The 72,089-nt window shown below is 38.4% G+C and overlaps 1 protein-coding gene across 1 annotated transcript; it reads left to right on the top strand.

The window, feature by feature from the left end:
• Window positions 1-14,467: 14,467 nt before the first annotated feature.
• LOC113570253 (neuropeptide FF receptor 2) lies at window positions 14,468-47,280 on the top strand. The gene is made up of 6 exons (XM_026998567.3): window positions 14,468-14,575; window positions 24,953-25,315; window positions 28,788-28,887; window positions 29,164-30,085; window positions 39,586-39,737; window positions 47,202-47,280. The coding sequence occupies exons 2-6, from the start codon at window positions 24,961-24,963 to the stop codon at window positions 47,278-47,280; spliced, it is 1,608 nt and encodes a 535-aa protein (XP_026854368.3). The 5' UTR covers window positions 14,468-14,575; window positions 24,953-24,960.
• Window positions 47,281-72,089: the final 24,809 nt, after the last annotated feature.

The raw sequence follows: 72,089 nt of genomic DNA, 5'->3' as shown, positions 1-72,089 counted from the left end.
AAATTTATATGCTTTCTCACCATTAGCTGCTTATTTAATCTATTTTGGCCTAACCGACATTGATTAAGCACATCAAGTGTCTTCTTACAGGTTTGTCTAGACTACAGAGCAGCAGACTGATAAATAACCACACAATTGGTCCAAGACTAATGTTACCCTATTTGTCCCTTCTTTTAAAATTTTAAATCTATACACTGCTTCAGTTTAGAGTAGTATTAGGCTTAATCTTTGAATATGTAAGTGAATTATGATAGATAGATTTCTATGGGAGTTGTCTTCTTTATTATTTGAAAGAGATGTATTCAGCTTTAAATTGGAGAAACCAAAAGAAGGCTTGCTGGTCATTTTGCTGAACACATCCATTAGAATTAAGGATTTGTTGTTTCCAGTGGCAAGGCATTTTAATGCTAATGGACATTGCATTAATGACATACATGTTTGAAAATCCAGCTGTTGCTATGGCAGCAATGAAGTTAGGAAATTCAAAGAAAAAGAACTGATATAAACTCTTGGAAATTTAGGACCCCATAGAATGAATGTTAAATATTTCAATATTTACATTTTTCCAATATAAACTGGATCCTCCTCTTAGAACTTCAGAAGTCCTTTGTTTGCACAGCTGATGAAGGGCGTCTGTCCAAAACATCCTGTTTCTCTAGAAACCTTTTGTACTTTACTACAATTCTAATATCACTACATCTTTTACTACAATACACTTCATTTACTCACCTGGAATCTTCTTTGGATTTAGATAGGCAGACAGACATATAGCATTAGTATTACAGAGAGTGCCTGAGACAAGTTGGGTATGATGTCATATACATAAATAGATACATTCTGCAGTGCATGTTTTTATTAATGTTTGGATAATGTCCATATACAAATTCATACAATTAAAAACACTGGGCATAGATTGTATGCCATTAAATGTTAATGACTGAACAATAAATCTTCAGAGTGGTATGCTGGGGCCAGGCATTGTGTAGACTGGTAGAAGCTGGCAGAAGGATGCCTCAGGCCTTCAGTATTGCTGCCATCCACTTTTCTTGTCTGGTTAATGTTTCTCGTGTGTCCATGGTCAGTCCTGGGATGTAGCTGTACATTCCTTATTATTATTCCTTATCTTATTCAGGTGGCCTGCCCCAGCAAACCAAAGCATGGAGGAGAAAATCCAGTCACTACAGTTAAAATAAAATATGACCAGAAGCCTTGTAGGTCGAAGGATCTGACAATGGAAGGCAAGAAAGAAAGAAAGAAAGAAAGAAAGAAAGAAAGAAAGAAAGAAAGAAAGAAAGAATGGGTGAGTGAATGAGTGAATTACTCGCCTGTGTTCCAAGATTTAGACCTGGGGTTGAAACTAAAGCACAACCTCTACCACATCTCCTCCACTGATAAAATAGAGATTAATAAAATTAACATTCTTAAATTCTTAAATTTCTAGTTTTAGTTTATTTTTTTAACAAAATCATGATCTTTGCATATTTGACCCTGTATGTTACTTAGACATCAGGAATAAAGAAAACTTAATTCTATAACGGAAGTTCTAATTACCTATTTATGCCATCAGAAAGTGTGGCATTCATAATGACTCATTAGATCAAGATAAGATATGTCTTAGCTACTTAGACACCTAAGAAACTGCTTTGAAGTGTAAATGTGAATACCATTACATTCATAATATAAAATGTTCAAAAAGGCAGTGTGACTGTAAATCATCAAATCCATTAAAATGTTATGTGGTAATTTGACCACAAGGGGGCAACAAAGAAAGTAAAAGAAAAAGCAATCAATTCCACAGTGTCAAAAAAGCATGGAATAATGAACACTCCCCATCGATAGATGGGCACGTAATATGTCACAATGGAAAAATAGATGCATAATTTTTATCAATAGAGCCACAAAAGGAGCATGAGCTATCAATGTCCACAAAATTAGAAAATTGGTTAGAATTCATGGCATATAGGTAATATTTAAAAAACATCTTGGAAATACAATATTTTTGAGGTTAAAGCCAAGTCCTTCTCCAAACAATAGCTTCAATGAAAGGCAAGACAAAGTTTATTTATATAGCACCTTTCATACACCTCGGTCATTCAGAGTGCTTTACAAATGAAAAAATACAAGGACACAGATGTAGAATAAAAATAAAATACGACTAAACGAAATAAATGATTCAAACATTGAAAAATAAAAACATTAAAGAATGAGTTAATTAAATCAATATGAAAATAGATTAAACTATTTAATACAGTGATAAATTAAAAGGAAATAGAAGGAAATTGTAACGCTGAGTGGCCCGAGTGCCGAAGGGCGAGGGGCAGGACGCACAGGCTCCAACGACGTGGACGAATATTTATTCAAACACAAAGACAGCGGCACTCACACGTGTTACAAACACGTATACATCTAATAATGACGAGTGTAACACTTAACATTATCATTAACAACAACACACCACATTAACACGTTACATCAACACCGACCAACACTTGGCACACTTCGATACGGGTTTAAATACATATAAACAAACAAGGTGCAGGTGTGTGCAGGTGTGGCTATAAACAGATCCTCCCACTACACGTGACGGGCCAACCCACGTGACTCGCGGGAGGCCAGCGTTCCGTGACAGAAATAAAAGTACAGCTGTAATTCCTGAGAGGATACAGTCTTCTCTCAATCACCGAGAGGATATGATTCTTCGCGTAATTTACAGATAGCAAATACAGTCATCTCTCAATCCTTTAGAGGATATCAGACTTTATTCAATCCCTGAAACAGTCTTCTCAACACAATTTTTTCTCAATCCCTGATAGGATAACAGTGTTCTCAGTCACAATCAGCTATAGCAACACAGTCATCTCTCAGTCCCTGAGAAGATATCTGTCTTCTCCCTGTCTATGAGAGGAAACCACTCATTACATAAGAGAACAAAAGCATAATAAAAAGAAAGTAACACAATATAAAGTAGAACTAAAATAAATCTAAAATAAAAATTGTGGAGTTTAGAAGTTTAAAGTGTAGTGATACTGTTAAAAGTGCAGTACCACAGGAAATGAAATAACAATAACTAAACTGGACCAAATGCCTGGCCAAATAGGGATGCTTTTAACTTTCATTTAAAAACATCTAGTGACAGCTGGTTCCATTTAGAAAGTATATAGTAGCTAAATGCTGCCCCTCTATGCTTAGTTTTTACCTTAGGCAGGATTAACTAATTAGTTCCTAATGACATAAGAGTTCTGCCTGGCTGATAACTCTGCAGCATATCAGATACGCTTGTCCTACACCATTAAGCAATTTAAAGACCAGTACTAATATCTTGAAGTCAACTCAGTATAGTATACTGGTAGCCAGTGTAAGGACTTCTGAATGAGGGTGATATGTCCTCTTCTTTTGCTCCTGCGGAGAACTCTGGTAGCTGCATTTTGAATCAACTGATGCTTTTTGAAGAGTCTTGTTAGGAAGCCATTACAGTAATCAACCCTGCTAGAGACAAAAGCGTGGATGAGTTTCCATAGATCTGGTTTAGTCAAGAAATCTATGATCTTGGTGATGTTGTTAAGATCAAATTCTGAATTACTAACATATTATGTGGCTGCTAAAACTGAGATCAGAGTCTATTAGTATAGTGTTTATGAGCTAGTACATTAGAGTTTAGGGATTTGAAGCCCAAGTAGGCAGCTAGTTTACACCTTTCATTGCTATTACCAAATTTAATAATCTCTGTTTTATCAGTTTTTTAGAAGAGTGTTACATGGCTATGGTATGGTATTTGGCCAAGTGGAAGCATGTATAGGCTAAATAGGAATGGTCCAAGAATGGAACCCTGCGGAACACCACAAATTACTGGCACTCTTTTAGAAACCTTGTTTTCAATTTAAAAAAATAATTCCAATAAAATGTAGCTACTGAAGCAGATTACAGATATGTTTATTTTTACATTTTTATCAGATATATCTTTGCCAATTCAAAGCAACAATGACTGCATCCGAATACCATGCCCAAGACTTAAATGTATTTTAACATGGTGAATATGCGCAATAATTTTTATCAATGCATTATATTCTCAGAAGGGGACAGGGAAGGTAGGCGCTGTTATATTGCCAGGGTTGACAAACAGAAAATGTTGTTAATGTTTCTGTGAAACTATTTTGGGGACAGTTATTTCAAAGTTATTCCATAAAAGTGTGTGGTGTGGTGAGAATTCAAGGACAGACAGCTTCCTGGCAAGAAGAGCCTGCTTGTAAAAACTGGAAAAACAGATTGGGAGCTTATTTAGGAAATAATTACATTACCCTTCAGTTTAGTTGGAAATATGATTATAAAATATTACATTGAACTTGAGTCCGTACGACACTTTTCAAGCCATTTCAATTGCTCAAATTGTAATCAGTCATAATTGTAAGTCGCTTTGGATAAAAGCGTCAGCTAAATTCCATAAATGTAAATGTAAATCTATTTATCACATCAACAAAATCTAAGGCTTCTGATTTGCTATCTGTTCTGCAGTTAGAAATTACCATTTCTTTAAAAAATATATATTATTAATATTATTTTGTTTGATTTATCCTTCCAGATGAATGCTAGGGACATCTTGGAAACTTATATTGCCCCAGAATCTTTAACAAAAACAGATAAGCAAGGATATTTAAAATAAACTTTATCTTAACAAACTTTATGACATAAATGTATCTGAAGCCAGTGAATAAAAATATGTTTTGGTTTTTTTCCCATTCTGCCACAAAAAGTTCTGGTTCTGTCTGGCTGCAGGAAAGTCTGCAATAGTGTTTGCAGAGTCATTGCCTCATGCTGTTTGTGTAGAGGACACCACACTGAGAACCCTGGGGAATGAGGTCAACTGAAAGGGGTTTGTGCTTTGTGGGGAACTGTAGCTAGTGATCATTCATGCGCATACACACAGGCAGGCCAAATTGTGCTCCTGCGACAGGGCAGAGACATGTAAGAGACTTCTGCCGAAAGAACCATAAGAATCACTTTCAGAGCTGCTCAGCTGTTGCGAAATTACCCGACCCCAATCTTTTTTTTTCATACTAGGAGTGATATTAGGAATATGACGTTAGTTGCAATTGCATAGCACTTAGAGATGTTTTTGTTTCATAATTCTGCACACTGATTGTAGCAGAACAATAAGGTTCATTTACTATGTTATTTATGAACGCACCAAAGGAAGTAATCCTTTGGATGTTGTGAATTTCTCATTGTATATTGGGTCTGAGCACACCATGAAGCCTTCCTCAGAACAGACTCAACATGAACACATCAACACTGCACAAATTATACATGTCATCTAGGGACTACCTATGCTCTTCACCTTACACACTAAAGAAATCCAGAAACCTGTGCTGTTAAGCACCAACAAACTCAAACTCAATTTGCCAAATGTTACAGTACCTTTCAGTGGTACCATGCTCCATGGTCAGATGAGTCTAAAACAGGACTTCTTGGCACCAAACATCAGAGGTAGGTATGACATAGACACTAAGATAGCTATGCAGAAAAGTACCTCCCCACTGTGAACTATGGTGGTGCTGTTGGTCTTCCAAAGGAAAACTCCCAGACAACTTATTTGGATGCATGGTATCATGGACTCCTTCAAGTATCAGCAAATATTAAATCAAAAGCTTAAACTAGGAGGTGGTTGGATCTTCCAGCAGGACAGTGATCCTCAAAGTCTCAATATGCCATTTCACTACATTTGTGTGTTGAAAGTTTAGTACTAGGAACATACTGACGCTATAATTCAAGCTACAGATTTAATTTTTGTTGGCATTGAATGTAGTACTGTTATCCTTGAAATTGGAGGCTACACAAGGTATTAAATGAAAGGGTGCCAACAATTGTGGCACGCAACTGATGGATAGAAGAGGGTGGTGATAGTGAGGGGGGCATTCCTGTCTTTCATCTAATATGCCAAAATCACCAAAACCACCCCTGAGCACATGCAATTACGCTACCTGTAAAATAGCTTGTGTGGAATTTTACAACAGGAAGTGATATTTATTTGCAACTGCCAGTCTGGTATAGGCAGTAGTCAGTCAAGTTCTCTTTGCACCTGATAGAACAAAGTGCTAGCAGCAGCTATAGTCATGGGTTGAATCCCATGGAGCACACATTACTGTTATACTGATAATTAAGTAAGTCCCTCTGCCAAATGAAAATCTAAATCTAACTGCCACTGCTAGTAGTAGTCTAAAGACTGTCAGATTGTAGTTGATTGTTGTTTACATGTAATTAGTTTTGTGATCGGTCTTCTTATTTTCAAGTAAAATATATCTAAAAATATAGTGCTCCTGGTGTGAATTTTCACCATATGATATAATATGATATTAAGACATTAAAATCAGGTAGACAAGCCTTGCATCTAAAGATCTAGGACACTACAGATTAGTTACAATGTCAATGTAACACACCTGTTCCAGTTAATATGTGTTACAGCATATTTGGACATTAGTGCCATACATTCTTCATGGTGGTTCATTTCTGGTAGAAAATCAATTGTAGGAGGCCCGTGACATGCCATTACCAGTTTAAACTGGTATATATTTAAATAGAATTCTTATTATAGATGTCAGTTACAAGTGACAGAATAGTGGCAGCATAGTAGTAACCTATTTCTGAGAAAATTCTAACATGTTAAGGTGACTAGTTTATACATTCACTATAAATTAAAGATTATAAATTGAATACCCACAGAAGAAAAAGCTAATACAAAGCACAACACTAGTCCAAAACACAACCACCACCCACTACAGCTCTCTCTCTTCCTTATGAATGGTAGGTATGGGAATCCAGCAGGTTGGTAGACCCGATGAGGAGCGGAACAGAAGACACATGGGAAGTCATAGGAAATCCCTGTGCAAACCTGGAACAGACATGAAAAGACCAAGAGAAACATTCACATATACACTCATGTATAACTAAAATTTATCTACATCACTAGAAAGAACTTATTTGTGACATAAATGATAAATATACTAATTTTAAGTCACCTTTTTATGCATTTTCATCAATGACATTCACTCTTTTACTAGTGAAACCAAAATATCACTGTCTGTTTTCTTTTTTTTTTTGCTTTTCTCTCATTAGTATAGGGCATTCAGCTTTCTTGCAGTGAAAATGTCATATTGAGTGATTCCCACCTGAAAAAAAGGATTGTCCCTAAGTAATTTGGTGTGTGTCAGAAATAGGGTAGAAACTATCAAGTTTGACAGACCATATTCTGATACTGATGAATATATTTAAAATGGTGCTATTTTTGACTAAAAAGTCAAAAATAGAAAATTACTTGAATTTTCATGTTGTGAAGATGCAATGTGACAGAATTCATATTTATTTTTTAATTAGTATGCTGATTTTTTTTCTGTGATTGACATTCTATTTGTCAGAACATCAGTCCCATCCTCTGGTACCTCTACTCAGGAACTATCACATCCTGAATCACCTGTCTGCTCCCCAGACCTCTCTGATGACATGCGCTTGGTTCCAGATGCTGCTTATCAAGGACTCCTGTTTTATCCTGTTCAGAACCTATGTTCAGTCCAAAATTTCTTGTGCCCACCAAGTTACAATTATTATTTGGAAACTCTCTTTGGTTGTTTTGCTGACCTTTTCTTTTCTCCTTCCCCTTTTGACTTCATTTTTGTCTGCCTCTTACTTTCCTATTTCCCCCCGGAACCCCTAGACTGGACTTTAACTACTCTTTTGACTCTGTGGTTTAGGATGTGCTTGGAATAGGGTTGTTAATAAATATATGGCTATATGTATCCTGCCTCTGAGTCTGAACCGTTACATTATTGTTCTGTTTAAAATCCCACGTAGAAGCATATGCAGATTGCTCAGTATGCAAGTGGTGTGAGGTAAGATAGTGCCGAAGGGAAACCACCCTTTGACTTTTTGCCCTGGCATAGCCCACACCTTCCTGAGAGTTTTACTTATGCAGAAAGTACTTCTCAGTCAGACGTTTCAGTAAAGGTGAAACATGCCCAAAAGGAAACCAAGGCTCATTTAATAGATCCCTATGTATTAGTAGATAACTACTTATTTTAACAGCTACCTATGTATTAATAGATTACTACTCATTTTAATAGATCCCTGTGTATTAATAGATTACTATTCATTTTATGTTGATCAAGAACATTGCAAGTGCTCTCACGACAGAAGTAAGTGTTAAGTAGTCAGGGTTAAGTGTTACGTTCCTGGCCATGATTATTTATTGAGCATTGCAGCCATACCTTTAAAGGGAATCTTGTGTGTCAGTGCAATAATAAATGATCCTTGTTGGGGGGCTACATATTCGTTTATTAAACCACAATCTGCTATTATGTGAGTGTACTGTTTCTAAGTCCTTTAAAAAATTCACTTGCTCATTATTGTGGAGATATATTTTATGCTGACAGCACTAAATATGATCTGCACAGGCTGTGAGTAGTTGTTCACGGACATCATTTTGGGTTTTTTTTTGGCTCTTTATTCCTGTATATTTAAAATGAAGCAATGGCTGTGAGGTTAACGTAGGGAATGCCAGCTTTAATTCAAGGGCATTTACATCTGTACATAGATAAATCATACACAGCCATTTCAGAGAACCTGAAGTTAAATTAAATTGTTATCCTTAGTATATACATGCAATCAGTGATTACTTGTAGCCTGCAAACCAGAGACATTATTAAATGCTGGTCTTCTCACACTGCAGTTCCATTTTCCATTTTTGTAGGCATTTTCAGCTTCTGCTTATTTCAGGGGCTATTTACCTTCAATCCTGACTTCTGTAAGTGAAATGTATAGTCAGTGGGGTTCAGGCAACGTGTTTGAACAGATAAGATGCGTCCACTTGCACCAGCTGCTGTCATCATGAACACCATGGATAAAGATAAGCCTGCTCTGCTCCCAGCCACACGTGCCTTTTACATGAGACTGTATATACTTTGTATAATGAGCAATGTTTGTCACATCACTCTTGATTTTTTTTCCTCTTGTACAAATTAATTTTCATCTCATCATCTCACAACATCCAGAATATACTTGTCTTTTAGCAAACTGTAATCCAGATTTTCTGTTTTCAATGTTTCTGTGTGGTAGTAAATGCTATGAGGTCATGTTGGTTCATTCTTCTCTTTGTGGTAGTCTTAGGCACATCTGTGCCTTCATATGGGGTAGTGTTTTTGATTATTCTATGACTGTTCTTCATGATTGCTAAGCATGCTATGTATTGAAAAAATGAAAGCATATAATTTGTATGTCTGCCATTGATTGAAAATGTAAAAATATATGTTATTTGCTGTTTACCCAGGAGTGCATTCTTTCTTCTTGGCACATCTAGGGTTTTAGCGCTGTCTCTGATTGATCTGGCCTGCTTTCTCCTCATGATTGCCTTTGTTACTGATTTTTCCGAGGTCCTCATGGTGAGAAACAAAAGCTTAAGGTTCCACGTGTAAATGACACAGCTAGAATCAAATACAGCTTTCTTATGTATGAACTAATGCTGTGATGGCAAACAGCAGGTCAAGAAAACAACTAAAGGGCCACTTTGCTCAATTACACCAGACAGTCAGAACCTTAACCTTGAAATCACTGGTTCATTTCATATCCCATGTATCCAAATACAGAGTCAAAATCAGAAACAATGTTGCACAATATGATCCAAATATGTCCAAATATGATCGAATTATGTATGTAACATTCCCACAGAGTTTTTGACAATAGGCAAAATTTACACTGCCTACCTATTTAATATGGGTGCCTTTAATTAAACATTGCTAAACAACAACAACAACAACAACAACAACAATAATAACTTTTGTTCCAGTCTGCAATGCATAAGGATATGTTGAATACAGACGCTAGGAACATGCTGTGTCCATCCTGGCAGTCAACAATAAGCAGTTTGAGGTTTGCCAAGAAGATCTCCAGAAGCCCTTCCAGAGTACTTTATCATGCAAAATAGTCACTAACAAAGCATTTGACCTTTGGCTTGAGCCTTGTTTACCCAAACCTTATGGACTGTGTCTGGTCTTTTTTTTTCTCATGATTTTGCACTCGCACACATGCATGCACACCCTCAAGGAAAATGAAAGACAGAAGAAAGTGATAGTAGGTTAAAAAAATAAAAAGAGCCCAAATGTTTCTCATGCTACCATAAATAAAGGCCATTTAATGACATTTATTTCCATATATATTTCATCATAGTCCTTACAAATACATTTATGGGAACCTTTCATTAGACCCTTTTTAAGAAAACCCTTCAAATATGTCTCAAAGGCTCTTTGGTGCTTTGGTGCTGTCTTTTAAAAAATGTATTATTGCCTGCAGAAAACATATTCTTAATAAATTAAGAGCATGGTCTTAGATCATAAAGGTGAGGGAAAGTACACAAAGGTTTATTAGAGTAATCTTGATTAGGGTAAAAGTATGCATGAAGCATGCTAAAAAGTCTCCCATCTAGGATCTGATGGGAAACTAATTATATAGCAATGATTGACTTCACTTGTAGCAAATCCCGCCCCGTCCTGTTTTTGATAGATTCTTCCCATGAGCTTCAAGTCCAAAATTATGGCTTTCACTTCAAAGCTGTGGTGGCTGGTGCACACCATAATTAAATAACTACAGCAGGCCTACTGTAACATGAACCTCATTAGTATGAGATGCACTGATCAGCTGCAGTTTGGGAAAATGTTCTTCATGCAGCCAATTACTCTGAAAACATAAACAGGATGTTTGCTCTATGGGGTGGATGCTGGTTAATCAATATCACAGTAAAAAGAAAAAAAGAATCACAGACAAGCTAGGTGAGGTGGTTTGTAAATGCCAAGGAGACTGTGTGAAATAATGGAAATAGGCATACTAAGAAAATATATTACGCATGAAAGGATAAACACCGAAGGAGCTCAGCTCTGAGATAATTGGGCTCCTTTCTTAGCATCTAACTGATGACAGAAGTAACTGCCTGACACTAGCCTGGCTGTGGGTTATTCCTGGAGATCTCCCTATGCAGGAAGAAGGGAGCTTTAATCATTCTTGCCTGCCAGTTAGCAGACCACCTGTTCTTCTGTAAATTGTTGCAAAGCTACACAGTGGGACTCAGGCAGGGATCTTGACAGTGACATTGTTAATGCAGGATTTAAGGTAACCATGAACAGCATGATTGCTATTAGATTGATTTTTTACATTGCTGTTTCTTTAATTTTTGCCCATTTTACTTGGGTCTTCTTTTGAGATGACATTACTACCCCTGTTTAATTTCACTTAAAAATAATATATTGAGGTTCTTTTATACTCCTCTTTTTTAAGCTAAAGTGCTTCTCTAAAGAGCCACAGAACAATAGAGTCCACTGAGCCCAGTGTGCTGATAAGATCTTGCGAAATAAAGCCAATTCTTTTAGGATTGGTAGCCATGCCGCTCTCCAAGGTTCTGATCTCATTGAGACTCAGTGAAAACTGATTCCACTGTGGCCACCATATCATTGTGAAGTTATACCCTTAGACGTTGCAATATTGTTTAGGATTATTATTGTTGCTGTTGGCATTGTTGGTGGTGTTATTTCTTTCAAAAAGGTTATTTGCATGCATTGCTGTAGTCTCCTTGGCCTCCACAGTAAGGAAGAAAACAACAGAAAGAAAATACAAGAGAAAGTGTGCTTTGCAATCCAAAGTTTCTCCTTCTGAATCTTTGGTACTACATACCTGAGTCTACTAAATACAATATTGATGTATTATTTTATGAAAAGATGTTCCACAAGATACATGCAAGTGACTACATCTAGAATTAGAGCATGTGTCTGTTATTTCTTTTACTATCTGTTGGATTATATTGCCAAACGTTAATGCACTAGTCTATGAAAATAAAAAAAGGACATGGTAAAGGAAATTAGCGTTGTGTGATTCCTGCCATATACAATATATCCTAAAGATATATGGAACTTCCCTGAGGAACAAATGTGGGGAGATAATAAAGAGATAATGGGGTACAGATAGAGAAATTCACCTCCAGTGGCTATCATGGCCAAATAGCTTTTAACCAATGGTGTCTTTAGAAAGGAAATGAAGTTCTCTGGTGAAGTGTGCAGTTCTGCAGGGCTCTCCTGCCTTAACCATATTTTAGATTCTGCAGACTAAACACTTTATTTCAGGAAATATTTTACATGGTGTGTTTACAATTCACGAGTGCCAATAATGTTGATCACATTGTAGGTCTGTTTAGATCAATTCTGGGGCTCCAATCAATATGAGAACTAATAATACACATTATAACATTTGGGTGCACAATGAGGCTGTGCTGGATCTTGTGCTTAATATGCATCACATATCACACACATAACCTTTAGAGTGCATGCATTTTTTGTCTGAAGTCTAAATAAAATTATGTGTTGTCTTCAATACAAAGGATACAGGAAAGATGCTTTACAAAATTACAACCCATGCCCTAGACAAATCCTTGCTGTAGGTTACAAAAACTACCTTTCTGCATGTAGATAAAATCTCTCCATTACTTACTTCTCTCATAAAACTAATTTATTAACTTTTTTTGTTTTGTTTTGACTGCTTATTTTAAGAAATTGGATTTGAAATGAATTTGAAACCACCATGAAGATACACTGCATGCTGTAAACTGTAATTGGAGGTTAGGTACAGCTATACTGGTTGAACCATGAAGGAATCACAGCCATTTTTATACAACCAAAAGCACTTCCATTTTAAGCAACCAAAAGTAACTGGACAGTTGATTGCATCATTGTTTCTTGGCTACGATATGTGTTGCATTGTTAGTTCAGCAACAGGAAACTTATACTTGACTCCAACTGTAGACCTTGAATATGGAGTCCGTTACTGCTGTATATCAGCAGGAGAACCTTCACAAGTAGATAGGGAACATCAGGAGGTTGACAGAGCAGACAGAATCAGAGACATGACAAATCAGACAAAATCAGAAATGTAACAGATCAGACAAAATCAGAGACATAACAAATCAGACAAAATCAGAGACATAACAGATCAGACAAAATCAGAAATGTAACAGATCAGACAAAATAAGAGGCATAACAAATCAGACAAAATCAGAGACATAACAGATCAGACAAAATCAGAAATGTAACAGATCAGACACAATCAGAGACATAACAAATCAGACACAATTGGAGACATGACAAATTAAATGAAATCAGAGACATGCTTTGACTAGGCATGTTTATTTATCAAATAACTAAGAATCATGGTGACTCTGTTGTTGCTGAGAAATGATTACAAGTTATAACAAACAAGACAATTTTTGTAGGTACTTTGATTCAAATTATTTAATTCATTTTCCAAGTTGATCTTTAGTTACTTTGTTATTGCATCTAAATGTTTGCCATCAGTGAATAGACTGTAGCTAATATTGTTGGTGCATATAAGTAATAATACATTACATACTCAGAGATGTAGCAGAAATCGAATTCAACTGAATAAATGAAATCCTAAGATTAGGGAATGTGTTTAAAATACTAATAGTGGTGGCACATGTCCCTCCTCAACAGAGTGCAAAGGTAAGAGAATTTAAAATATAAACACAAGACAAGATTTTACAATGCAGTAGGTGTTGCTTATAAAATTTCATTGCAAACATGTGGGCTAATATTGGTCCATTCTGGCATACAGCAAAGTTTACTTGTGTGACATGGAAAAGTGAGCTATGTATACCAGTTAAGAGCTGTTATCTGTTGGACGACCAGCATAGATTGAACCATATCCTAGTTTTAAAAGCAAACTCAAGCACTCTGAAAAAAATATTTTATTGCATTGTTGGCACATTTGACAAAACATAAACTATTCAAAACCCTTAGGTGAAATGGACAGCTAACGCAGCTGGATATATTTGGACCAAAATCAATAGAGTAGTTGTGTTCGTGGCCATTATAAATATGCAGAGTCCTTTGATAACAGATATTTTATACCTCATGAAAAATTATATGTCAAAGTTTGGTATTTGGAGTATTATCCTATATAGTATTACATATTGTGCAGTCTTACACAGTACTGCTTGTATAGTATAGCATAAAGGGTTGCAACTATTCATGGTCCTTCTTATAGCATCTGTTCATGCACACAAAGTTCAAACATGTAAAGAGAACATGACCTCACTTAGAGTGACCCTGCTAGGATAGATTAATTTTCCATGATGGTAATTAAATGTATAGTCTTTAAATGCTATTCACAGCAAGAGGGAAGAAAAATTGCGGTCTATGATATCTCTATGAACCACTTTCTAACGCGCTTTATTTCAGATTGATATTAATAATGGTGAGTAAAATATTTTTGGTGCGTTTTGCTCTCTCTTTAATTCTCTCCTCCTTTCTCATTCTCGACACAGGGGCGGGGGCTCATTCATCTGACCTAAGCTAATAGTGATTCCTTCAACTGCGCGCTAACAAGAGAACGCTGTGAGAAAAGTGCTGGTGCGTGCGCAGGAGTGGAGCTTTCATTCTGCAGGTAAGGTCTACTTGGATCATTCCGCAGATTGGCCTGAATAAAAATTAAGAAGATAAGAATTTCTACACTCAAGGACAAGTTTGCATTTAAAAAGGTAAGATGACTTTATATTTCACCGCTTTAGAAACACTAAACTGCAAAATAGATAGATAGATAGATAGATAGATAGATAGATAGATAGATAGATAGATAGATAGATAGATAGATAGATAGATAGATAGATAGATAGATAGATAGATAGATAGATATAGATAGATAGATAGATAGATAGATAGATAGATAGATAGATAGATAGATAGATAGATAGATAGATAGATAGATAGATAGATAGATAGATAGATAGATAGATTTCTTCTTTTCTTCAGTGTTTTAATTATGGTACATATCTAGTGATTGTTCGCTCTTGCAAAACGTTTTAATCAATGAATTGACCATTCTGGGACTAATAAGCCAACGTCTTTCACGTTATTAAATTATTAATGACCTTCCAAAGTAACGTAAAGTAATGACATGGCAGGAAGTTTTACGCCACCTTTAAAAGCTGTTGTTTCCAATGGCAAGCCAACTTGCATGACGGGGGAAATAAGTTTATTCTCTAGCCGCCAGGGGACAGCATCTGTTCAGCGCTGTGTCAGAGAAGAGGGGATACCCGTGCCCAAAAGTAGCTCCTCACATTTATATAAGGTATAAAATAATTGATTTCCAGTGACTATAATTTCCCCTCGTGTGCTTTAGCAAACAGAAGGTGGGCTGAATTTCTTTAAATAGGCATTTTACGTTTCATGCAGATTCCTGTTAGCGCGGAAAGAAGACATAGTCATCTTTTATCACTGTTTGGCTTTTCTTTTGGGGGATTATACTCTTCATTCACTCACATTCAAACTGGGAAGCTCGCGTCAGTTTGAGTGTTATAGCTAAGTTATTATTAACTCAAGCTCAGTTCAGTGGTAGGCGCTTTACGGGATACCTCATGAAAATCTGTATCCTCTAAGAACATCGTCATATATCTTTACTACTTGGCTGACTGGAAACAACTGTAGTTCAAATAAAAACATTAAAAACAAGACATCAGTCAACCTCTAAGTTACCATTCTCATATTTCCAAGTAATTATCTAGCCTTCAGCAGGGCTGCATTGGTGACCAGAAGGTAAATAAAGCCAGAACTGAAATATATATTGATCCTCATTAATAATAATGCTTCCCTGGATTAATTACATGCTTCTATTCCATTCCATACATACTATTGGTTTTTAGAATGATATAAATGAGCCTAGATAAGATTAGGGATAGTGTGTGTGTGTGTGTGTGTGTGTGTGTGTGTGTGTGTGTGTGTGTGTGTGTGTGTGTGTGTGTGTGTGTGTGTATGTGTGTGTGTGTGTGTGTGTGTGTGTGTGTGTGTGTGCGCGTGTGTGCATGTTTATCACTTTTACTCAGAAGTGCATTCAGCTCAATTTCTCAGGCACTTGACAAATACAATTGATGTTTCTCAAGGGCTTTATCAGTTTTCCACATAGGTATCAAAGCTATCCAAACACATGAGTGGACACTCCCCTAATCTCAGATTTTGTACACGAATCACCATCTACTGATATCACAAAGCACAGATACATTCATAATGGCAGTGAAAGTCGTTTAGCGCAATGTTTTCTAGCTTTATTTCACTCTGCATCACAGTTCAAACTGAAATGAGCAGACATTTCTACATTTAGGTAAATATAGTATCTTTAACCAACTTTAAGATATGTTGAAGTCACTTAGATTATCATGTGCATTATGTTTTCCGTAAGGTTCCTTCATTCCAAATGCAGTATACACAGACTTTGGCATAATGTCTAACTAATACATTATGGTAGTGTTTTTGTGCTGGCAAGCATTTGAACCCGCTTGTCTCCTGGGTTGTTTTTTTAGATTTAAGTGTTGACACAGTACTCATTACATAAGGTCAACCTGTGAAACAGTGATGACAGTCTGAGTAGGCCATTTAAATCTATTTATTTAAATCTATACATAAATCTAAATCTATCTATTTAATATTTTTTTTTTTCATTATATATTTTTCTTTTTTTCTATTGCTCTCCATTTTATTTAAAAAGGGGTTGCAAACATTTAATCAAACATCAAGTTGACAAGTTAAGAGCCAGTGCATTAGAAGGATTCCTTCTCTAATTGTTTGGAAGCACATTTTGTCCTCCAGATAAGTATAGGATACTGAGTTTCAGGGTGTCATTGATGTTTAGTTTGAATTTGACATCAGATTGTCTTTCTGTGCTCTCCTAACCAGTAAACCAATAAACCACTGACAGAATCTCCATTCCCACTGTATGAAGGGCTTTGACCATGGTCATTAATATGGGCTAAATGCATTCAACACAAAGTTATTTTCTATCACGTCTATTACACAAACTCTAATGGAATTAACGTGGGATCATAGGGTGACCTTTCTGAGGCAGTATGTAATATTCCACTGTACTTAAAAAGATTAGAGTTCTTCAGACAAGCCGTCATCTATGCAGTAGTGGTGAAGTACCGGAGTGAAAATAGAGATATCCTGGTTAAAAAAAAAAGAACAATGAAAAAAATTGAAAAATAAATTCCTTCATGTAGGCCCACTGATAGTGTTTTTTTTTCTTGTGTGTCTGCTTATGTTCTCCAAGCAGATATACTGCTGTTGAACACATCAAAGCGAATTATCTAATTACAATGCACACTGTACCCACGCTGCGTCCTTTACTTTCAAAGTGCATCATCACAACCATCATCATCATCATCATCATCATCATCATCAACTGTTTATACAATTCCTTTTCACATAAAATATAACAAGGAATTACAGGTGTTGTATAAATGTAATGGAGTAAAAAGTAGACTGTGAAATGTAGTGGTGTAAAAGTGAAAAATAAAAATCTTCATATAAATATTTCAAAGTTGTACTTGAGTACAGCAATAAAGTACATGTAATTATTACTGTCCATCACTTGTCTACATACACAACTGAACACTATTGTTCCTATTGTTCCTGAATAAATGTGTCAGATGTCCTATTGAAAGCTGTGGAAGTGGATTATGTCATGGATACTTAAAACATTTTTTTAAACAAAATTTGATGCATGTTGGGCAAGCTTAATGACTGAAGGCAGTTGACAGTTTCAAGATTTTATAGGCTTCTTATTCCAAAGGTTTCTTCAGTAGTTCATTTTCATTCTCTGTCTCTATTATTTCCTGTACCGCACTGCACAAACTGTTAAAGCTTCTGAAAATCCTTCACATTTTAACACTGCTCAGTGTTTGGCCTCTGGCTGTCTATCACACCTGATAATACTACCTATATCCCGTTCATTTCAACTGCTGTCAGTAGCTGCTGGCTTAGTGATTAAGGCAATCTGAGTAAGTCATTTACAGCAGATGATGCTTATTCAGTCCCAGACGCAGGGAAACCTAGATGCATCTAGCCAAATGGTTGACTTTATATCCCTTACAGAAATACAAGTATATTTGCCACTTGTATGAGTTACATTATTTATTCCTACGTGGTGCTAAATAGAGTTTTGGGGAGTTTCTTTTCTAGTGAAGAAACTGACCCCACTAAAGCCAAGTAGAATGGGGATCAGAAAAATTGCAAGTGGCTCTTAAACTGTGCATAAATGAAAGTACTTTTCAATTAGATGTTTTTCATCTAGATAGGTTGGTGTATTCACGTTTTCAGAAGGCACTTCCCAGCTCCTGGGCCCTGTTGTATAGATGATAATTTTTATTTGTTCACCACTTCCAATTGTTGCCCTTGACTGAGAGAGAGAAAGCCTGATATGTGTACAGTCTCAGACACATGACTTTATAATTTTGACTAGCTGATGATTTATTGACCTGGCTGAGGATATATTTAAAGTATATTTAAGTTCATTATATTTATAGATTGTGCTTCATGTTAATTTCACAATAAGACAAGGATGTTAGAACCAGCGTAACTGTTCATATTATTATACCCATTTGCAGGGTTTTTTCCTTATACAACATAAGATTATTTATTATGCCTGAATAATTACTCAGTCTCCATTAATCGGTCTCATAATATATCAGTCCTATATTTCAAATCAAAATGATCACAATCCTTAATTTGTGACAAAATAAGTTAACAGTAATGACTTCTTTTAGATATTGGCAACAGCCAGAATTTGAGTGATATCAAGAGAGACGACTTGGTAAAAATAAATTATACATTTATTAAAACAAAACTACTCAAACGCACAAACAACTATATCAGCTATCAGTATATATATAGTGGAAGGAAGCTAAGTGTGTATTGATGCTAAAGGAAGTGGAGATATGCTGTTTTGGTCTCCTATGGAAAACCAATAAGAAAATAAACCTTGTTTGAACTGTGGAGTGATCTGGCTGTATGTCAAACTTGGCTGGTTTGGTCTAGCATGAAAGCGCTGGGTTTAAACAAACTAACAATAAAGCCAATGGTGTGTTACTTGTAAAAAGCAAGTGTCAAATTGCCCGATTCCTCATCACACTACAACACCCAGCAGGCTGTTTGTCATCCAACTCAGGACCCCACAAATCATGAACTTCATGTCAGATTGTCATCACCGGAATATTGAACTCATCTGTGTACTTGAATATTTAATCGAAAATTAGGACACTGCGAAGTATTGCCTCTATTATATTATATATAAGACCATATATGACCAGCCATTTTTATACAATCAAAAGCACTTCCATTTTAAGCAACCAAAAGTAACTGGACAGCTGACTGCACCATTGTTTCTTGGCTATGATATGTGTTGCATTGTTAGTTCAGCAACAGGAAACTTATACTTGACTCCAACTGTAGACCTTGAATATGGGGTCCTTTACTGCTGTATATCAGCAGGAGAACCTTCACAAGCAGTTAGGGAACATCAGGAGGTTGACAGAGCAGACAGAATCAGGGCCATGACAAATCAGACAAAATCAGAAATGTAACAGATCAGACACAGTCAGAGACATGACAAATCAGACACAGACATGCTTTGACTAGGCATGTTTATTTATCAAATAACTAAGAATCATGGTGACTGTTGTTGCTGAGAAGTGATTACAAGTTATAACCATCAAGACAATTTTTGTAGGTACTTTGAGTCAAATGATTTAATTCGTTTTCCAAGTTGATCTTTAGTTACTTTGTTATTGCATCTAAATGTTTGCCATCAGTGAATAGACTGTAGCTAATATTGTTGGTGCATATAAGTAATAATACATTACATACTCAGAGATGTGGCAGAAATCTAATTCAACTGAATAAATGAAATCCTAAGATTAGGGAATGTGTTTAAAATACTAATAGCGGTGGCACATGTCCCTCCTCAACAGAGTGCAAAGGTAAGGGAATTTAAAATATAAACACAAGACAAGATTTTACAATGCAGTAGGTGTTGCTTCTAGTATTTCATTGCAATATTGAACTCACCTGTGCCTCTAGAGTCCTATGCATACTGAGCGTTCTTTTGGCTTGTTTTTCTGTATGCCAAACCTTGACTTTGTGACGACGGCTGGTGAATGGAAGCAAGAGGCGGGTCAGCAAAGAGGTATTCTATTTTCCATCGGTTTGTCTGCGATAGAAGCACGTAACCTCAAACACAAAATGCAGAGGAGCTAGTCTTCCTCTAGGCAAATGATTATACGTTGTTCGACTTGATGTAGTAGGACCACTAATGTGCAACTCCGTCTCCTGGGATCTGTGGGTTGAAATAGAGCAGAAAGTGAATTTGGAACAGGTGAAAGCAATCAGTAGTCAGGGGACTGGGAACGGGGCAGGTGCGAGGTGTAGTCCTTAGCAGGAGTGGGTGTGTCTCCCCTGCTATCTGGCTGACCAACCATGACAGACTTAGTGTTTCCCGTTTCTGATTTTTGCTTGCCCCTTTTGGATTCTGATGCCTGGATTATTGGATGGTCCTTATGTTTTTTTGACATGGACTGTTTTCCCTACTTTCGAGTTTTTTTGTAACTGTTTTAACTACCTATTACTACAACAAATCCCTGTTTGTTTGGTTTTTTTTTTATCCGCGAGCGTCTGATGTTTGCCTGGCCCATAACAGCGAGATAACGGGATGCCGCTTATGTTGGTTGCTAAAGAGAGATACATGACGTCATCCAGGTGTGCTGGGAATCGTCATTTTGGTCCTGAAGCCCAGGAATGGGAGTTACATCCGGTTTCATGAAGAGTAATTGATCACCTTTGCAAGGTTGCTAAGCAACTTTGGTGAATTTGTTGCTGTGGTAACTCTGATCAGGCAATAACTCAGTTTTTACCGTTACTTGCATTAATCACATTAGGAAACAGGCCTTTGCAGCTGCTTGCTATTGTGCAAATGTCCATGTGAAGCAGGAGAGAGAACCAGAGAGTGAGGTTCTGCTGACCATAGGTATTTAAACACCTGGGGACCGTGTGCTTTTGAATACACACCTTTTTTCCTTCTTTGAGTTAAGTTTGCATTGTTTTGTATTGCTGGTGGAACTGCCACCCGCTGATCACCACAGTACCTACACACTGAATATTGTGGAGAAAGTGGAAACCCCTGAGGTTCACCTTTAACCTGGCACAGTGCCAGACCGCTGGAATGTGTAGATATTAAAAGCATCACCTGAATCTTGCCATTAGTGAGGAGCATGACAGAAACATTCTCACTGACATATCAAGAACAGTGAAAGATTTTGCTAAGGCTGGTTTGAATCATGACTGTAAGTATACAATGTTACATAATTAGCAGGTCTTTTCCACGTAAATGTCTTTCAAATCAAAGATCTTGTTTGTGTGACTCAGTGGTAATGTATATTCTTAAAATTGGTAAAATTATTTATAGATGAATTAGTGAACATCAAAAACTGATTGTTGTGAATTGTAAATCATGTTCCAGCTCAGGATAATAGTTTTTGTCACTTAATTTCTCTATTAAAAGTACAAATACAACTTAAATGTATTTTTGTCTTTTTCTCCAAAGTTTCCAAAGCTATAACATTTCTAACTCAAAGGCACAAACTTTAATAAAAGCAGGAATATGATTCTTTTTTTAACTGGCATTATTCTGTTTCTTACTTTTTTAAAAATAAGACATGCAACACAACAGTTTAAAAAAACTTTTTAAATTATTGCTGTTCTTTTTTAGCCTTCATTTTACCTTTAACATAAGTGCACAAAATACTTGTCAGTGTTCCCCAGTGGAGGCGACAAGGGGCATTGGAGGAGACTGTGGAGCACTCACCCATCTTAACAACCCAACATCCCAACACCCACAACAACTTTAGCACACACACCATTATTAACCTGGCAGAACTGAAAGGTGATTTAAGGAGACTAACAAGATGTCAGTTGATATAAAACATCTCACTAGACCTCTGGAGTCAGTTCTTGACCTTCTCAAGGTCTAAATAGGTCTAAATATATGGTCTAAAGGTCTAAATATATGTTTCAGTTAGGTGGAGTGTGAGAGTGATGTAAGAAATTTCGAGGCCACCAGCATTCTTCATCTGACTAAAAGCAGCCCAAATTATGTCTATCTCAGCAGAACTGCAAGATAGAAGGCCCACTGGCACCCCAAAAATAGCTGACAAAGAGCAACGGCTGAGTCTAAACCCAAGAACCTGTGACAGCATGTCAAGCACAGTAGCCCAGTATTCTCTTTATACTCCTGAGCTGTATGCAAGACCAAAATGTGTGTAAAATCAGCTGGTACAATGGAGCACTGATCACATATGGGGTTTTGGTCCTTGTACATTTCTGGGAGAGCATGCTTACATAAAAAGACTGCTAACACCCTTTTTTTTTTCTAGGTGAAAAAAAGCCAAGGCAAGCACAAGAGTAGGCAGCGTTTACTATCCTTAAAACACCTTTTCACCATTTCACAAACACCAGCTCCCTCACCAATTTAAATGTAGGTTTTAACAATCTGATAGCTGACCAAGATATCAAATTGTAGTAAATGTCATATAAAAGAGTCGCAGATTACAAAAATTTGCAGATTACAAAAATTTTCCAGTGGGATCTTGTACAGAAGAGCAAGGAATGTCAGAAAAAGCTTCTGTACACAGTGACAGCTGAAAATAGTGAAATAATTAAGATAAAGTTTTGCATTTATAGATTCAAAAGAGCAAAATGGAGTATTGTAACAGTGGTCAATAAAAGCCCTGAAGCCTTGTTTGAGAGAGCATAGTTTGTCAAGTTTTTTAAGGTGGGCTTGTTCTCGGGCATAAAATAAAGAGGACTGTGACTGAAAGCTTGGCCTTTGTCCACCATCTCATGTTATATACCAGACTATTGAGCTTCCACATCGCATGACAGAAGAGCCAGCGGAGATAGGTCTCTTAGCCAGAGAAGATAGATCTCTTAGCCAGAGGAGATAGATCTCTTAGCCAGAGAAGATAGATCTCTTAGCCAGAGGAGATAGATCTCTTAGCCAGAGAAGATAGATCTCTTAGCCAGAGGAGATAGATCTCTTAGCCAGAGAAGATAGATCTCTTAGCCAGAGGAGATAGGTCTCTTAGCCAGAGAAGATAGATCTCTTAGCCAGAGGAGATAGATCTCTTAGCCAGAGGAGATAGATCTCTTAGCCAGAGAAGATAGATCTCTTAGCCAGTAAGCCTCAGTGGTCCAGTATGTTTTGGTTACAGAATAAAACCGATGCTAGAATTTATATCAATTGTTAAGATCAACACTATAGTCAAAAATCACAGCTGATTTCCAACAGGAAGGAATTATTCATAGTCCAGGCACCAGGATTCCAGGCTGTGGTGATTTATTACTCTGATTTCATTCTGGCCTTAAAGACTTGAAGCTTCACCGAGCACGTGACCATTTAATGACCCACGTTGTATTGTTTAACAAACCAAGAGCAAGAGACAATTAGAGACATTACAGAGACATATTAGAGTCACCACTCTCACCTAGATTTCTGATTTTCCCAGTTATCATATAGTTCACTATATGAATTGTTTTATTCATTAGTCAAGTGAAGAGGAAGAAGCCTTTTTTTACAGCTGGTCTCTCCATTTTTACTAACAACAAACAAACTAGAAGATGTCTCATACAGACATGGTCCATTTTTGCTAACGATAGACAAATTAGAGGATATCTCATATCTGACGTGATCTGTTTTTACAAACAACACACAAAATAGATGATGTTTCATGCAAGACATCAGTTTTTAGACAAATAGAGTCAGGGTCATATTAACATATGCAAAATAGATGTTTGACAGAGTGAGATGTAAATTCTCAAAAATGTTATAAGACTAGCATGTGTGTTAGCATGTGTGTGATCACGCATGCACATGTATGTGTGGGGGACATTACCATGACAACATATGTGGTACAGCATTTTTTACTGTCATAGTCCCAACAAATGTTTTTTTCTTCTTCAGAAACCAAAGCAGGGAATATGCGTTATTTATGTGTGTGTTTGTGTGGACTACCTCACCCTAAGCATGAGGTGCATACTGAGGGGATATTAAAATTGTGGTTGAGGTTATGCATTGTTTTCAGTGCCAATCCTGAATTTCCTTTGCAAGTTTTAGCTTGCACAAATAAATCTCAAAGCAGAACTACAAATAAATCTCAAAGCAGAACTTTGATGTACCATTCCTCTCTTCTTGTAATAGGAGGTAGGAGAAGGAATAGAGACAGACGTTACAATGTCACAGTGGTAGGCCTTACTGCTTGGCTATACTGTAGAATCGGCATAGAGAAAGAGTCAAGACACAAGATTTCTGCGCAAAAACAACTGTGTTATCGGAATAGCAAAGCCTTTAACAGCAAAAACAAGCAGAGCAGGGAATCTTGATCAGAGAAAATGCTTCACTAACAGAAAAACATGCCACAGTTGAATACACTCCCGATGCACCGATTCAACTTAAAAGACACAACAAGACTAAATTAAACAAATACACGTAAAAACAAGCATGCACAATTATTTACAATATTTCAATCTTAACTAAATAAGCTCTGCAAAGGGGTGCACAGCATTCTGGAAGTGCTTTCTGTGCTCCTCTCCACTCTCCCAATTGGCCCACTCCCACTTCCAGCAGCTGACACTATTGCTCTGTGTCTATTTCTCACTAAGAATTACATTTTAGGTTTTGGTGGCAAATAACTAAATAAATGAGTAGTTTGCTTTAACATTCTTTTTCTTGCCTTTTAATAGTTTGGTAACACTTTCCATTACACCACCATTGTCACCACACTAGCCATTTATTGCAGGACATAATCAGCAATGTACTATGTAATATGCTGAGGCACTGTGTGTAACAGCACTTTTATGATCTGTTGTAAAGTAAAACCACATATCAGTGCATAAAAATAAATGAAATGATATTACACATTTATATTAAGTAAATAACACTGTTGCTATTTAGTTACATTTAGTTACATTGGTGGTTACATTAGTGTTACCTGTTGTTTGGTAAGGTCTGTTCCTTTTTTTTGTTACCTCCCCTACAGGATTTGAAATGGCAGTGTGGTTGCAGGAGTTCAACTCCACTGTCTCTCCCACATTCCTGTCCACTCTCGAGGACGTAGAAAATGTCTCGCTGCACTCTAGTAGTCCTCACCCACCTGCTGGCATCAATGTCACATACCTGAACTTCTACCTCCACAATGCACCGGTGTCAGCCATCTTCATCGTGTCCTACCTTCTCATCTTCGTCATCTGTATGATGGGCAACGGGGTGGTGTGCTTCATTGTGCTGCGGAGCAAGACCATGCGCACTGTCACCAACCTCTTCATCCTCAACCTGGCTGTCAGTGATCTGCTGGTGGGCATTTTCTGCATGCCAACCACACTTGTGGACAACATTATCACAGGTCAGTAATAGTCTGTCTTGTTTCCATTCCAAACGCAGGGAAAGGTGGCTTAAATTTGGTGGAGATATTTAAAATGAGTGTTTTTAATAATTATGCTAATTAGAAGGGAATTAAGAATAAGTGGTTATATTATAATTGTCATGGTATGGCCCCTCCTCCCAAGTGTCTCCCCTTGTGTGTGTGTGTGTGTGTGTGTGTGTGTGTGTGTGTGTGTGTGTGTGTGTGTATGTTCGTTTGTGTGGCCATGCTCCCCATGTGTCTCACCTGTTTGTAATTGCTTGTCATTTATGTATGTATATAAACCCCTATGATTGTTGTTTGTTTTTTGTTCTTTTTTTTACTTTTTGTGAAGATTTATCTTTTTCACTCATACACCCAAGCCCATACTTCATATAGATATGAGTTTAGATATAAATGTCATGTCTAATAAGCAGATTATAGACAGTTCATCATGTCTGGTGACATTTTAATTCTAAATATCTCAGACCAAAGCCTTGTAGTTAACGTACCTTGGGTTGTGAGCCGTGACTGTTGAGCCAGGTGTCTTCTTGGTCAAACAGGCTGGCTGTGTGACGGATGCCAACAGCTTGGAGTAGTTTTGCGCTGTCATTCCTTCTCGGAAAGCTGAAGGAGAAGAACAGCAGACAGATGAAGGGTAACTGCTCAATGAGCCGAAAGGCTGAGAAGTCCTTCAGCATTTGATTGTGATGAGCTCCTACAGGGCATTACCTGTAAAAACCAAAACTTCCTGTGTATCCGTAATCCTGTCAAATCTTTTTTTTTTAAATGTATTTCTCCCTAAAGGTATGACACAGCGAATTACTATGGCAGAACTTATTTAAAGAGTGATATTTTTAAAAGAACAGGATTATAGGACTGAAATGGTCTTGTTTTAAGGCTGTGAGCCTTAGAGCACAAGTGGGTTTTTTCTATTTGTTCCTTTCTTTGTTTTTTAGAGAAATGATACTACATACCATGTGATTTTTGTCTTATTTAGACATTTTACAACTTTTTTTCTATTTAAAAATACCAGGGTGACCTCCTTTATAAAGTATACTGTGTGAGGAGCTTTATGTAAAAGCTCCCTGGTGTACTTGGCCCCTTGCACCCACATTAACAGTGGATGTGAGCGAGTGAGCCCTGTCTGTTGTAAATGTTGCAGGTGCCTGATGAATGAAGGTCCTGATGAGTGTGTTTGTGAAATTAAATATTAGACAGCAGTGCTATAGTTATTGTTCAGTTTGTTCTGCAGCTGATCCATTGACTTTGTTCACTGAAATGTTACTAATAATGGAAAGGATTCTCACCCTTATAACTTGTAGTGCAAGGGCCTCAATATTAATTATACTGTTAATGGATATGTCTGCCTGTCTCTTTTTAGATTCCTCACTTTATCTCTTTTTCTCTGTTGCTTTTATTCAACATGTCATACAATGAAGTCTCTATTAATTTCCAGTTTATATGGTTCTCTTTGCTTTAGTTGTTCTTTCTGTCATTACCTGAGATGGACCGCTTTACATCATATCTGTTCTCTGTTGTGTAGGTGTGTGTGTGTGTGTGTGTGTGTGTGTGTGTGTTGGTTGATATGAATGATGAGAACCTATAACCTATAATTCAGTGTTAAGATCCTTTGTCTCTCTCCACTTTCCCTTTCTCTCATTCTATCTCTCTCTCTCTCTCTCTCTGTGTTTGTTTTACTTCTTTCTACCTTTTCTCTCTCTCCTCTGTGCCTTGGACTGGCCTCTCAGCAGATTACGGTATCCTTGCCAACACAGAGGCTCAACACCGCACAGTGTCTCACAATGTAAACGACCACGACAATAGTTCCCATGGGCTTTTCTGTGTGTGTTTAAAAAAAGACAGCTTCGGAGTCACCCAGCAATCTTCCACAGTAGTCCAGAGGCACAGAAAGATACAAAGTATGAGAAAATTATTTTTGCTATCAAAAGGGAAAGTAAAGGATGTGAGGAGCTCTCCCTCTGGTTTAAGGTTAAAAAAGATGGCTCTAAAGAGAGAGTGATGACGATTCACAGCATAGTTCAGCAACTAATGCTTTTTGGTGGAAAAATTAGACTTCTCACAAATATACCTAAGTATAAATAGAAATATTATGTTTTAGAAATAAAATTAACATATAGTTAGTTGTTACTGAGACTATTGCTGTAACGGTGAGCGGTAAGGAGGCGGACGCATGTGCGGAGAAGAGCGAGATTTATTAAGGGCAAATCCAAAGTCGTAGTCGTTAGGGTAGTCTAGGGTCATAGAGCCAATTCGGAGATTATAGGGATACATGATGAACCAAAAACACAAGTACACAAAGGCAAACAGGGGAAGTAGGCTACAACAGAAACTAGGAAATAACACACGGAGGTAAGGAAACACAAACAGTCAAGATAACACATGGGCTGACAAACGCAGCCTTCGAAAAACAGACGGGCTTTCTAACATATAAACACAACGAACAGCTAACACACAGGCAATCAGGGTTAAAATACATGAACTTAACAAGGCAGAAATGAGGGACAGATGTGAGCAATCAAACGCGGGGCGGGGAAAAGGAAACTACGGCATGGAACCAAAATACACACAACAGGGAAAACACGGAACATGGAAGCTGGGAGGGACTAACTGCAGCAATTGCTATGACACTGAATCCTTCACTCATACAGTACTTCCTACAGTGTGTATACAACAGTGGCACAGTGGCATCATTTTCCCAGTCATTTCTCATTTGTTTTTTATTAAATAAAATGAGTGCTGTAAAAGATGGCCTGCCCTTGGTGTTGACCTTTCACTGTTACACTGCTACAGAGTTTTTAAATAAAATCTGTTGGCAGTACCATCTAACAGTGAACGCTCACTTTTTGTGTTATTTTGCTTTTATTTTTCTGTTAGTTTTTCCTGGATAAATTGCAAAAGGCAACTCTACAAACCTTTTGTCACAAAGTGTTGAGGATAAAGGAGCAAATAAAAAAAAATGTAAAAATTAAAAAGAAAAAGAACTTTCAAGCTTTTGAAGGGGCACCCCCCCCCCCCCCCCAAAAAAAAGAACCACATCTCCAGAAGTTAATCTACTGAGTGCCATAGTGAGAGCTGGCAGCGATTCCAGCCAGCCGGTTGACAGGAGCACACCCACTGAGGCAAGCAGCCCTGACAGCTTGCAGGTTCAACACTGACAGCCCATTCTTTACAACCTGTTTTTCCAATACTCTACACTCATCCACCAGTGTGTGTGTGTGTGTGTGTGTGTGTGTGTGTGTGTGTGTGTGTGTGTGTGTGTGTGTGTGTGTGTGTGTGTGTGTGTGTGTACCAGTGCCAAAGTGCTTTAAATTGCCTGCATCAGACAATAGACTTTATGATGTTACACAGAGCAGTACAGCGTAATGAGTCCTAGTTTGAAGAATAGACAGAAAGATGACTGCAGAATTAATTTCATTAGGATGGCAAAATCACTCTCACTCTGCTCTGATAGGTTGGCCATTTGGAAGTTTGGTGTGCAAGTTGAGTGGGATGGTACAGGGAATATCAGTGTCTGCTTCAGTCTTCACTCTGGTAGCAATTGCTGTTGACAGGTAGGGAATTATTGGTATGCGTTTGACTGTATGTGTCAGTCACTCTCACAATGCATACTGCACACATGAAAGCATCAAGGACATTTAACCGCTATTTTTAAATTCAAGTTTTACTTTAAGTTAATTATTTTTAACTCTTTCATGTAGATAACAAAAATTGCATCTAATACCATATTGCTCTTTGCCTTGTTACATATGTCCTATCTCCTTACATGTGTTTCCTCTCCGCCCATTCCTGTCTGCCTTATTCTGCTTGCCTTTCTGTCCTTCTGCCAGGTTCCGCTGCATTGTCTACCCTTTCAAACAGAAGCTCACCATCTCTACCTCTACTCTCATCATCATCATCATTTGGGTGCTGGCCATCTCCATCATGTGCCCGTCGGGTGTCATGCTCCAGGTCACCAAGGAGAACCGTGTGTCCATTCTGCTGGGTGAGGGCAATGGCACACGCCCCTTCTTCTGGTGCCGTGAGAACTGGCCCAGCCCAGGCATGCGGAAGATCTACACCACTGTCCTCTTTGCCAACATCTACCTGGCCCCTCTGACCCTCATCGTGATCATGTACGCCCGAATCGGGATTGCTCTCTTTAAGTCACCGATTCCTACCTTTGCTGGCCGGATTGGGTCTGACTCTGCCCACGGCTCCACCTCAGGGCCTGGCCCGGGCAAAGCAGGCAGCTGCGAGGGCCGGCAGACAGTGTCAAGGAAGAAGAAGCATGCAGTGAAGATGCTGCTGGTGGTGGCACTGCTCTTTATCCTCTCCTGGCTGCCCCTGTGGACGCTGATGATGCTGAGCGACTACGCTAGCCTGAGTGAACGGCAGCACCGGGTCATCAACATCTACGTCTACCCGCTGGCCCACTGGCTGGCCTTCTGTAACAGCAGTGTCAACCCCATCATCTACGGTTTCTTCAATAAGAACTTCCGCCGTGGCTTCCAGGCTGCCTTCAAGCTGCAGCTTTGTGCAGCCCAGCGGGGACGGAGGAAGACCTACTCACACCAGGTCCAGGGCAATGCTGTCATGCCTGCCAGCATGCACCTGAGTGAGGAGGGTGAGGGCAGAGCCAGGGGTCCATATGCGGGGTCAGGCCTTGGCCAAGGGTTTGGGGGGGTGAGAAATGGCAAAGGTCTCAGTGAGGGCTGCCACTCTTCGCAAAAGGAGAAAGAGAAGCATCTAATTGTGGAGGATCCGCAAAAGGTGTGTAGGAGGATTTGTGCACTAAATAAAGCTCAAGTTTAGCCCTTTCCAACTCTTGGCAGCCAACAACAGATTACAAAATGAAAATAGACCCAATACCAACTCAGAAAAATGAAGGATGGAGAAGCATCTACCATAGTTTAACATATAGTTATGTGGCCTATTAAGAAGGTTAATGTTCTTACTAAAAGATCCTTTTAAGAGCAACATGATTTGAGAGTATTTTATAACATTGAAGCTCTCTGAACATCGAACTCAACAAGGTAGAAGGTACAGGTACAATTCCAATAGCAAATGCTTTTAACCCACAGTGCTGACTTGCTGTGAGTAATAATAATCACCCATACGCATTATCCATACGCATATTTAGCCATCATGGTTTTGACTCTCTGATCATACTGGGAGTTTGATTACATTTTCATAAGGCCTTGCACTTGCTTTAGACTAAAATGATTGCAGAACCAGAAGGTAAATATGTACAGAAATGATAATTACTAGGAAATTACCATGCCACCGTGTGTGTTGTGTACTGTGACAACACAAGATCACCTGCTGACATACAGGTCTGGAGATATACATAAACACATAAATGCCAGCCCTTTTCTATGGGGAAATTACTGTAGACACCGAAATTAGCTTGGGCATAGAAGATGGAGGAAATAGAGATCTAACACGAGCATAGTCTGTTTTGCACATGATTTTGCTAGCAAGTACATCTTTGTTTATGCTTTCAGTTTGCAGGTTACAGGAACACTAATTTTGTGTTTGCATCAATTAAATGATAATGTGCACTAAAATATCATTACTTAATATTTCTGATTTGCTTGCAGGTCATGCACGACCTTCAAGATGCCAACAGAGTGATTTTGTAATAATTTAAACATTTTTTCCTCTTCAAATCATTTGTGATTTCAGGAAACACAGTCAATGCCACAGTTAATTACATTAAAACATATGACAAACTTTAGGAATCGCAATCTCTTTTATTTTTGTGCCACAATAAGAGATGGAAGCCCATGTGGTGAAAGAATGGTGGGAACTCTCTCAACACACTCCTCATCAAATTCACACTCATCAAACTCTAGAGGAAGACACCACAGAGAAAGAACAGCTCGGAAAGGGAAACGGCCACTGCACCATCACAAACGACAAACAGCAAAAAAAGATGGGGTTTTGTAGAATGGAAAACTTTATACTCTCATCTTTGGGAATGTGAATTTCTGTCTCCAGTAAGAGCTATACTGGTATATGCAGAAGTTCACTGGTTGCCAGATTGCATCTTCCACAGCCTGGGGTGACTAATTTGGGTAGTGGGTGTGGAGTGGGATGGCATACTCTCATGAAGATATTTTTATTGCTGTCTTGTTAAAATGAATGTGTTTTGAGACAATTTTAGTGGAGTGTTACAGAGTGGTTCTACTGTAGATTGTGCACTTTATTCCTAATAGTGAAAACAGATGTAACCATGAGAAGACATTGTTCATTGTTCCAGTGACTTGTCTCAATCATCTCAAATGTATCTTAATACAGTTCTGTACCTGGTTTATTTTACCATGTTCATCAACAGAAGGTATTGATGTGCTTGAATGGAAATGAAATCTGACCTGGTAGTATTTTCTAGAAGAGGGAACATTACCTGTCACAAACAGTGTCCATGGGGGAAATGGCAACTGCCAAAACTGTCATTGGCCATTTTCAATGATGGCTATGGATGACAAACATTTGGTCTCTCTCTCTCTCTCTCTCTCTCTCTCTCTCTCTCTCTCTCTCTCTCTCTCCCTCTCTCTCTCTCACCAGAAATTATTTCTTTGTGAAAAATTTGTAACATCATCCAAATGTAATTCAACTTCTCTCTTTCTGCTGATTGACCAAGACAAGGCTGAAGATTATGCACACAGTCTGATTATACTTGGTCTGTTTACTCTTTTGCTGCTAAAAGACCCTATGTGCACATGTCTTGGTAAAACAAAAATGTTAAAGAAATGTATTGTTAGTCTGATATCGTTATGTGATATCTGGCCTGTCACTCTGCTCCTGCTTTGCTGCTTTTCATCCTTCGGGATCAAAATCTCAATGTCAGACACCCTAAAACAGCATGCAGAACTGTGAGTTTGATGTTATGCTTAAGGTCTGTTGCTCCTAATATACAGGTGACATGTTTTGGGATTGCAGAAAAGCAAACAGCTGTGATCCTGACAAATCATTGGCTGTGAAAATGAAAGCAGGATTTTGGGCTTATGCTACAGAAAGTTTTTCTAAAGATGTCCTAAAAATGTTTTAAAGCTCACACTGCCTTGTTAACATTACTGTCTTGTGTAATCACTGATATAAAAATACAATGATAGGGTGCCTTGTGTACTGAACACTTAAATATCTAAAATCAGTGTTGCAAGCAAAGGATTCTGAAGCTGAAGTCAGAATACATATATACATTATGTATGCCATAATGGCATTATTATCATTATTAATATTAATATTAATATTAATATTAATAAATCATTATTAATATGCATTAATGGCATTGATGATCAATAAACATTGTTCCCTGACTGTTGTCTATGTTAAGACACAAAGATGCCATGCAGTGTTCAAAAACTTCATGTTTGCAGTAATTGCATATGTAGTAGATAAGTGGGAAGTGGCAATTTTTCAAAGAGATGTTCAAAGCACCTTTTCCACAGAGTAATATGAACTGCTCATTCTCAGTTTATTGCTGTGTTGTGACTGCATGCATGTTGTGCTGTGTGTTGTGTGTACTGCAATCTTTGACATCATCACAACTTATCATTTGTCTGCTTGTGTTAAACTCACACACATAAGGCAGATCTTAACGTGGCCATCGAGACCTGCTCAAGGTTTGCACTGACCTACTGCAAACCACTAAACAGGCAAAGAGAAATTAAGTCTGTCTCTTTACCTTTTACCCATCACCACCCAGACACAAAAGCAAACCTACATGCACAGCGGGCCTCTCTCTCCCTCTCTCCCTATCCCTTTCTCTCACCCTCTCACCCTCCCTCCTTATCCATCTCTCCCTCCCTCCATCTCTCCTTCTTACTCTCTCATTGTTCTCTATCCTAGCACATCTTTGGTGTGCTTGCAGAATCCTTTATCCTTTGTATGCCACTTTAATGTGAACATGCATAGCAGTTAACTTTGTAAATATTCTCATGTGAGTTTCTATAGGGAGAAAAGGGCAATGACACTCAGATAATACCTGAGTGCTTTCTGTTCTCCAAATGCAGCATGACTGCTTGGGTGAAACCAGTTCTTCTGCTTCTTCTTCTTCTTCTTAAGCCAGGCTTGGCCCAGAATTTGGGGAATTGTGCTGGTCAAGATCCGGCTACTCAGGCCTACCTTAAAACATTGCAAAGGAGGCTTTGAAATACTCTCTGAGAATTAATCACTTTTGAATCAACGATGAATCAACCACACTTCTAAACATCTTCCAAGACCTTCCATGGATGGAAGATCCCACAGAACTATCTTGACAGTTTAGTTAGAATATTTTTGGGGTTTTTTTTAATCTGCACATGTAACATTCATAAAGTCTTTAAGTTTTGGTATATGGCTGCCAGGAGTAGGTGTTATAAGTCCAGTGAAGATGTAGACAGTCATGGTGGATGCATACAGTGAATGGACGTAACTATTTCAACAGTGTCTGGCATTTCTCACAAGTCACTAGAAATACATTAGGTTTGCATGGCCATTGTGTGGAGAGCTTTTTCTGTATGTAGTTATTGTCAGTTCTACTGTGGTAATGGAGCTTAGAAATTTTGTGTTCTGGTGTATCATTATATCATAATGATAGATTAATATACATAGGTTCATTGTAATGCTGTCTGTCAAGCTGTATTTAATGTAGAATATCAAACTAAATATATTGTCATATTTAAATATCTTGTGTAGTATATTAAACAGTGTTCCACCACGATTGATCACTGCAGGCTGTTTCACTACCTGTAATGAACCTATAATTTATTCCCAGGTTAACTGCTTCACTCTGACAATAATACATTTCTTGAGAGATTACACTAGCAGAGGTATATTCTCCATTAACAGTAAGGATTATATGATCTTCCAAAATAGTGAAGATGAAGGTGATTTCCAAGCTGTTTGGGTAGGTACTACACAGCATTAACACCTTAAGGGTTATGCAGTATATACAGTACTGTGCAAAAGTCTTAGGCCACCATTAGATTTTTTTGTTTTAGCAATGGTATAATGACCATATATAATTATTTCTCAGTCTTTTTATTAAGAAACAAATAGAAAATATGTACACAAAATTTAAACACAATTTTCTTAACAAAATGTCTTTTACAGGCAAAAGTATTTAATGTGATCTCCCTTACCATTAAGCACATCTTGAACTCTTTTGAGGAGACTGTTCTGACATTTTCTGAAGTAATCTTCTAGTACATTATACGTCCTCTGTATCAGTACTTCCCAGAGTTCTTCCTTAGATTTAGGGTTTTTTTTTTTTAGATTTTCCTATGTGCTCAAGTAGGTGTAAACACTTGCCACTGTAGGCTATTGAAGCTGTTTTTTCTGTTTTAATACTGTATACAAATTTCCAGTATTTTCTGATTTCCTGGCTGTATTCTTATAAAGAGACTGAGAAATAATTATATATAGTCATGTCACGGTTGGTTCCCGCCTAGTGTCTTGTTTCCATAGTAACCCTGTCTCATGTATTTGTTTTGCCATTTCTTCCTGGTTTTCTTTACAAGTGCTTCCTTGTTTTGGTTTTATTTCTGTTCCACCTTTTATTTCTGTTATTGTTTTCATCCATTCCTAGTTTGTTCCCCTGTTAATCAGTATATTTACACCCTGTGTTTGTTTCTCCTCATCACCTGTCATTTGTCCTAGCCCATGTCGTGTGTCCTAGCCTCGGTTGTGTACTGCCTGTTTATACTTAGTCTTTGATTGTGTAGCCTGTGTTCCACTTTGTAGCTGTTACTCTGTGCTCTGTTCTGTTTTTTATATTTTTGCTTTTTGTTTATGTTTCCCAGTGCTGTTTGTGTTGGCTCATTGACCCTGGTTCGTTCTATGGACTCTATGGATTTGCACGTAATAAATCATGCTATTCCTAGCTTACGTGTCCGTCTCATTATCACCTGCAATCTGGTACCCAGAACATGGTGAAAATCTGTTAAAATTGTTATTGCCCAAATACATTGTATCTGACTGTAAACACTCTGAGTAATCGCTAACTGTAAAAGTCAAGCAAATGAATAAAAATAAGTAATATAGGTTGGTCTCAAACCTCACTTGAGTGACTGTCAAATACTGAATTGTATCTACAACATGTTTCTATGGCTCTAAACTCAGGACATGCGGTCATAAAAGACTCAGATCAGCTCCTTCTTCCGAAATGAAAATGTGCATAGATATCTATAAATGCAAACGTAAATAAATAAATGTCATTATCATTTGAAAGGATTATCACATAGTCTGTGCTTTTCTAATTTGCTGCGCACTCAGCTAATGCTGCCCTGTCACCTCACTGAATGCAAATGTGTCTTCAAGCTCAATATTCTGAGAGACAGTAATTTAATTTGTCATTTTGTTTTTTGTTCTACTTGTCATGTTCATATTGCTTACTTTTTTGTTTGTCTGTTTATTCACTCTACAGTAGGCAGCATCTCTTGGATATTTATACTATGAGCCAAAATATATAGTCACTGAAGAGGGAAGACTATTATTCTAAATAGTTAATACTCCACCATGGAAAACAAAATTTGTCAGCTGTGTGAGAAGAATTCATTCATCAGTTAAAAGGCCCAACACTTTGAATGAATAAACTGAAGGCTGATATGTGTCTACTACACGTGTCTATATTACTAGAGGTGATTTCAATACAGTCATCAACCCAACATTAAACAGATCTAATGCATCATCACAAATAAGGAATGGTCATGCCACAGAAGCCATTTAACAAGACATAATAGAGCTTGGCCTTGGAGACTGCACCAGAGTACACCCTCTGTTCACCAGCTATACTCTTATATCGACTTCTCCTTGACAAGTAACTCACTCATTTTGGTCACATCACACTCCACAATTTGTCCAACTGTTATCTTTGATCATGCTTCCTTTCATTTCACCCTTAACACATTTGGTCATCCTTTAGAGGGCTGGGCTAGTGGGGAGATACTATTTGATTTAACACAAGGTTCTCGTTCAGCAGCTGATTATGCCTTAGAGTTCTGCTCCTTGGCATCAAGTAGTGGGTGGAACGAGGTGGCTTTAACCACTGCTTATATGCACAGACTTGGTACTGAACTAGTTACCAAGATGACGCCAAATCACTGGAGTGGATCATTACACTATCAATCTGCCTGGATCACTTATTGAAAGAAATAGGAAGAAATAGAAAACAACAGATCGAGTATATCCTGCCTCCACAACCCAAAACAGAGGAAATGCAAGTAGATCTACACATTAGTCCACAGGAAAAACAATGCAGATACCATGGGTTGTGTGTATATTGTGGAGAGTCAGGACATATATTATGTGAATGCCCTATTTGCCCCCATAGAAGCAGAGTGGGCACACACAAGAGGCATGCCAAGGACACCTTGCATGCAAGACAGTGAGTAGTTTGTCTTTCTCATCTTTTCAGAAACATCTGTTGATTGAGACGGAAGTAATCCAAGGAAACTGTGTCAGTGTTGATCTAGCACTGATCAACTCCAGGGCTGCTGGTAACTTCATTACGGAGAATCTTGTCCACTGTATTGAATGTGTATTACTATGTCCCCTGTATTGAATGTGACCTCCCTGGATGGCAGCCCTATTGGAACTGGATTTGTCATACACCGTACTGTTCCAGTTACATTAAGAAGTACTGCTCTTCATGTAGAAAAGATTTCCTTTTTTTCAACAGCCAAGCATACTATGTTATTGGGTCACCCCTGGCTAAAACTTCACAACCCCATCATTTCTTGGAGGGAGCCAGACATCGCTTCCTGGTCAGCATTTTGTCATGAGAACTGTTTAAGGAAGCCTAGTTTAGTCATTGCCTCCGCATCGGTGGAGAGTCCTGAACCTGCTGATAGTTTTTCTGTCCCTGAGGAATACAAGGACCTAGCTGAAGTTTTCAATAAGGGGAGATTAGCCTGTCTACCACTTCATCACCCCTATGATTGTGCTATATATCTGGTAGAGGGAGGCACACCTCCTCATGTTCATCCATACCCTATCTGTTGCAGAGACCCAATCAATGGAGGGCTACATCTCTGAGGCATTGGCACAAGGGTATATATGACCTTCCAAACCTCCACCAGCTGCAGGATTCTTTTCATTTTGAAGAAGGATGGAGGACTACATCCATGGATTGATTATAGAGGTCTCAATGATGTTACAATCAAGTATCTGTACCCAATGCTGCTGGTACTTTCTGCCTTGGAAGTAACAAGAGGGGCCTGCTTCTTCACTAAGATGGATTTGTATTTGTCCAGATAAAGGAAGGGGATGAATGGAAGGTGGCCTTCATTACCAATTCTGGACACTACAATCATCAAGTTAGGCCTTATGGCCTCATTAATTCCCCTTTCTGTGTTCCAGGCCTTCATAAATTATGTACTGAGAGACATAATAGGAAGGTTCATAGTGGCTAGAACCAAACTAATGGGCTAATGGACACAGAGGCTTTGAAACAAAGACAGGCTTACATACATCCAATATATTCAAACATTAAATACACTCCACAATGAACAGCCAAAACACAGGGAATCAGACAGGGTTTAAATACATGAACTTAACAAGGTAGAAAGGAGGGACAGGTGTGAGCAATCAAATGAGGGTTGGAGAAAACAAAACTAAGGCATGGAACTAAAATATAAAAGACAGGGAAAACATGGAAGCTGGGAGGGATTAACTGTGACAATAAGAAGGTGAAACCAATTGTGAATTGGCCAGTTCCCCAGACCCCTTAAGACTTATAACGGTTTTTGGGTTTTTCCAACTTCTACCAGCATTTTATACAAAACTTCAATACCATCACTGCCCCTCTCACCACCCTGTTAAAGAGAAAGCTTAAAATGCTGCAATGGAACCTGAGAGCTGAGCAGGCTTTAAAGAAAGCTTTCACTGAGGCTCCAGTGTTACAACACCCAGATACAGAGGAACCATACATGTTTGATGTAAACGCCTCAGAGACAGGAGTTGGAGCCATCCTGTCACAACGTGTGGATAAGCCCCCAAAACTTCATCACATTGCCTACATTTCACATAAACCTTCTTCTGCTGAAAGAAACTATTATGCGGGGAACAGGGAACTTCTAGCTATAAAGCTAGCCTTGGAAGAATGGAGACATTGTTTAAAGGGGGATAAACACCCATTGGTTGTCTGAACAGATCACAAGATCTTCACTAGCCTCCAGTCATCCTGGTAAAGTTATGACTCAACAGCTGATTTCATGCTGATACTGGTGGGAGTCAATGTACACAGACATACACAAATTTATCTCTTCATGTTCATATTGTGCCCAATCCAATACCCCAAGGATGCTACTGGTTGGTAAACCTCTACCTCTTACTGTACCAGACAGACCCTGGTTTCATTTAGCAATAGACTTTGTGACAGATCTGCCAAGATCCAAGGGAAAAAGCACAATTCTTTTGATAGTAGACTGTTTCACCAAAGCCTTTGCCTTGTCTGGTTTACCATCTGCCTTTGAAACTGCTGAGGTTTGTTCTAGCATGTTTTTAAGAATTACAGAATACCGCAGAACATTTTATCTGAAAAAGGACCCCAGTTTACTTCCCAGGTATGGCAGGCTTTCATGGAGAAGCTGGGAGTCAATGTCAGTATAACCTCTGACTACCATCCACAAAGTAAAGGCCAAGTTGAAAGAGTGAACCAAGAATTGGGGAAGTTCTTGAGATTATATTGCAGGGACCAAGAGAATGAGTGGTCTAAGTACTTAGCATGGGTGGAGAACTCCACTGTTCATTCCACAACAGGCATAACTCCCTTTCAGCCCCCATTTGTGCCATGGGACCTGGAGCCTTCAGCTTCGCCTGCTGTTGATAAATGGATACATATGAGTGAACAAATATGGGAAAGAACCCATCAACATACAGTCCATAAGATGGTTTCAATGCCATGCAGACCACCGGAGGGCACCTGCTCAAGAATATAAACCAGGTGATAGAGTGTGGCTGTCTACCAAGGAGGGGCTGTAGTAAGTTGAAACCATGTTACCTGGGTCCCTTCCTCCTACCGAAGAGAATCAAGTTACTTGAAGTTAATTAATTTGAAACTGCCTGGTACTTATCGCATAGCTCCATCCTTCCATGTCTTGCTCTTAAGCCATATGTTGCAGGACCTCCGTCTACTCCTACTGGCGATAATGCTGCCTCACCTTTGGATGTGGAGGGTTCTCCTGTGCATGCCATTTGAGACATACTGGACTCCAGGACATGGGGTAATGAAGAGGCCCTCCTGTGCCCCTAATGGCTGATTTGCGTGAGCCCCCTGTGACTCGCAGGACTCCTACGGCAACGTCACGCAGCCACCCAGTCACTCCTCTAGGATGCCCTGTGTTTACCCCGTGACTCTTGTACCCTTTGTGGCTGCTATGCCTGTAACTAAGACTGCCCCAATATTCCTCACATCACCTGATCCTGACACAATGTTCATGTCTGTGGTTGTTCATACACTGGTTCCTGTGGTTATACCTATATCAGTCCCATCGTTTGCCTCTATTTCTGTCCCTGTGTCCTTGACTGTATCTGTTCATGTGCCTATGTCTGTCTATGTTCCGGTCACAATATTGTTTGTACAGTCACTGATTTGTTCGGTTTGGCAGTGTTCTGTTTTTTCCATGTTTCCACTGTGTGTACCTGTCTAGTCTTGGTTCTTGGTTTTCTGTTACTTTTTGTTTTTGCATGTTTGGAGCCATGCATTGTTTGCCCCTCCCTGACATCGTGATTCCCACAACAACTCTACCTGATTGTTTCCTCCCTGGTTTTGTTTCCTTGTGCTTCCTTGTTTTAGTTTCTGTTGGCTCCACCCCCTGGTTAGTATCTCCACCTGTTATTGCTTTCACCTGTATCTTGTTTGTCCTCATTAGTCTCTGTATATAAGCCCCGTAAGTTCAGTTTGTCTTTGTGAAGTCTCGTCAACTCATGTTGTTTCTGAGTCATTTGTCATAGTGTTTGTTGCTTCTGGTTTGTTGGATCTCTGCCTGTTTTTGGATAACCATATTTGCCTGTTCCCTCTCTGTTTTAGTTTGGTTCATTGACTGATTTCTGGATTTCAACCCAAGCTAGTACTTTGGATTATGTCTGTGGAATTCTCCTGTTCTCTAATAAAGTGGCATTGGCCTTACTGCGAGCGACTCCATTTCTGCACGTGCTCTGACCGTTACATATGCATAATGGCTTTGGATTTAATATTTTTTTTAAATCAGTCAACTAACAGCAAGTGTAATTTATAGGCAAAATGGATGTGAATTATGCGAAAAACAGAAGTAGAGAAATAATGATTCACTACAAACTTGGAAAGACTTTAAAGTTTTCTCATTGTTTTCAGGCAGCTATAAACACAATCATAATCCCACAGGCTACTCAACTCCATGGCAACCAGCTTCACAGATGTGCTGAAATCCTATTGATTCCTGTGTGGGTCTACTTTGTACTGGGGAAGCAGATGCTTATAGATGAAAGTGTATTTTACAGAGGCAATACAAGTGCCTAAAGGAAGCTAACAAGTGTTGGTCCGTTAGTTACCTTGCCTTGCAAGAGAGCTTGGCATGCAGGAAAATGTAAAGAAATCAAAGTATGAGAAGCTAATCAGACACAGGATGCATTCAATAAGGTGGACTATTTCAGCCTTTGAAATTACCTGACTAGCTGAGTCTGACCACTGAGGTTTCATCTGAGATAAAGGCAGCTGAGAGAAAGGCAGCAGAATACTAATCTTGCAGCAGAACAACCTGACCCTGAAAAAAAACAAACATGTGCAGCACCTGATGTCCACAGTCAAGGTTAGAAAGACCCTGAATCATAGAGACAGAGAGGATGGAGAAGTGTTACTTCCACTGCTAGGACTAATATTTGAGGATGATGTGGGGGCTGGTGAAGTTATAAAACTAAAAACAAATGCAGAAAATGGGCTCTTAGCTACTCCCTGGACACTGCATCAGGACACTCTAGAGTGGTAAACAACCATTTAGCACTCAGGAAAGCAGTAGCTAAAGCAAGCCTTCCCTGGAGTGGATCTTAAAAGTACAATCCCACATTATTAGATTATCTTAGAAAATCCACACATGAAGAAGATTTGGAGGAAGTTTCCTTTCTATTAAAAGATAAGGTTAGTAAGGGTATTAACTGCCAAGGTCAAGTTTTGTAGATTAAGTCAAAATTAACTTTGTGTCAAAGCTGTGTCAAATGCTACCATTGTCTCTGTAGTGGAAAAAAACTATTAAAACTGTTAATTTTTGTCACAAAACTTTTACTTTCTGCATGACTATATTTACATGGTGGGCAGTAAAATGTACATGTTCTGAATGCTTTTGATGTTAAACAGATGCATTAATATTAAGTCATGTTGCTATGGGAAAGACTTTGCTGGATTTAGAGCTGTAGAGGTTTTAATTTTTCTTCTCCTTTTGTCATATGACCATTTTACTGCTGATCTAGAGGTTAATCAATTCATAATTATTGATTAGGAAGAACACCTTATAGGCACGTGGTGCTGAAACTGTAAAATGATTTCAGTTAATCTGAAATGTTTAACATGAAATTTCTAAAACAAAATGCATCTCAAAGCTTTATTTACAGAGCATATTTAAAAGGCAACATGTGTCAGCAAAAGTGCTGCACAGTAAAATTTGGTAAAAAAGACAAAACACAAAAAGAAAAATTCAGACAAAATAGACATAAAAGACTTCACCAGTGATAACTGTGAATACATTCAGCATGAACAGAAACATACCAGAACAGAAGAATCATCTATATACATGATTTCTAGGACTCAAACTAGAAGGACTTTTGATTTAAAGACATCTACTGTTGAGGAATGTTTGACAAAAACGGTTGACAAGAAAAGAAGCAAAAAGACTGTTGAGGAAATCTACTGCTGAGGAAAGTTTGACAAAAACTGTGATGCTATTCCAGAGTTTTAGATCAGCAGTCAACTCATTATATCTACACAACAACAGTAGATAAGATGCAGAAACCAGCATTTGTAATCCCAAGTAATGGAAACATTCACAGGAAAAAATGAGAAGTTGAAATCCTATGAACTGAAGTCGCTGTCATGGTGTTGATAGAGGTATGGGGCTGTGACCCCTAAGCTGGAGGAGTGGCTTCAACAGATCCTAGGTATGACATCATCAATCTCGGTCCAGAAAAGCATGAATATTAGCACCTACACATAAGCCATAATTAACTGGGGGTGTATCATCCAAGTATACGGGGTTGTTATTGGCATGCACACTCAGATAATTATGGCTTTTGTAGAGGTGTTGATGCTTTAAATAACCTTTGAGTATGGAGAAGAGATACCTTATTATCTGCTTTGAAGAAAGAGCAACAAGGCTACGAATGTTCAAGCACTACTTAAAAAGTAGAATCTTAAATCTATAAGTTCTGACATAACACTTTTTACACTATTACGTACATGTTTCAAAGTGCTGCACAATTTCTACATAAAAAGAATCTACATTATTTGTCTCTAAAATACTACGCATGTTTGGCCCGGTTAGTCTAGATTGCCTTTATAGATGAGCATCCAGTGGTCACTCTCTTTCTTTCTTTCGTTCTTTCTCTCTCTCTCTCTCTCTCTCTCTCTCTCTCTCTCTCTCTCTCTCTCTCTCAATTGATCATATGTCTGACTTAACTGTAGTTGTATTTAGTTTGCATACATGAAGGTTGCCGCAAGTGAGTGAAGACATAGGCACTCTCCTGTTGAGAACAGTATGACCAGCACTGAAGGATACGTGACAGACAGAGGGAGGGTGTCAGGAGAGAGAAGTGCACACAGCAAGTGAAAATGTAAAAGAAAGAAGTGGGGAGAAAAGTGACCAATGAAAAAGATCTCAAATGTCTCACCCATGGTGTTCAGGACACATGCCAGTACCTGCAGTGGCACATTCTCTTTGAACAAATTAGTTCTCTTTCTGTGAGGTTCTTAAGATATATTTAAATGTTAAATCTTAGGGTTCACTAATGGAGAGAAAGTTCACCGGGGAATTAAAATGATAGACCTTTCAGTTCTTAAACGCATGAACCATGTTATTTCTTCTTCTGTACAGCAACCTAGGGGTCATTAATTGAATAGGTATTGTTTCATTAAGGCTATTGTCTGAGTGTGTGTGGGTGGGAATGTGGGGGATATGTGTTTATAGGGAGGGGTGGTGGGGTACATGTGTGTACAGGGAGGGTGGAAAAAAATTAAGGAATGAAAGCTCAAACACTAAGGTATTTCTACTGCAGTTACTACTTATTTTATACTGTTTTGTGTGTTTTTATTTAAACATCCCAAAGAAAAAGAGAGAGAGAGAGAGAGAGAGAGAGAGAGAGAGAGAGAGAGAGAGAGAGATTATGTTAAATGTGCTTTTAAATGTCTGGAGAAGGGTGGGTGGGGGAGTGGTGTCTTGCTTTCTCTCACACATTCTGTAATATTAACCAGCTTAGCAGGGATAAGAAGCAGAAACCTCTATCCCTCCCAAGAGCCAGAACTGGTGCACATTTGTGGGTGCTGGGAGCTGCAGAACCAAACACATCAACACAGATACACATCACCACATCCCTCCATATCTAACCTCCTCTAATACATACAGGCACTTGAATTTACTTTAGTATTAGGTTCTTAAGCACTGTACAAGGGTACAAACAAGGATATCAGCACTGGATCAGTGCTTGGGCTGCTTTAATATGAATAAAGGAATGTACCTTAATATGACCACTATGATGACATTGGCCTATGAAAGCATCATAATGTCATACACACAAATGCCACATGTACCTTTATAGTTTTTTTTGGGGGGGAGGTTGGTTTTTCAGCACTTTCGCCAGGTTTCATTGCATATGAAATAGCTGAATTTCTAAGAAATACTTAGATAAAGTCAAAATCAGACATGGCAAATAACAAAATTGTTTTGTTTTGGGGGGTTTTTTTGGGGGGGGGGTTGTGCGTGCGTGTGTGTGTGTGTGTGTGTGTGTGTGTGTTAATCTTTAAGTTGCTCCCATTAGTGTAGAAAGTCCATTGCCAAGAGCAGAGCATTGTAATTTGCCAGTAGTTTTGTGAAACTGCAGGTCATCTTATTTTTCCATCCATACTATGATGACTATCTTGCTATGGAAAATAAGCACATGCTTTTCATGTGGGAGGACAGGAAATTGAGGTAAAGGTCAGAACAGGGACAGTTTCATTGCTCCGCAACTGAGCCAACAGCACACACTGCAACATTGCCACTGTAGCAGTCAATCAGTCTGAAAGCGGAATACACACAGTAAGAGGCATTTGCTATATGTACAGAAATAAAAAGAAAAAAACACAACTAATCATCTGACATAAAGACTTAAGGCATCAAGGTACCTATACTGCATGAAGAGAGTCAGTATACATCACAAGTTATACATATTTAGATTATGTGTTGTTGATTATTCAAACAGCTATAGAAGTGCAGTTAAATATCAAGTTTACCATTTTACTGTGGTTGTTAGTAAGACAGACATCCTCCCAAATCACACCAAAAAAATGGACTCAGGACACAGGCTGGAAATCCTAGGTCTCTTCGTAAAGAAGATAAACCAAGTGTTACATTCAGCCAAACACACATATAGCCAATCCCCATCACCCAGCCAATCAGACACCACCAGCCCATCAATCACCCACCCATCTAACATCACTCATTCACTTCCACAGTCCCAATCACCCACTTATTGTTCATCACATCTACCTACACCTTGTTATACTCTTCCTATTTAAGCCCAAAGCAACTGCCTGTCGATGCTATGCACTGGCACTCTCACTTCTGAGATAATGTCAACCAGGCCTAAAGGACTCAGATACACCTTTTTGTTGTTCTGTTTGCCTTATGTTTTGCTTGTTTACATTTTGCCTCTGTTTGCTCCTTTTATTACATTCTTCATATGAATCTGTTCTGTTATACCTCATGTCTCGTTCCTTCATCACCATGTTACACCAAGGCTTTGAGTTTTTTGGATTTTTGTACATGTGTATACATGTGATGCAAAATGTGTAGAACTCTGGAAAAGCACTTTCAACAGATTTCTTTGCATAGAAAATAGCTGAATTACTAAACAAACATAGATAAAGTCAACATCAGACATGGCTAATAGCAACATTGTTGTTTTTTGTGTTATTTTTTTAAGTTGCTCCCATTAGTGTAGTAAGTCTAAGAGCAGAGCTGTTGTTCCTAAACCCCCAGTTTTAAAGTTCAAATTCAAATACAAAATAAAGATGCAGACCAGAATTAGTTGAAAAGAATAGCTGATGATTTGACTGTCTTGCTATGGAAGACACTCAAGACAAGGTTACACAAATATTACAGAGCAAACTTCATTCAAATAACAAATAAACAAATAAAGTCATTTACATGTACATACTAAGATGCATTACAAACCAGACATAAGCAAAAGGAATGTAGCATGAACATAAAAACTAGCACTGAAAGCATTTAAAATCAGGACACTTTAGAGTACATGTGATTATTAGCAAAATTAATATAACAGACATTATGATGTCTCTAGCAGATCATTTTGTTCAGAGTTCAGCTTGAAAAATGTCTTAACTTTCTAAAGTTCTTGCCAACATTTCTTGTAAAGAAATGTCTGATTGAAAATGAACAAATAGTCATTAAAGGGCAGCTCTAGGGGAATTTTAGTCTGCAATTTGACTAGCAGTTAAAGAACCTTTTCCAGAAATTCTAAATGATACTCAAGCTAGACCATTGAATACTTTAACAAGCTTGACCTTTAAATAAATAAGTAAATATATCTGTAAATAAACAGTTTTTTGAAATCCTGAATGAAATAGGGAAGTTAATTTTGACAAGCGTAGTCTGTCTTTACTTTGGTTTTGACAAGGCCAAATTAAATCAAAAGGCATCAATCACAGCTGGTCTCAAACCTGGAGCTTTTAGGTAGCAAATGTGTGTTGACCACCAGACCAAGGAGCCAATTCCCTGATATGGCACCAAGAACACCTATCTCCCTCCTGAATGACAGTCTTTCCTTCTGGGAGTTGACCTGGTTGCTTCATATGCTCGATGCAGTCAAGCCTCACCCAGGATCACACCTAAAGTGTGACCAGAAGTGTCTTTATTTTTTAGATTATGGTCCTTTTTTTAGAAGTGAAGGTATTAACAGTGGAAAGATCAAACTTATAAGTAAGTAAACAAATTCCTAGTGTGAGAAGACGACAGCATTTGGGGATTGTCCCACCACATCATTCTCCTCACAACTGAGCTGTGGAGATTCTGGCCCTGCTTCTGGCCTACACCATGTCTGACAGGTGAGTTCACTTCACAGCAACATGCAGGGCAATGCTGCCTTCAAGACAGCTTGGAAATATTACATTTATAAGATGAGCTCGCATGAGCGCCATCGTAATGTTGTATTTACTACTGGGAAATTCGGATTTTTCGATAAGGCCCAACTTTCCAAGTTGAGGGCATGTCAGCTCCTACAATAGACAGTAAATGTTTTAAGCTTATTAGCGGTAGTTTGCATGTTAACTGTACTAGTTTAAGACTGAATACAATTTGTACACAACTTGGACTTACGTTGATGAGGAATAGCAACAAAGCTAATCAGAAGAACCCAGAAAGTGCCTCGTGCACAGATATTGATTTTGTGCACAGATATTGTTGTGTTGTTTATGTTCATCCACCTGTTTCAGTACATTCAATCTATTTAGAAGCTGCTTCACATATAATTGATTGGTGGCCCTTACCATATGCTTTGTTTACTTCTGCGTAACAATGTGTTAGCCTCTAAAAAGACTTTTGTCATACAATCATCTGTTGCATGTCACCTCTGGGCAGCTTCCTCAAATTCCCTTAGGAAATCAAGAACAAGAATTCAAGATACTGCAGCCACACATGCTTTTTCTTCCTGTGACGACTTGCAGGACTGATGATGGACTTGAGCAACTAGAGGAAACTAAAGCTTCTGGAGATGATGACCTGCTGCCAGTGGAAGAGGAATGATGTGGGTACAGTTCATTCAGCCTAGGAGAACTTGAAGTATTGATGTACTCCTGCAGTGCCTGCAGTTTCTTGATTTCCACATGCCTTGCAGTGCCTAAGACTGGAAAGTCAATATCATGTTTTCCTCCAAACAGTTTACATTTCATCATAGAATTCAAACTTCATGATACATCTGCCTGTTGATTTTTTGTATTTTATTCTTTTCAAAGCACTATCTAGGGTTGCCCACTATCTTGCAACTTTTGCGTGATGACACTGCAAATTAAGTTTGCATCTGAGCTATTTCCATCCAAAAGACCCTTTTATGTCCCATTCGCACTCCAGCTCCCAACTCTGCCAAGATATTGGCAGATCTGCATCACTGCTAGTCAGGTGTTCTCTGGTAAAGGTCTGATGTGGAGGAAGGTGAGGAACAACAACAGCTGAGCTAGTTGTAGATGGAGGCATTTCTGTATCAAAGGTAGGCCGGCCAGAAGAAGGATGGAGGTTGGTAATAGTGACAGGGGATAGCAGAGCTGAGCTACTTGTTTATCACTTTTGCCTTGTAATATGGTGTTCCATAATGCTGGAAAATGCATTGTTCATCACCAAATTGCTCCTGGATTGTTGGGAGAAGTTTTTCTTGAAGGATGTTTTGATACCATTCCTTATTCATGGCAGTGTTCTTTGGCAAGATTTTGAGCAAACCCACTCCCTTGGATGAAATGCAACCCCACACATGGTCTCAGGATGCCTCACTGTTAGATAACACAGGACTCATTGTCACCTTTCCTTCTCCAGACAATCATTTGTCCAGATGTCCCAAACAGTCTGAAGGGGGCTTCATCAGAGAAAATAACTTTACCCCAGTGCTCTGCTGTCTGTCCTTGATGTTTTTCTAGGAGAGAAGTGGCTTCTTTGCTGCCCTTCTTGACACCAAGTTATCCTCCAATAGCCTTCGCCTCACTGTGTGTGCAGATACACTCACACCTGCCTTCTGCCATTCCTGAGCAAGCTCTGGTGACCTGATCCCATAGCTGCATCCTCTTTAGGAGATGGTCCTGCTGCTTGCTTGACTTTCTTGTGAGTCCTGAAGCCTTCTTCACTGCAATTGAGCCTCTTTCCTTGAAGTTCTTGATGAGTCGATAAATGGTTGAGTTAGGTGCTATCTTACAAGCAGCAATGTCCTTGACTGTGAAGCCCTTTTGATGCGATGCAATGCAATGCAATGCAATGCAATGATGACTGCACATGTTTTCTTGGAGGCAACCATGGTTAACAGAAGAAAACTTCAAGCACCACCACCCTTTTAAAGCCTCCAGTCTGCTCTTCTAATCAGCATGACAGAGTGATATCAGCTGCCTTGTCCTTGTTAACAGTTTCTTGTGAGCTAACGAGAAGAAATTATGTTAGCAGGCCATTTTGTGGCAAGGCTGAAATGCAGTGGCTAGAAAGCAGTAATTTTTGTGATTAAGTTCATTTTCATCGCAAGGAATGCAATTAATTCCAATTCATCTGATCACTCTTCACAATCTATAGTTAATGCAAGTTGCCACCATAAAAACGGAAGCAGCAAACTTTGTGAAAACCAAAATTTGTGCTAGTCTCAAATCTTTTGGCCACGACTGAACTTTCAAAAGTGCTTGGTATTCTGTTGGTTTTTCCACATGCTTTTAGCACACTGGTTATTTCCTAACATGGACCAGTATAAATAAGCAGTGGTATTGTTCTTTAAGGGCCTAATCTTTTCTATTCAAAGTTATGTAAATGTTATGTAAATCTTTGTTTTCTTGTTTCTACATTTGTATTTATTAATTTGTTTTTATTTATGTTTAAAAAGACCAGTCTGATCCATTTTTTAAAAAATTGTTTACTTTTTTCTATACTAAGGGACCTGTGTGTCTATATTTTTAAGAAGACTGGTTAGATCATTTCATTTATGATTGTCTTGTGGTTCCTGTGTTTATTTAGAGACACAGCTAATCTGTATAGACTAGATATGCCAAATTTATAGACTATTAAATGAACCATACAAAAATCCTGCCTTATATAAAAAACAGACATGCTTCTGAATGTGATGAATCATGTTGTCTTCACTCAGTATGTAGCCTATACATGGAAAGTTAGGCCATAATTCTCCCACAGCTGTTGTTGGCATTTCTCTGCATGTTGTCCTCCCTTAGTGCATGATTATCACGCTCGGGGGTAATGATAAAAGGGTAGTCATAAGAGATATATGCAGTATCTCCCAAATGGTCATTTGTCCCCATCAACTGTTGCCAGTTCTCAAAAAAGGCCTTTAACATTCGTGCATTGTGCACTTTTCCTGGAATGCCTTCTAAGATCTTCTGGCTGATGGTCATCTTTAGCCCAATACATGCATCAACAAAGGGGTAAAACTCTTCTTTGGAAAGCATATGGCTTTGAAAGGTATGGGTGTTCATACTCAGCAGTAGGATCTTCAGAACTTGGGGAATCTTTAGTCTTCAGAACTTGGGGAATACTCTTTGTGTAGCCTTGTAGAAAGACATGTCTGAGGAGCACATACTTACACACACATGCACTCACACACAGACTGATGCACATCTGTTGTAATTTTAATAAATAATTGATGTAAACAGTTTGTACTGCAGCAATATGAACACTTGCAGGTTAAAGACATTTTATTCCTCCTGTTGTCCATTTCCCCAAGACCAAAAACAACTTGAACATAATTACCACGTTGTAATTACAACCTCTGAACTAGTAAGTAGTAAGGAGGACTTGAAGGCAGCATTACTAGAATGGCCTACACGAACTCCTTCCCCCCTTCATGCAAACATAGGCTATTGAATATGCATGAACCAAGGCATACCATGACCCTGGTGTATAGGTGTATAGGCCTACCTCTATAGGCCTACCTTATAGAGGTTCAACCCCCTAGTCAGTGCGAAGTGTTCAGTACATACAGAAGAGGTAGAGGTCTGTGAGTGATTCCTCTCCTAACACAGAACCTCAGCTAAAAAATTAAGGCTCAAGCTTTTCTTTTAAAACTATATCAATAGCCTCTTGCTAAGCAGTTAAAACAGACTCAAATTTCATCTTATTTATTTTAAATTATTTTATCTTTTGTTTGGTTTGCATAATTTAATATCATCAGTTTGTATTTGTCAGAATTTCCCGCACCACGACTTATATCATGCAAACTCGCCTTGTGCTGATTGAGACTGAAGTTTCATTGTGTGGCCGGCAAAGCTCCTGCTTCTGAAAGACCTGCAGAGAAGGCCTATAACTCTAACTGAGCCAGCTCCGAAAATACAATCCTGTGGGCCTGTTTGTTTCATCGTCACTGGCCAACATCACTCGTGTACTGTTGAGCCAGCAATGCAATGGAAAACGCAACTTCTATGAATTAAGACTGAAATAACAATCTGTAACAAAGGCTGAAGGCAGCCACCCTACTCAGGACTCAAACCCAGGTCTGACAGGAGGTAAACATGTGTGCTGACCACCCAATCAAAGAGCCAGCACCCTGGTGTAGCACTGCCTTCACCACCAAGGAACACCTCTGCACATTATACTGTCCACATGTCCCTCCAAGCCTACTGTCCTCAACTGCCCTTTCCCTCAGTGCCATGCCCATGGACCTCATCAGGGGTCCTTGCACTGGCTTACACCATCCCCTCACATCAGTGGGTTCTTCAACCTGCGGCACACTCTCAATGGCCTCCCCACCATACCATATCTGACACCATGTGTAACAAAGGTATAGCAGTCACATAATCCATTAACAAATTAATTAAAATTAATTCATTTTCCTTGTTAATTAGGGTGGTGCCCTAAATAATCTCATCAACCATGACTGACCATTAATAAAAGGGTTAAATTGCTGCATATCATTAGCTGTGGATATAAATTAAGAAGCTAAAATCATATAGGATCATATGGAAGCATGACTACTACAATCTAATCTGGCTGTCTGAGAAATAACTGAGAAATCACACTATACCCTGCACAGTATCTTAATTTATTTAACCAAAATGGCAGGTTTTTATTTAAACTTCTTCCCACTAGAAACATTGATGAGATTTTGCACGTGGTCCGAAGATGAGGGATTCCAGCTGGAGAACAATGTGAAGCCAATTAACCATCAAAAGTAATGTTATCATATGCAGATATAGTAAATATAACATCTCTACGAATTAAGCAATTGGTTTGAAAGGCCAGCACAATCAGTGATACCCTCATAGAAATAACAAGCCATGAGCAGAGTTGTAAAATATAGACACTGAAAGCAACTGGCCATTAGTTGGTTTATATTGTAGCAAGCTTCCCCAAAGGTGAAGCTTGGATCTTACAGAGCCAAAAAACAGACCAATTTATTTTAAAGCTGTTGTTTGCCGTCAGTCTCCAAGTATTCCTCTGTAGCTAAACATACATTACATAACAGCACTTTAAGAAATAATCTTTGTTGAAAGCCATATGTTTTAAACATTTGACACACAGCATTGCTTTCAAGGGAAAAGGGGTCATTGTTTGCTAAACTACATACAAATGCACACAGATAATACACACAGAATATCTAATGTTCATTTTATATGTTGGGTAATTGCATTTAGGTGCAAAAAACTGAATATGTAAGCTTCATAAAGACATACCAAAACATTACACAGTGTCCCAGTATGAGTATTTATACAGGAAATATCTAATTTGTTGAGTTGCACATGCAGTGACTCCCTTAGTTTTCTACCTGATCAAACTCTGAATGATGGACCCTCTCACTATTCTTTAATTTGTACATTTCATTGAGCTGTCCAGTCTGTGCCCTGTACCCTGTATTGTAGTCTTCTTGAATACAAGGAATAATCTTCTCCAATATGTGTATATGATTTTAAATATAGACAATGTTTAATCTTTAAATAGACTTTTATTGTTAATCGCTCATGTATGGAAAACTGTTGACTTACAGCAGAAGGCAACCATTCGGTTGTGTCCCTTTGTCATATTTTCACTCATATTACACCAATTACATTTATACAGTATAATGTTTTGGAAGAAAAATGTAAATTTCCCATTTAAAAAAACCTTCCCTCTGTCAGATAAGGACTAGAGCTATGTTAACTGTGAATACAGAAAGTTTTGGGGTAAGATATCACATCAGAATCAAACTAATTGCAGAGTGGACCAACAATGAGTTCTTATATTTTCACTCTTCATTTGCTTTAAATAGTAATCACAAGTGTTATTGAACTTCCTCACTTGTTTAGTGAGTAATCTCACTAAACAAGTGAGGAAGTTCAATAACACTTGTGATTACTATTCATTAGAATGCATGCTGATTCATTATTGAGCATTCTGCAAAATATAAGACAGCCTAAATGTCCTGAAGATGATATCAGATGGACATTTTCCATATTCTGGTAGAGGAGGCAGATGTTCTAGTTAGCTAACCAGAAAAGAAATGGCTAGGATTTTTTTTTTTTTTTTTTTTTAACTGGAAGGAAAGAAGGAGAAACTTTCAAATGGTTCAATATGTAACATTTTCAGTTTGGCACTTCAGTGCAGTCACATTTATTCATTTGCCTGTCATCCCTGGGTTGATCTGTGTGGGCCCCTGGATTGGGTGCCCACATGAATTTCTACTCAGGTCCATGCTGTGTCTTTCTTATGGATGGATGGACACACTCCTGATTCATTCAGATATAGTAAAATGTCCACTAAAATGTCTACAAACACTTGCAGCACTGGGTGGACCAAGTGGAAGCTGGCAAGAAATGTGTGTGCCTTCCGAGATACCTCAGTCTGGACTAAGTGCCCTTGGAATTAAGAGTGTAAACAGTGGTGAATCATTTCATGAAAAGCCAGTAGATTGCATATAGTGATAGCAGGCCAATAGCACATTCTTACAACTCACCAAAGACCATTTTTCATATCATTAGTCTGGCATATTGCCACCCGCATTTGTGCCAAAATCTCAATATAAATTGCATTCTCTCAGACAAACCTGCATGTGTGCACAAACACTGACACAAATACATGCATACACTCAGATATATGGTCACACTATAGTCCATCTTAACAGGTGAGAGGTTGGTGTGAAAATGCAGGAGTCTGCCAGTTTGACTACATATTAGCACTCTTCTTTCTAATGTCCTGTTTACCATCATGTAATGCACCATCCCCATCCCAAGACAGTTATGTAATTATTTTCACACTTGCATTAAGTGTGTGCTTGGTTTTCCCACTAAAACCTCAAGAGGTCTGATCCACATCCACATGATCCACTAAGAGAGATAAAACGCAAAGGCCATGTGTTTATGCCTGACACTTTGTAAAGTTTGTACGCTCTGTATTGGTTTAAAACATGCTCATCATAGAAAATAACATTTCACATCTTTTACATGAATTCATGCTCTTATGGGTTTCATGAAGCATGTGGCAAACGTATTAGATGGACTTTAATGAGCATTAATAAACATTAGGTTAGAATTAAATCATGCACAGCCACATACAATTGCGAATCGGCTAAAAACCATCTACCTTGACGGCAACTACATCATCTGCAGCTCACTGTCAGTGAACTAGCTGCCTTAACAGCGACTATAGCAAATGATGCTCTCCCTGCCAGGAAACCAGCACCCTTGATGGCAACTATAGTGTCTGTTTCTTGCAGTGCATTCTTAGTGAAACCATCCAAGAAGCTCTCCAAGTGGAAATAATACAATCCGCTTTCCAACAAGGCATTTATAGCCAGAAATAGAACCTCTTAATAGAATAATCAGACAGGAAGCTAACCACGTGAAGCTTAATAGGCTTCCCCAGGGACAATTAACCCTTGTTCTGCTACACATGTAAACTATTTTTTGCAGTAAAAATCTGATAAAAGTGGTAAACACTGGCCTCTGTGAAAGCACTAACAAATATTCTAAGCAGAACGCATGACTGGGGTTTGGACTTCCTGAGAAATTTCAAATTTTAAACAAAATGCATGGCTAGAGTTTGCCATTTCAGAACTCCTTAATCAATCACTTTAACAACAGGCATTTGTTTCTAATGACGTGCATTGTGTGCTGAGGAATGGCTCATGCAAATTTAGGGGTCATCACTTTCTGCATGTGGGACACTTGCTGCACATCATCATTCACTCTGTCAGTGGAGTCTGTGCAGTGAAGGGGTTGTACTTATTAAGAACTGTCAATCACACATCACTTGGCATATCACCAAATATGAAACCCACAAAACAAAAGTCCATGCAACTTGCCAGAAGACACTGGCTAAGGGTAGAAAAAAGTCATTCTCATCCCCAAACTGAATCTTTTCAATGAAAATATGGTGGACAAGTTTCTTGATACCAATGTACTATTCTGAATGGACATGAGCGTGTCGGTTCCTGACCTTTAGCAGACACAGTGTCAGCTCTCATAGTGAGTCAGAGCTCAAGCACAGCCAGCTGGTGACCACTGGTGTGGCTGGACTGCGTTCTGTGTGATTTTACTTTAGTACTAAGCAAATCAACACTTGGTGGCTTTTAATGATAAAAATGTCAAGTGCTAGTGTTCCATTTTCATCTGAAGGCATCAAGTGTTGGTAAATAATTTTTTAATTTTTTTAAGTAAAACATAAAAGAGTAGAAACTGCACTTCCCTGGTACTACTGAGATGAATGCCTCTGTTAAGCACATTTTGCATCAACCTCAAGAGGAAGAACTGTTGCCATTATGTATGAATGGTACACCGAATCAAAGACAACTTTGGTTGAATTTGAAAGCCAGTGTAAAATTGCTGGCCTGAGTGCCACAGGGCACGGGGCAGGACGCACAGACTTCCTTGACAGTGCAAGGAACATTAAACATATAAGACAATGGTGGCACTCACAAACATCAACAATGAACATGACTATGCAATTAACATAAGATGAAGAACACATACACATTAACACATGACTACACAAACCAGCGTTACGGCTACAGAGAAAGACATTAACACATACATAGTGACAATGACCAATGACGATGCACACACTGACAGGGGCTTAAATAGACAGACAGACATTCAACATTAAACCTATGCACGTGTGTGCAATCCCTGGGGGGGTGTTGTTACAAACAGTACAATTGTGAATCCCCTGCACGCAGCGGGCCATACCACGTGACTCATGGAGGGAGGAGCCTTCCGTGACAGTACCCCCTCCCAAGGGGCGCGGCTGCCGAAGCATCCTAATCTGGGACAGCAAATCCCAGGCCGCCGTGCACATACACAGACACTGCACAGCAATGCCCGGGACCCACCCAAGACAATGCAGGCCAGGAACCGCCAGCCAGGGAGACCTCTCTGCACGAAGGAGAAAGTCCCTGCCTCTCTCGGGCCAGTCAGGTACGCTCCCTATGATGTGATGCACCTGTAAACACACAAAAGATGCAAGTGCACAAAACACTTGTGCCATTACATCAACATATAAGGCGCTGTGCTGTAGTACCTGTTGACCCCCCAGGTGCTAGAAACGTGTCCTTGGCCCTAATGGACAGGTGGCGGTGCACGTCCACCCCAGTTCTGAGCATGCCACTCCCCCTAATGATCCTTCTGTACCACATGAGTCATGGGGGGAGGAGCCTACTGTGACAGCCAGCTGTCAGATCCTGGGATGTGGGTTTACCATTCTCTTCTGAGGACAGGGATGGTACTGTGTTACTGACTGAAAACACACAAAATGAGCAAAATGTTCAGCCAAGGTGGTGCTAATCATAAGTATTTGGAATGTGACACATTTTATTGTGACAGATGCTGGGCTTCTTTTCCTCTGGTTTGTATTGAGTAACGACCATGCTTGTTCAGTGAGGCTCAGGTCAGGTGAATGACCTACCCAGCCAGGAACACTAGACTTTTTGTCCCCTAAAAACAAGCAGTATTTTCAGGATCATCATCCTAAAGGTGAAAGGTGAAGAATTGTCCAGTGGGTTTGCCTTTAGTTGCATTTGCTTCTGGGTTGCTTCTGCACACTACTGAATTCATCCTGCTGCTGCCATGAGCAGTCATATCATCTCTAATGGCAAGAAGTGAGCCAGATTTGCTGCCAGTAATACATGCTCACGTGCTTTTCACAGGCGAGGCAATGTACTTTGAATCATAAGAAGTTTCTTTTTTCTCCATACGTTATTTCCTATTTCCTATTTCCATCACTCTGATACTGGCAAGGTTAGTATCCAATTCCTTTAATTAAATCTGACAACCCTCATTTGAGCTCAATCACTTTTTCATTTCAAATGTAGTGTGCTGCACAGAACCAGAGCAACAAGTCCAAATATTTACAGTAGTTACAGTAGCAAAATTTAACAGAACCCAGAGTACTAGGACCTGGCTGCTATTGATTTCTTAATAACAGAGCAGATTTAAAATAATACAAATTAGGAATAATTTGTGACTCACAAAAGAAGGAACCATTTTGCATAGCCAAATTCCTTTACAAACAAAGGTTATATATCAACTCAACACTTCACTGTTAACAGTTATAACATAGATATTATACAGTGTGTGATGCATTTTGCAGTGCAATCTTTAGTTAATAATAATTTTGTGGTGGTTTTGAACATTTTCCTGCTGGTATAAAACTGGAAAAAGAATAGAATTGGAGTCTTTAATATTCTGACTTCATTTGAAACTTTCAATATTTCAATGCATATCACATAGAAGGATTAGAATTAGAGTTATTACCTAGGAGTGTCTTTTTAAATCAAGATAATCGTATTCAACATAAATGAGCCTATCTTGATCGTCAGCCAAGAACCTACACCAGAAAAAGACAGAGAAAAAACAACATCCCTGCTCTAGTTATACTTTTCAGTTGGCCATCAGGCTGTCCATTACAGGGACCTCATCCTTAATTTCATAATCCAACCGAGCCTTTGTTTCTCAACTCAGAATTGACTATACATCTGAATTTGGATCCATTGCATGTGTGGTCTGAGAGCACCCGCAGCTGAGGCCTAAGTGGCAGAGATAGGCCAGCCAGAGCAGAGAGCTGACAGGTGACTTTAGGTTGGGTTCAGTCACTGTTGGGTTCAATTATGTTCAGTGGCATCATGAAGGAACTGTGAGGTCATTATTTCAGACATTTAATACCTTAATACATACCTCATTTGAAAGCACAGTCCCTGATGTTTCTTTCATCAGGTATTAGAAGGACATTGTCTACCTATAAAACACACATATAAATAAATTTATATGGTGGTAAAAGTCAGTGGGGCCTGATCAGAGCACAAGGCAACCAATCAGCTGCGCAATGCAGTTAAAAAACATTTAGCCATTCAGTCATTCAAGCAGTTGAAAGACAGTGCTTGGCCCACATAGAGATTTATAAAAAGATTATATTTCTGCACCGTTTGATCAACTATCCTTCCAGGAGGATCCAAGCCTAACCTACTGAAAAAACAATTGACCTTACTAAGTGCAGAAAGGGATAGCTATGAATTGTGCACTGATCCGAAACTTGTGGTAACTGTCTGTGATTCTCTTAGTATTCATGAATACAAAGTGTGAATTACTGTGGCTAGAACAAAGGTTATTTGAGGTTCTCTCACCCATGTAAAAATATAACAATTTCGGAATTTACTTAACTGCAGCTTTGAGGCATTTGAAGTTCAATAATAAAACGCATGCAGATACTTTCTTGAGAAATTCCACTATAAATTGATGGATGATTGATAATTGGGCCCAGAGGACAAGTGTTTAATATATCACACAGCTAGAGTAGAATTAGAGTTATTATCTAGGAGTACCTTTATTGTATACACAATCTACTAAAGGGATACATAAGACCCAAAATTTTTAACTGAAATTCCCTTATAAGTACTCATCTTGCATGCTACCTCTTGGCGTTATCATAAGGCAGCATGGTGTCCAGTTTCATGGCTATGCTGATGGCACACAAAACTACATAAACACTAAACTCTCGAACATGTTGGATGGGTAAGAATAATCTTGAACTAAATAATGATAGGCTCAAAGTCATTTTAATTGTGTTTACAATCACCTTGAATAAAATGGACTGCCCTACACTGACAATCCCAGATTTAGAAATTTGACAAGCCTAGTTTAGAAATCTTTTAGATATCACTTTGTCATCTAATATTCACATTAAAAATACCATTAATATGGCATATTTCCATCTCAAGGACATTGCCACATTATAACAGTACCTTTTCCATTATGTAGCAGAGATTCTTTTCCATGTTTTAATTATATCTAGCTTCAAGGACTGCAACACTGTCCCTAATTGGCTTCTTGTCTGGGGGTTAAAGAAATTGGAGGACATTCAGAATGCAGTTGCTAGGGTTCTTACATACACACTGTATGGGCAAAAGTATGTGTACACGCCTCCTAATTATTGCTTCAGGGTGTTTCATCCACACACATTGCTCACGGGTGTATAAAATAAAGTATATAGTAATGCAATTTCAATAAACAAACATTGGTAGTAGAAAGGGTTTTACTGAGGAGCTCAGTTTGTGAAATTTCTTTCCCCATAGATTGAATGCTTGAATGACTGAATGGCTAAATATTTTTTAACTGCATTTCATAATAATAGCATTTACAGTTTAGATTTTAAACAATTTATACTTCCAACTGTATGCTTGTGGCAACAGTTTAGAGAAAGCCTTTTCCAGTTCCAGCATGACTATGACCTATACACAAAGTGAGGTTAATAAAGACAGGGATTGATGAGTTTGGTGCTGGAAGAATTTTAAGAATTGACATTAACCCCTTGACCATAACCCCAATGAACACCTTTGAGATTAACTGCGAGCTATGCCTTCTCATACAAATTTATTGCCTGACCTTGTGGAAAAAAATGTGAACAAAAGAATAAATGTTCTTTTGATTGAATGAGCACATTCCCACAGATGAAGGTCTTTTTAGAAGAGTGAAGAAGTCAACATTCCATATTAATATCAATGGTTTGGGAATGATATGCCCATCAAATTCATATAGGTGTGATGGTAAGGTGTCTACATATTTTTGTCGATATAGTGTACCAGTTTAATGGAACATATAACTGCCGCATTGAAGCATTTACTGAAACATCTATCCTCCTGTTCATTTCCTCATACAGTACAAAGTTTTTCCCTTTGGTTTTTGAGTCCCTTCATGGTGTGGCACTTTCCTACATTTCTGTTATTGTTCAAATATACTCGTGCTCCCTCTATTCCTCCGACAGTCATTTGCACTCGGACCCTCCCTCCAGACTCTGCACTGATGGAGTTCCTAGTGCAGCAGGCCCAAAACCTTGGAACACTCTTCCATCTCTGTGCTTGTACCTCCCTCTCCTCATTAAAAATATTTCAAAACTGTTCTCTCCCAGCTTGCTTTTTCCACACAACCTTGGACTCTGCAAATATCTTTTGGCAGTGCATCATTAGTTACCTGTCTGTTTTTATCTGTTTTACTTTGTATTATATTCTAATCTTTTAATTTTGTATTTTCCTTTACAGTGGCCTTGTGTACCTTGACACAGGCTTATAAATAAAATTATTTTATTATATTATACGGAAATACAGAGGTAAGCTGTGAGCATGATTTAGTTAAAACACTTTTTGTTTTGGTACATTAGATGATAGTCTTTCATTTAGAAACTACATTGCACAAGGAAACTACACTGAAACAGTGTTTAAACAATGTTTAAAGAACAATCCAAACAGACAACCCACTCAGTGCAACCCCCCCCCCCAAACCCCACTGCCGAGAATTTACCTGACAAGGTACTGGTTTTCTAATAGTATTTAAAATTATTAAAGTTATAGCAGGAAGGGGGAATAGAATTTTCTACAAATCACCACAGCATTAGAATCTGCTGGAGTCAAACAAACACTATTTTTAAGTCAAGGTTTAGGTTTATTTATTTGGTTAAGCTTTTGAAAATTAGTTTTCCTGTGTAGGTAAATGGTGATCTTAAGTTTCATGGACATTGGTGCTGTCATCCCCTCATTCTCAAACACTCACACAGGTTTGTTTATGGTCGAGTGGTGGGGTGCAGCTGTCTCAGGGAGCATTCATGCCTGTGCTACCTTCTGGCTCTCCTCTTTCAGCTATACTATTACAGCTATTTCTGCCAGGCTCTCTGCTGCACTCTGTTAATCATTTAGAACCATACTGTGTTTCAAACTATGTCTGTGTTTTTTCTCTCTGCCAAACTATACAACTACACCATTGATCTCTTTTGGTGCTGATGCAAGCTCAACCCTAAAGGAGAGTTTCAGCTTGTCTGTCCTTGTCTGGACCATCACAGACCTTCAGCTCTACGTGATTGGCTCTACTGAAGAGATGAAAGCCTGTGCCTGGATGTCAATGAGGTTTCACTGAACAGCCCATCACTTTAGTGAACAGCCCATGACTCCAGGGAACAGCCCGTCACTCCAGGGAACAGCCCATCACTTTAGTGAACAGCACTAGAACTAGTAATTGGTCCTCACCAAATAATCTGAATACCTATTTATGTTAGTCATTTAGTCAAGTCTTACAAGCTACTCTTATAAGCTAGCAGCTTTATTCATTATGAGTTATTAGTTTGCCAGCCAGTGTCAACCAGGTTCTTCTGATCCTTGATTTCTTCCTTTTGCTTTCAGGGAGATATTCCTTGCTGTTGTTGCCTTGAATGCTATTTCACATCTTCATAATTTACAAATTCATCACAGCATGATGATGTATTTGCCACAATACAACACAATACAGAAGGAAAAAATAGCAAGGCACAATTTAATGTGATGCAGTATATTTTCTGCGTAGTGGTAGCTCAGTGGTTTAGGTACTTGACAATTAATTAAACGGTTATCATTTCAAGCCTCACTGTTGAGACCCTGAGCAAAACCCTCAAAGCGTACTCAGTCTTAATTGTAAGTGTCAGCTATAAATGCACATTATAAATATGCTTAGTTTAAAATGCACAAGCTTATAAAAAAAAAGATTTGACTATCAGCTGCAATACTTTTAGAGAACCTTCGGAACTACTCCTAGTGGATCCACATCTGGGACCTAAGAGTTTCATCTTAGTTTATGAGTTTCTTGATAATTAATAGATTAATAATTTCAGATGTATGGATTCAATAATGCACCTCACATGCATTTGCTGACATCTAAATGCATTTTGCTGATACTTGCAGATGGTTTTACTTTTCAGTCAATAGGGTGACATTTGTCTATTCCAAATTCACAAACAAAGATTCCACCAATTCTCCCAAATAAATACTGCTATTTGCACATATATTGTTGACATTGCCAATTGTATGCTTAACACTTGCTGACCTTGCACCTGATCCACCCAATACTAAAACTGGTAGGTTTGTGCCTAGAGCAAATTCAAAATCTCAGATAGCTCTCTGACTGGGAAGAGGACATTCAGCTTAAAAATCAAGGTTTTCTCTCTTCACAGCATGAGTAATGCCCCCAGCTTGAAAAACATTAAGGATTCACTAAATGCCTTTTCTAAAGTCTCTGACCATAATGTTCTAACTACTATGACCAGGCCCTGCTTCACAACCTTATTATTACAAAACAGGCATTTTAAAGAGACAAAGGATAAAAGGGACACATCTAGCTTCTAGAAAACAACCAAAAAAAAGATTATGCACAGAGCACGTTTTCCATCTCACCCACATAATGTAACACTCGTCCACACCTCCTGCCCTCAGCAAACATTCTGAATTGCATTGCATCTTTTGAAAAGCAGCATGCCAGTGATTTTGTGTCATGAAGAAATCGAGGTGCTTTATTACTCCAAACCAAGACAACAGACCTTTTTGTGGCGTCCACAGAAACCAAGAAGATGGGGTGCCAGTCCCAGTACGTTTCACATGTATTTTCACACTTGCTCTTTGGATGCTGCTGTCATCCACAGATTCTGTCATGGAGACATACTGAAGAGGTAAATAACAGTAACAGGATGTGTTCTGTAGGTAAACAACCACCTCAGTGGTGCGTGCTATTACAATTTCACCTAGTGTCAGATAGATTCTCATGACCAGCAACAGTCACTAGATTAAGGATTGATGTTGTTTTGGACATGAGCAAATATCTTTTTGTGTTGTTTTATGTGCCGCAAATGTAGCAGGGACCACACATGTTGACATTCATAAATTACCTCTATCACTAGCTTTTCCATTACACCAGCAGGCAAATCCTCCTGCAAAGCTTGTTTTTTTTCCCCAGAAGTCTAACATCAGAAGTCTAAGAGTCAGACGTCTAGGTGTCATAAGTACAGTTTCAAAAGTCTAGGAGTCAGAAGTCCAGCTACAGAGGTCTAAGAGGACAGAACACATGGAAAAGATAATGGAGTGGATGAACTAGTCCTTAGAGGCCCTGACTGGATGTATCAGGGAGTGTTATGCTCTCATGTTGGCATGTTCAGAGACGCATTGTGTCATTTAATGAAACACAGATACATGTCGCATAAACTATCAAACACAGGCCTAGACATTAAACCTCAGCAAAAGCATCATACATAGGTCAACTTGACACAAAGGTAGAGCATTAGAAGAAATCATAAATGAACTAAAGCATGTAACATGAAGCAGATTTCTTCACCAGTTATAACTAGTATACTAGCAGGCCATACTAGTTTTGTACTATGCAGTACAACCTCCCAGGTGTATGCTGATTCCTTTCTCAACAGTGGCTAAGTGAGAAACAAAAGCTGTTTCTCACAACATATGCCCTTGTGTGTTCATGAACGTGGGCTTTTGCCTTGATGCTTGAGAGAGGAATAATGCACAGGTGCCCATGGATGCAATCTGCTTGTTCAGCCTTAGTGCACCAGTACTTCAGCAAATCCAAACTGGACCTTAAATGCATATGGTGAACATCAATATCTTGCCCTGTAGGAGTTATATTATTGTGTGTTTAATATCTAAGAACCCATGGTTTTGTTTACTGGGTACATCTTGTGAAGCCTGCCCCAATGCATGCTCAAACAATCAGTCACATCAAATGCTCACCTTTGGAACTGCTAGGCTGTCACGTTTGAAAGTTTGGGTGATTCTAGTGATTGTAGCTTTTCTTACAACTTAATTTGTAACAATCCAAGTGCAGTACCTGTACTTTTATAGGCCTGTAGAGATTGGAGTAACAGCTTTCATTTGTTTGGTCATCGCTGAAGTAATGAAAAACCACTGAAGCAGATCTTAGGAGCCATATTTCTCCAAGCATTGACAATTAGTGCAATCATGCTTCTGTTTCACTATTTTTGTCACACCTGCTGCCCAAGACTGGCCTTTTCAAATTACACTACCCTTCCTTGTACCCTGAATATTAGTTTTTCCTGTGCCTTGTTTTCTCTCACATGTCTGTCTATAAATGCTGTTCAGTCCTAATAGTCTTTGTGAAGTTTTGTTTGCTTGATCTTACGTTTCTGAGTCATTCTTGTAATTGTTTATTACTTCCCTGTTTTTTTTTACTTACACCTGTTCTCCTAGTTTTTGCCAGCTTACGTGCCCCTAGTCTAGTCTGTTTATTTAATGTTTTGTGACTTGTTACTGACCTTGGCCTGTGTTGATGGTGAGTTTTAATATTCCTTCTTCTATTAAAACTTGCAGGGCACTGTTTATGTTGTTTAACAAACTCTAGCACTTATTGTTTATAGCACTTATCATTGTTTGAGATAGACCTTATGTATTTTGCACTTTTAGGTATCAGCATTCATCCCTGTATTCTACTACTATACTGTACTTGGATATATTCTATGAGTAAATGACAAAGCACTTTTGTAAGTCGCTCTGGATAAGCGTCTGCTAAATGCCGTAAATGTAAATGTAAATGTAACTTCACCTGTAAGCAACTCAGTTTCTGTTCACAGCAACTGACATTTTTAAATATTTCCTTTATGTTATTTGTGGTTCTGAAGAAAGTCTGTGGATTATTTCTTAAAAGATCTAATTGTTTAGGTTTTTCTTTTTAATAATTACTGGCCTTTGACCAGTGTAAAGTACATCACCCTCTAACAACACAACATGCTCGACAGTGTACTACTGTTTTAGTTTTCTCCCATTCAGTGAACATATTCTGTATCATTTATGTAATATAGCACAGGATGTTTAGTGCGTATGTGTGTATGTCTATGTGTGTGACCTCCACGCTAATTAAGCATGCAATTGATCTCTTTCTCAACCCTGCTTCATTTGTTCTTCCTTTGCTAATGACATGCCTCATTTAGCAGGTCAAGACTGATGAGTTGCTCATACAAGCCCTGAGACAAATGCGGTTCTGCTGCACATTTCAAGTTGCAAAGGTCTTCATTAATTACTATACACTTAGAAATTTACAACAACCAAAGGTAATCTTTTCCCAGTAAACTGTATTAAAGTTTAGATTGTCTTTTTACAATACACTTGCCACTTTGTGTATATAAGCAAATTACATTTGCTTAGTAAAGTTGATGATTGTTATCCTTCTACTTATGCAAACAGCTATGATGAAGTGTCTTTGTTTTCCCTTAGATTTAACTATAGTAGGGCAAACAGATTCACTTTGATTTTAAACCAAGGAGGCGCGGGGTGGGAGGTTTACAAAGCTTATCCCATTTTAGCAGCAATCAGATATTTTGTAATTTTGTAAGTTTTATCTTATACTTTTAGTCGTAATCAGTTTCAGGAAGGTCAGTTGCCCATTTCATTTCTCTCCTTGTTTTCAAACATTTCTCTCCTCCCTTCAACCAGTTAAGCTTCTGAAAATTCACTTAACAAACTAAGACACTTGAGTACCCCACTACTGTTCTGCACTGATTTAAGTGAAACACGGTTATTGCTCCCTCTCACACTAGGTGGATAGTAGGCTACTGCTTCTGTAGACTGCAGGGTCTAATTATGATAAATGGGCCACAGAGGCTCCAAACCCTCTAATGACTGATGATACATTTGTGGAACTGTTAAAACAACAGGAAGATCGCATTTTCAATCAACAATTACCCACAGCAATTGGTAGTATTTTGCTGTCTAGACATCAGCTGTATAAAATAAAGAATATAAATTATCCTCTTAAGAAGCAATATTATATGCAATGTCAGTAGAATGTTAATGATAATTATGACTATTGATATTTTGTTTATACACTTCATTGTCTGTCTAGTGGAAATGTATGTTTGCCTTCTCCAGGTATCACAGATATGAAAAAATCCACAAATCCACAACTAGCTATGGATTAACATCATAGAAATTAGCTACCATTGTACAAAATGCATTATCTTTATAAATGTAACTTGTTCAGAATTCTAGTCATAAAACAAACTAAATCAAAAATAGCCCAAACATTTCTTGTAGGCATCTAATTACCTTCACTCCCATCACTGGATGACTTGATGACACCTATTTCTAAAATAAAAAAAGAAAGAAAAGGGTAAAAGAATGCTCTCTATTTGCCTTTTGTAAGCCATCTCAGGAATGTATAGGCCAAGCCTATATATTTTGAATTTTCTAACAAAAAATAATCTCTAGTTTTTTAGTCCAGTGAACCATGGGGTGGAGTGGGCTTTGGTGCAGTCTGTCTGGATGATCACATGAGCTGGGCTGATATGACAGGCATGAGGACAAGGTGTTAGACCTTGGATTCCTGAATGTGTGAGTAAACCCCGAGTGAGTTTCAGTACCTCAGTTATCTGTTGGGAGGACAGGATATTTGACCCAAGTGGATAAGTTAGAGGCTGCATTAGTTGACTGGTACTGTTGTTTTGTTCTATAATTTTCAAATGAGGCAAGAGGCAGATCAAGGATCAAAACCATACAAAGAAACAAGCTAGACAGAAAAAAACGAAGAAATACATATAGGGGATACCAGGGAAGAACACTTTAAACTAATAGCAAGACTGCAAGGACAAGCAGGAAAAGCTTATTATGCATACACGGCACTAATGGGGCAAAAACAAGAGCCAGCTGTGCATAGTTATGGGAGACAGGTGTAAGGGCCGAGCTAGGGAATGAATATGCAAGACTATGAGAGGGGACAATTACGAGAGAGGAAATTTGTGATACATGCTGGTTGGCTTTCTTAATATGCGCTCTGAATTCTCCTGGTTCAGCTTAGATATGTGTTCATGCAGCTTTATCCAACTTGCTTTGTAGTTATTGCTTTGTAGTGATCCTGATCCACACCTGAAGAGGCTGCACTCTCCCCAGTTTAGTGTTGTTACACCTGAGCCTTTTTTATGCTCATTTTCTGTGTTATTTAAGGACCTCACTAAGTTCTCAGAGTGAGGCTTTGGTTTGTCTGCATTATTGAGCCTCTGGTATTTCTAGCATTTTGTGTCTTTTTGATGAAACTCTGGTTTATGTCTTTTGTACTCTTCTTGTATTGTGTGTTTTTGTAATACTCTAATAAACCTGCACTTGGATTCATCCTGTCAGAGCCCTCGTTACATGCAGTTTGATCATTCAAAAACCAAAACTAAAGCTGCAGATGTTGCACAAAAGCCATAATGTATATATTTATGTGGGACATCATTCTCAGGACTATATATTTCTGTTTAGACATGGGGAGTGTGTGTGTGTGTGTGTGTGTGTGTGTGTGTGTGTGTGTGTGTGTGTGTGTGTGTGTGTGTGTGTGTGTTGTGGAGGAAGCCTGAATACTGTGTGCTGTTTCTAGCCCATTTAATTTGATCATTTTAGTTTAAGCTATGAAGTAACTGGGATAATTATGCTTGAAAATAGCAAAGGTGGAGAACACGCTGCTTAAGAAAACTGAAGTGAGGTGGCAGTCAGCTACACTGTCTTGGAATCAGAGGCTGAAGAATCCAGGCAGTTCACCAGTTTCTCAGAGAAAGATATAACAAAAAGGGGCTTGATATAAGGACCTAAATAAAATTAATGTCCAACTTGTTCATTTAGATTAAACCCCTAAATTGTTTTGGATGAAAAATGGGGAATAATGAGTTTAAATAGTACAGGCCATTCTTGTATGGAAGCCTTTGTTATTTATTTTTATCTCTTTGTTTTAAAGTTAATGCTTTGTTCTTAGGGATTTACGTGTTCAACTAAATGACCACCCATCATAACAATCACAATCATTGACTTTCTTCTGATCCAGTTATACAATTAATATAAAACTGTCTGGGCTACTGACAATGATCAAATTATGCTTTGATCAGAATTACTCAAGTGGAATTAAAAGCTGTAGAGTCTTGCTTCCTTTGTGCAGGTGTAAGAGACAGAGACCCATGTTTTTTGCATGAAGTTTTGGAATCTGAATAATTACAGATAAGGCATTCAATTTAAGATCTGAGTAAGTAGAGGATTAGGAAATTACATGGTGTATAGTTAATTTTGATATGGAATTACATACTGTCCTTAAATATATAAAAAGGTTCTTTTCAAAGCCTCACCTCACATATATTGGTCCTCTAATATGTCTTGCAGAGACCTCTCTTCTTCTTAAATAGCACTACATCATTAGAGTCTAATTCACTTTCATAGATAAGCTGTGCTATCTGGTTGAAGGCTGTATGCTCTGATTCATCTCCTAAGATATCCATGGAGACTTCAGAAACAAAAGCTTCCACTCAGAGCAGACAAAAGACATGTTTCATGCTTTCAGTGTATAGTTGTGTAACTATGGGCAGTTAAGCAGTCACTTGATCTTATTAAGAAGAAATGATGCCCAGTTATGACAACAGAGTCTTAACTGACTGACTCAACAATTCTGGAAAAGTTTAACTTTAACAGCTATGCAAGTTGCAGACACACAGCTAAGGGATTATGTTTTGGTATTGGCTGTTGGCAGAACATGATGAGGTTTTCAGCAGTTTTCAAAATACAGCTAAGCTAGAGGGATGTCACTGTCTAGCTGTGTTAGAAGCTGGAAAAGAATAAACACAAATAACTTGGTCTGGATCTTTTTGGCTTGATGATGTCAGCTATCACAAGCAATTTCCCCACACTGTACTAGGTACTCCTGAGTCAAATAAAATTTTACTAAATGAATCGTTTCAGTGTTTTCACTTACTGTAGAAGTGGAATACTACTAAAAAATTTCACCAGGAAAAGTAAATCTGCCTGTAAGAAAAACATAATGAACAGGGAATGAAACCCATAAGGAATAAGTTTGCTGTTTTTCAGTACAGATGTTGCAGTTCTGCAAATCAATTCTCTTGGTTATATCAGGGCTGGAAGTAGAAAGTTCAGATATTACTGGCATTCACAGCATGTGTTAAACATAAGACACAAACATATTCCCATGACTATACAGTTTCCCATTACTGAAAGGGTTTTGAGGGCTTAATTGACTGCACCATAAGATTATGTTTAAGCACAGTAGGAATCTGCAGAAGCTATAGAGGAGGAATAACTTTCTCAAATCAAAGCTATCAGCAAGGCTGATACATGTGATAGAAATATAGAGAAACAACACTTCGAACTAAGTCTAAGTTAAAAAAAAAAAAACAGAAAACCTATATTTTATATGACCCAGATCAAAAACTTCCAGTTTTAGGAGTGCCTTTGAGCAGTACTACACTGAGAAGAGATAGGATAGGCCACAGTGTAATTTGTGAGAAGAATAGCCTTAGGTTTGCTGTGACTGTCCAACTTTGACAAGTCAGTTATGAGAGTGAGAGAATGGAGAGCACTTCCTCCACCACTGCAGCAAATCAGAGAACAATGGAAAGATATGTGAGCAAAAGAGTGAAAACACCAAGCCATGAAGAAGGACACATGCCAGGGAAGACAACTGAAAAAAGAGAGAAAACGTGAGTAGCGTGAGAGCTGGACAGAGGAATGTGGACTTGGAAAAAGAGGTCAAAAATGGCAAACACGAAAAACCTGGATGCTATAAGAATAGTCAGTAAAAGAGATGAAGATGCAGTATCATGACAACTATATTGCTTTGTGCACATCTTATACAGTGAATACAAATGAAGCACAGGCTTCAAAGCTGTCAGTTCTAGGTTTTGCCCTAAAAACCCCAATATTATTGTGCAGTCATTGTGTATTTTTGAGTATCTGTTTTTATATGTTATTTTGTCATATAAAGCCTTCTATATAAGAAAGATAACATGACATCAAAGGAGCATATTTGTAAGCAGCAGTGAAAAGAAGTAGTCACATGACAACTCATTGAACAGCATCCTTCTCTGTACACACATATAAATGTACCTGAATTTTTTTATCCCATTCAGGATGTGATGAAAGAGCTGTACAGAGGAACAGGCATCAGTGAAGACAGGTTGAGAAAAGATTCAACATTACTCTTAACTGAGCAGATATAGGTTGTCTGTGGCAACTACAGATAGAAATCGATTTCCTCTTGTGCTGTTCAGTCTGTGATGACAGTGATGGGACATTTCATTCCCAAAAGTAATGAATCATATCTAAGCCATAAAGCACAATAAATCTACAACAAAATGAAATTATTATCACCTACGTTTGAATTCCTTGGATCATCTGTCGTGGATCATCTGTCCCTATTTGGAGATATATATATATATATATATATATATATATATATATAGAGAGAGAGAGAGAGAGAGAGAGAGAGAGAGAGAGAGAGAGAGACTGTGTTTAAGTAGTACATTTTTCAGTATCACAGCTATCAGGGAGGTTGCACTAATTGGGGACAATGTGACAACCTTAAGGCAAACTTGTATTGAATTAATTCATACTGGGTTAAAATGGGCTGGTGGCTTAGTGTTGGTGGCTTATTTCCTTTGTGTACGCCATGTTTATAGCTATAATTCTTGGAGATATCCAGTGGCCGGCAAAAATGGCTCTGCTGTTTATAAGGAAAACTGTAGGGTGTTTCAGCAGGAGTTTTTTGACCCACCTCTGCTTCCAATGCTGATGGACTGACTTCTTTTAACTTAGAGTTGAGCTAGATGCTGAGATATACCTCCAGATTGAAGTGACTTTCTGAAATACAGCACACGACTGTCGTTTGAGTCAAACATTGTGTTTCTTTAGTGGAAACTGTGAAATTCCATCCCAATGTGAGCCTCTGCTTCTGTCGTCTGTAATTGATGTAGTTTGTTGTCTTTGATGCTTTTGGTATGTGGAAGAAAAAGTCACTTGAGGTGAGGTGACATCAGGCAGCTAGCTTTATTTATAGCATGCAAGGGGTTTCCTCTTGCAAATTGACACAACCTAAGGTTACAGTGAGAGGTTTTTATATACAGTTGAATACAGAGGGTGTTTGATCAGAAGCTGACTAATAGGACAGTGGCCCACTCGCTTACTGGGGCTAGAAAGAAGGAGATCAAGAACTACAACAGAAAACTGTTGACATTGCTGGAGACTGAAACCTGAATGTTTGAGCTTCCACAAGTTAGTCCTAATGGAATTTTTTATTTGGTTTTATTTGCATGCTGACAAAGACAATGGCAGCTGAAGTCATGGCAAATAAATAGACTATAAATAAATATAATGAAAACAATTATGAATGAGTTAAATATGAATTAATCCTCTAATTTTTGAAAAGCAAATTCTGTTTTGAAGGTTTGTCAAAAGGTTTCTCTTTCTGTCTGTCTGTCTCTCTCTCTCTCTCTCTCTCTCTCTCTCTCTCTCTCTCTCTCTCTCTCTCCCTGTACATAATACATTTAACTTTTTCCAAATGTTACAGATATTAAAAGGGACACCAACTGCTGTTCACTTCTGGTACATGTTTAATACAGAAGGGTTTCAAATGGTCTTTTTTAGCACACCCATCTCATTAAGTTTGATCTCATCAATGACATCCTCAGCATTATTGATCTCACAAACTTTGTCAAATCTGTTTTGCTGCAAGTGGGCACTATACTCACAAAATGATATTACAAGAACACATTATGTAGCTGGCATACCAAAACCACTATGTTTTACATAATGATGTAACTAGGGAAAGAAAGACACAACTATTCTGTGGTCCATAAAGGCATGGCAGATGTGTGTTTTGAGGAGATCAGACTTGGCTTAATTTGGCCCAGATGGATGCTGGTTCTTAGAACAGGGACATCAGTAGCACAGTCACAAAAACATGAAGCCATGTTTATTGGATACTTGATTCGTCTGAACAGAGTAGATGAGTTGAGCTGTTACGTGCTATTACCTAATAATCTTGTTCCATGCCCAACTCACACACAGAATTCTGATGACACTGACTCTCTCTTTCTGTCTCCCGGCAGCCAGTCCATGACAGCTTTACTGCAAAATTCTAGTCATATAATAACCCACTCCACTGCAATGTAATGTAATTACATGCATTAAATATTTTGTGTTAAATGTATATACAATAGATACAGCTAGTACACATTTCATCTCACCTTACTTCATCTCCATTTCCATCACCTTACTTAATTTCCACTGTATGTCTTGAAATGCAACCTGCAGACACACATTTTCAGAAAAAGCACTTGATGATGAATAATCTTGCATTCAGTAATTTTACCAGTGCAATCTTGCACGTAATCTTGCACTTAGTCAATAAGTGCACTTTGGGAGTATTTTCCTGCACTCTCTGCCAGCCATGAGGTACAGTTTTTAAATAGGTTATTTCAATATGTGAGGATGGTTTTACATGTACTTGATGCAGATGCAAATTAGAAATAAATACTTTAAGGTAGACATGTTTGCTTTTCAGGTGGGGCTAGAATATGCCCAGAAGGTATTTGTATCTTTTGTTTGTGTTATAAAACTTTAGTTGGGCAACTGTGACTGACAAACATGTATACAGTTATTAAGGCTTTTTAAGAAAGGTTAACTTCAGGCAACAAAATGTTTGAAAGGATTATTCAAGATTTTAATGGAGCACACTGAAGCCCCTCTTACAGAGTGACTCTAAGAGTGAAATCTTTAAATAAAAGCCAAGGACAAAAGCACAGTACGACTGAAAAAATGAAGGATAATGAAGGATAATGAA

Source organism: Electrophorus electricus, chromosome 8 (genome assembly GCF_041902795.1).
Source record: "Electrophorus electricus isolate QZ-2024a chromosome 8, ASM4190279v1, whole genome shotgun sequence".
NCBI classification, from domain to species: domain Eukaryota; kingdom Metazoa; phylum Chordata; class Actinopteri; order Gymnotiformes; family Gymnotidae; genus Electrophorus; species Electrophorus electricus.
The sequence above is the reverse complement of the archived record's forward strand: the minus strand, read 5'-3'. Positions and strand labels throughout refer to the sequence as shown.

What these genes read in the sequence shown, in the direction of transcription:
- LOC113570253 (XM_026998567.3), top strand. Translation starts at nt 24,961, where the DNA reads ATGGCAGTGTGGTTGCAGGAGTTCAACTCCACTGTCTCTCCCACATTC. An exon ending in GTAGCAATTGCTGTTGACAG is followed by an intron (nt 28,888 to 29,163) that starts GTAGGGAATTAT and finishes TCCTTCTGCCAG; the next exon opens with GTTCCGCTGCATTGTCTACC. An exon ending in TTGTGGAGGATCCGCAAAAG is followed by an intron (nt 30,086 to 39,585) that starts GTGTGTAGGAGG and finishes TGTGACTCGCAG; the next exon opens with GACTCCTACGGCAACGTCAC.